We start from the raw sequence: 72,089 nt of genomic DNA on the forward strand, positions 1-72,089 counted from the left end.
CACATCCGATCGGCATTTGATTGCTCCAAGCCTGAGCTACAGGCTTGAGCAATCGAGACCCTATCTCGCTGATCCATGCAAAGCTATGGCTTTGCAGGGATCAGGGTAAGAGATCAGTGTGTGCAGTGTTATAGCTCCCTATGAGAGCTATAACATTGCAAAAAAGAAAAGTGAAAAAAAAGTTAACAAAGGTCATTTAACCCCTTCCCTAATAAAAGTTTGAATCACCCCCTTTTCCCATAAAAAAAAAAACAGTGTAAATAAAAATAAACATATGTGGTATCACCACATGTGGAAATGTCCAAACTGTAAAAATATATCATTAATTAAACCACACGGTCAATGGCGTACGCGCAAAAAAATTCCAAAGTCCAACATAGCGTATTTTTGGTAACTTTTTATATCATGAAAAAGTGAATATAAAGCGATCAAAAAGTCTGATCAATACAAAAATGGTACCGATAAAAACTTCATACTGGCCCATACACGGAAAATGTAAAAAGTTATAGGGGTTAGAAGATGAGAATTTTTAACATATAAATTTCGTGCATGTAGTTATGATTTTTTTCCGAAGTACAACAAGTTCGAACCTATATAAGTAGGGTATCATTTTAACCGTATGGACCTACAGAATAGAGATAAGGTGTTATTGTTACCAAAAAATGCACTGCGTAGAAATGGAAGCCCCCAAAATCTACAAAATTTAATTTTTTCTTCAATTTTGTCGCACAATGAATTTTTTTCCCATTTTGCCGTGCATTGTTTGGTAAATGATGAATGTCACTGCAAAGTAGAATTGGTGGCGCATAAAATAAGCCATCATATGGAATTTTATGTGCAAAATTTAAAGCGTTATGATTTTTAGAAGGTGATGAGGAAAAAATGAGAATGCAAAAACGGAAAAAACCTGCACCCTTAAAGGAGTACTCCGCCCCTAGACATCTTATCCCCTATCCAAAGGATAGGGGATAAGATGTCAGATCGTCGCGGGCCCGCTGCTGGGGACCCCCGGGATCACCGCGGAGTTACCCCGCTGTCATTACTGCACAGAGCGAGTTCGCTCTGTGCGTAATGACAGGCGATACAGGTGACGGAGCAGTGTGACATCATGTCTCTGCCCCTCGTGACATCACGGCCCGCCCCCTTAATACAAGTCTATGGCAGGGGCGTGACAACCACCACGCCCCCTCCCATAGACTCGTATTGAAGGGGGCGGGCCGTGACGTCACGAGGGGCGGGCCGTGACGTAAAGATACTCCGGCCCCTGTACTGCCCATCTTCACGTACAGAGCAAACTCGCTCTGTGCAGTAATGACAGCGGTGTGCCGCAGCGGTGATCCCGGGGGTCCCCAGCAGCGGGACCACGGCGATCTGACATCTTATCCCCTATCCTTTGGATAGGGGATAAGATGTCTAGGGGCGGAGTACCCCTTTAAGGGGTTAAAACAGGTATTTTTCAAGCAAAAACTGCTGGAAAAAAAGCAGTCAAAAATTTCAGCCATGTTTGCGGTAATATATGACTGGAAATAAGGCCACAAATATGGCCACAAAACAGATGTAAACATGGCCATGCTTTAGTCACTACTCTTCCAGCTTATATGTTAACCATACAATAAGAAAATAAGCGTGAAAAACAGAAAAAACTTATCAGTGACAGGTCTACAATACCACTATACAAGCAGCATTATAACTAATAATAGCATTATACAGTGACCATATAGATGACACCACACAGGACCTACAGAGAAGAATCACCCTGGGAGCATACAGAACTATAATAGAGGATTTATCTACTGCCCTGTCATGTCTGTTTTCCTAAATACCTGCATCCACCATGAAATAATTCAGCATATTAAATGTGAAACTATTTTACCTTGTAAACAATAAAATACGATCTCCGGCGACAGCTGCCCCCCAAGCTTTTTTAAAATTTTTTTAAATTTTTTACCTTGAAGTTATGCTGAGGAAATAATTCTAGATCTTTCCTTAGAACTCTGTATTGTGCTGCCCCCAGTTATTCCTCCTGGAAATCTATGGGGGAAAAAATTCCGACTGGGTACCATTCACTTCACCCCCACAAAATGGCAGACAAAAACCACCATAATGTTCTTAGCTAGTCTTTTGAGCATAGTCTTAGACCAGTGTTTTCCGAACAGTGTGTCTCTAGATGTTGCAAAACTACAACTCCCAGTATGCAAGGCATGCTGGAATTTGTAGTTTTGCAACAGTTAGATACACACTGTTCGGAAAACACTGGTCTAAGGCTATGCTCAAAAGAACAGCTAAGAAAAGTATGGCGGTTTTTGTCTGCCATTTTGTGGGGGGTGAGGTGAATGGAAAAAACAGAGTTCCAAGATACACCAGAATTCTTATCTCATGGGTAAAACAATAATTTACTATAATAGACATATCAGGAGAGCGGACAGCGAATCAATAATCTCGGGACTCACAAGTGCCATCTGATCTGATTGGAGTCGTTCTCCTTCCCTTCATCTGGTCTAGATCACCATGATAATATCTCTTGAGGACTGTAGAGTTCACTGCTGAGACATCTATGGTCCCTCACTTCTGATGTCATACACTTTATAGCAACAAAACTAAATTTGGACCCCATCCCCTGAAAAAATCTCAGACCCCAGGCCCCTAAATAAATACATAACCAGACCACTAGGGGCTGATTGGGACCTCCATTGGGTCCCGATCAGCTAAAATGATGGCCTTACCTGCAGGGGCGGACTGACTGGCCAGTCCATTCAGCCATTGTTCGAAGGCCCAGCCGAGAAAAGGGCCCGCTGTCCTCCGTCTGTCACATTAAATCCCATATTTTTTTGGAAATTGCTCGCGACACCAGGGCCCATCACACACCTGGGCTGGGCCCAGGGAAAGGTGCTGCTGGCTACTGTTTTGCATCTCCCACGCAGCCATGGCAGACCTGTAAGAGAATCGCAGTGGCTGCCTGGGATTGGCGCTTTGAACTCCGGTGTGTCGCTGCTGCGCTTAGACGTGAGGTTACGTCAGCGTGGGGGTGACGTGACCTCACGTCTAAGCGCAGCAGCGCTACTTCACTGTGCCACCGATCAGTGCGCCCGCTGCCCTGCTCTCTTTCTCGTACAGGGCCCTGCTTGTCCTCAGTTTACAGAGCCCCGCCTGTCCTCAATGCACAGAGCCCTGCTTGTACTCAGTGTACGGAGCCCTGCTTGTCCTCAGTGTACAGAGCCCTGCTTGTCCTCAGTGTACAGAGCCCTGCTTGTCCTCAGTGTACAGAGCCCTGCTTGTCCTCAGTGTACAGAGCCCTGCTTTTCCTCAGTGTACAGAGCCCTGCTTGTCCTCAGTGTACGGAGCCCTGCTTGTCCTCAGTGTACGGAGACCTGCTTGTCCTCAGTGTACAGAGCCCTGCTTGTCCTCAGTGTACAGAGCCCTGCTTGTCCTCAGTACACAGAGCCCTGCTTGTCCTCAGTACACAGAGCCCTGCTTGTCCTCAGTGTACAGAGCCCTGCTTATCCTCAGTGTACATGGCCCTGCTTGTCCTCAGTGTACAGAGCCCTGCTTGTACTCAGTGTACAGAGCCCTGCCTGTCCTCAGTGTACAGAGCCCTGCTTGTCCTCAGTGTACAGAGCCCTGCTTGTCCTCAGTGTACAGAGCCCTACTTGTCCTCTGTGTACAGAGCCCTGCTTGTTCTCAGTGTACAGAGCCCTGCTTGTCCTCAGTGTACAGAGCCCTGCTTGTTCTTAGTGTACAGAACCCCGCTTGTCCTCAGAGTACAGAGCCCTGTTGGTCCTCAGTGTACAGAGCCCTGCTTGTCCTCAGAGTACAGAGCACTGTTTGTCCTCAATACGCAGAGCCCTGCTTGTCCTCAGTGTACAGAGCCCTGCTTGTGCACAGTGTAGAGAACCCTGCTTGTCCTCAGTGTACAGAGCCCTGCTTGTCCTCATGTACAGAACCCTGCTTGTCCTCAGTGTACAGAGCCCTGCTTGTCCTCAGTGTACAGAGCCCTGCTTGTCCTCAGAGTACAGAGCCCTGTTTGTCCTCAGTGTACAGAGCCCTGCTTGTCCTCAGTGTACAGAGCCCTGCTAGTCCTCAGGTACAGAACCCTGCTTGTCCTCTGTGTACAGAGCCCTACTTGTCCTCTGTGTACAGAGCCCTGCTAGTCCTCAGGTACAGAACCCTGCTTCAGAGGCGGCTCTAGACTTTTTGAAGCCTTAGGCGAAAAAAAATCTGAGGCCCCCCAAGCGTAATAAAAAGAAGAAAATAAAAAGTAAGCAGGCAATGTTAAAATTAACTGTATAAATTGCATATTTTAAGGCAAACTTTAATATATATCATAGCCTCACTATTCACAGCTCTTGAAATCTTATTTTTCTAATTAAATTATTCTACAACATATCTATACACAAACATTGGGTATAGAAAAATAAATAAAATGTGTCTGACTACTCAGTTATTCTTGTTGGTGTCTCCTAAAACCGAAATAAAGTTGTCAACAGAGTATTGAAAGAACACTATAAAATCAGAAACACAAATGTGTATTCCTGACCCTATAGTGGTAAACTATTTAGCACCCCTATCCCATTAATCCCTTAAGGACTGAGCCCTTTTTCACCTTAAGGAATGAGCCCTTTTTCTCAATTCTGACCACTGTCACTTTATGCATTAATGACTCTGGGATGCTTTTACCAATTATTCTGATTCCGAGCTAGTTTTTTCGTGACATATTCTACTTTATGTTAATGGTAAATTTCCATTGTTACTTGCATCCTTTCTTTGTGAAAAATGCCCAAATTTCATGAAAATTTTGAAAATTTAGCATTTTTCTGAATTTGAAACTCTCTGCTTGTAAGGAAAATTGATATTCCAAATAAATGATATATTGATTCACATATACAATATGTCTTCTTTATATTTGCTTCATAAAGTTGACATGTTTTTACTATTGGAAGACATCAGAGGGCTTCAAAGTTCAGCATCAATTTTCCAATTTTTCACAAAATTTTCAAAATCGGAATTTTTCAGGGACCAGTTCAGTTTTGGAGTGGATTTGAGGGGTCTTCATATTAGAAATACCCCATAAATTACCCCATTAAAAAACTGTCGTCCCCCCCCCCCCCCCCCAAAATTCAAAATTATATTCAGAAAGTGTGTTAACCCTTTAGGTGTTTCACAGGAACAGCAGTGAGGTAAAGGAGAAAATTCATTATACTCGCATGTTCTTGTAGACCCAGTTTTTGAAATTTTACAAGGGGTAAAAGGAGAAATAGCCCCCCAAAGTTTGCAACCCAATTTCTCTTGAGTAAGTAAATACCACATATGTGTATGTCAAGTGCTCTGTGGGTGCACTAGAGGCCTCAGAAGGGAAGGAGCGACAATGGGATTTTGGAGAGTGAGTTTTTCTGAAATGGCTTTTTGGGGGGCATGTCCCATTTAGGAAGCCCCTATGGTGCCAGAAGAGCAAAAAAAAACAACAACATGGCAGACCATTTTGGAAACTACACGCCTCAAGGAACGTAACAAGGGGTCCGCTGAGCCTTAACACCCCACAGGTGTTTGACGACTTTTCGTTAAAGTTGGATTTGTAAGTGGATTTTTTTTCACTAAAATGCTGGTTTTCCCCAAAATTTTACATTTTTACAAGGGGTTATAGGAGAAAATGCCCCCCAAAATGTGTAACCCCATCTCTTCTGGGTATGGAAATACCCCATGTGTGGATGTCAAGTGCACTGCGGGCGCACTACAATGCTCAGAAGAGAAGAAATCACATTTGGCTTTTGGAAAGCAAATTTTGCTGAAATGGTTTTTGGGGGGCATGTCGCATTTAGGAAGCCCCTATGGTGCCAGAACAGCAAAAAAAAAAAAAAAAAAAAAACAAATGGCATACTATTTTGGAAACTACAACCCTCAAGGAATGTAACAAGGGGTAGAGTTAGCCTTAACACCCCACAGGTGCTTGACAAATTTCCGCTAAAGTTGGACGTGAAAATGAAAAATTTGATTTTTTTCACTAAAATGCTGGTGTTACCCCAAATTTTTTATTTTCACAAGGGGTAATTGGAGAAAAATGGAGTATGGAAATACCCCATATATGGATGTAAAGTGCTCTGCTGGCGCACTACAATGCTCACAAGAGAAGGAGCGCCATTGAGCTTCTGGTGAGAGAATTTGGTTGGAATAGAAGTGGGAGGCCATGTGCGTTTACAAAGACCCCTGTGGTGCCAGAATAGTGGACCCCCCCACTAGTGATGTCGCAAACATAACATTTTTGGTTCGCGAACCACGAACGCGAACTTCCGCAAAACTTCAATGGGCAGGCGAATTTTAAAACCCACAGGGACTCTTTCTGGCCACAATAGTGATTTAAAAGTTGTTTCAAGGGGACTAACATCTGGACTGTGGCGTGCCGGAGGGGGATGCCAGAGGGCAAAACTCCCATGAAAAATTACATAGTTGATGCAGAGTCTGGTATTAATCCATAAAGGGCATAAATCACTATTATTCCTAAATGGTTTGGAATAACGTGCTTTAGTCCCCTTTAGGCATCACATAGTTAGATTCCCTCCTTTAGACAGTACATAGATTCCCCCATATTAAGCAGCACATAGTTAGAGCCTCCCTTTAGGCAGCACATAGAGCCCCCTTTAGGCAGCACATAGAGCCCCCTTTAGGCAGCGCATAGTTAGATCCTCCCTTTAGGCATCACATAGATTCCCCCATATTAAGCAGCACATAGAGCCCCCTTTAGGCATCACATAGTTAGATCCCCCTTTAGGCAGCACATAGATTGCCCCATGTTAGGCAGCACATAGTTAGATTCCCCCCTTTAGACAGCACATAGATTCCCCCATATTAAGCAGCACATAGTTAGAGCCTCCCTTTAGGCAGCACATAGAGCCCCCTTTAGGCAGCACATAGTTTGATCCCCCCTTTAGGCATCACATAGATTCCCCCATATAAAGCAGCACATAGAGCCCCCTTTAGGCATCTCATAGTTAGATCCCCCTTTAGGGGGCACATAGATTCTTCCATGTTAGGCAGCACATAGTTAGAGCTCCCCTTTAGGCAGCACATAAGATTCCCCCATATTAGGCAGCACATAGTTAGAGCCCCCCTTGAGGCAACACATAGTGGGATTTTAACCCAAGGCCCCAGCGCTGCAAGGCAGCAGTGCTAACCTCTGAGCCACCATGCTACCCTTAGCATACATCTAATATCCACGGTTGCTAAAATGGACAGAGATTACCAGAAAATGGACAGAGAGTACCAGAAAAATTAGGCATTGGTATTGTTGCAGCCGCTTCTGTAGCAGCGGCCAGAAAAATTGCAGCACCATAACAAGTGCAGGAGCAGAGGCCAGAAAAATTTAGGCATGTACACATGGATGAAAAATTTGGTATTGTCGCAGCCGCATCTGTAGCAGCAGCCAGAAAAATTGCAGCACCAGAAAAAGTGCAGCAGCAGCAGAGGCCATAAAAATTAGACATGTACACCTGGCTGGAAAATTTGGTATTGCCACATCTGTAGCAGCGGCCATAAAAATTGCAGCACCATAACAAGTGCAGCAGCAGAGGCCAGAAAAATTAGGCATGTACAGATGGATGAAAAATTGGGTATTGTTGCAGCCGCAGCTGTAGCAGCAGCCAGAAAAATTGCTGCACCAGAAAAAGTGCAGCAGCAGAGGCCAGAAAAATTAGGCATGTACACCTGGCTGGAAAATTTGGTATTATCGCAGCTGTAGCAGCGGCCATACAAATTGCAGCACCATAACAAGTGCAGCAGCAGAGGCCAGAAAAATTAGGCATGTACAGATGGATGAAAAATTGGGTATTGTTGCAGCCGCAGTTGTAGCAGTGGCCAGAGAAATTGCAGCACCATAACAAGTGCAGCAGCAGAGTCCCGAAAAATTAGGCATGTACACCTGGCTGGAAAATGTGGTATTGTCGCAGCCGCTGCTGTAGCAGCGGCCAGAAAAATTTCTGTTTGTTTCGCCATGCAGAAAGTGCCCTAAAATATTGCGGCTTGAACCCTAGTTGGTGGCGGATAAGTCACGCAAGTCATCCGGCATTCAGAGTTCAAATACAGCAGCGTGTGGACCATTTTTAGCCCAAGGCAGCTCATCTGATCAGGCCTTGTTCAGTCAAATGTATTGCCCAGTGTCAGTCCATTCGGGATCCATCCCCATCCCTCCGTCCCTTCATCTTAAGAAAGGTGAGGTAATCCAGACTTTTTTGACCAAGGCGACTCCTCTTCTCAGTGACAATACCTCCTGCTGCACTGAAGGTCCTTTCTGACAGGACACTTGAAGCAGGACAGGCCAGAAGTTTGAGCGCAAATTGGGATAGCTCAGGCCACAGGTCAAGCCGGCAAATCCAGTAGACAAAGGGTTCATCGCTCCTCAGAGTGTCGATATCTGTGGTTAAGGCCAGGTAGTCTGCTACCTGTTGGCCAAGTCATTCTCTGACGGTGGACCCCGAAGGGCTGTGGTGATGCGTAGGACTTAAAAAGCTGTGCATGTCCTCCATCAACAGCATGTCTGTACAGCTTCCTGTCCGTGTCGGCGTGTTCGTGGGAGGAGGAGGAGGAGGATTACTTTCACCTCTTCCCCTGTTATATCCCTGTTGTGCTGTGACATGACCCTTATACGCTGTGTAAATACTTCTTTATTTATTTTGGACCTGCTGAATCCTTTCCGCCTTGCTGTAATGCGGTAACATGTCAGGCACTTTACGTTTATACCGGGGGGTCTAGTAGTGTGGAAACCCAGTGCAGGTCGTTCTCCTCTTCAAGGCCACATTCCTCCTCTGACTCCTCTTCCTCACAATCCTCTTCCAGCGTTGCCGCAGGTCCAGCAAGCGATGCTGATAAGGCTGTTTCAGGTGGTGATGGTGTCCCCAACTCTTCCTCTTCACGCTTATCTACTGCCAGATCCAGCACTCTTCGCAGGGCACGCTCCAGGAAAAAAACAAACAGTATGATGTCGCTGATGGTGCCTTCGGTGCGACTGACCAGGTTTGTCACCTCCTCAAAAGGACGCATGAGCCTACAGGTATTGCGCATGAGCCTCCAGTAACGTGGCAAAAAAATTCCCAGCTCCGCAGATGATGTCCTAGCACCCCGGTCATACAAATATTCGTTGACGGCTTTTTCTTGTTGGAGCAGGTGGTTGAACATTAGGAGTGTTGAATTCCAACGTGTTGGGCTGTCGCAAATCAAGCGCCTCACTGGCATGTTGTTTCGCCGCTGGATATCTGACAAGTGCGCCATGGCCGTGTAGGAACGCCTGAAATGGCCACACACCTTTCTGGACTGCTTCACGACATCCTGTAAGCCTGGGTACTTGAGCACAAAGCGTTGTACATTCAGATTACACACATGTGCCATGCACGGCACATGTGTCAACTTGCCCAACCTCAATGCCGCCAACAAATTTGTTCCATCGTCACAAACCACCTTGCCGATCTCCAGTTAATGCGGAGTCAGCCACTGGTCCACCTGTGCGTTCAGGGCCGACAGGAGGGCTGTTGCGTTGTGACTCTCCGCTTTGAGGCAAGTCAACCCCAAGATGGCGTGACACTGCCGTATCCAGGATGTGGAATAGCACCTGGGGAGCTGGGGGGGGGGGGTGCCGGTGATGTGGAGCAAGATGCAGCAGTGGAAGAGGACTCGGCCGAGGATGTTTGGAAGAGGATGGAGTAGGAGGAGTAGAGGAGGTGGCAGCAGGCCTGCCTGCCAGTCGTGGCGGTGTCACCAACTCCTCTGCAGAGCCACGCATTCCATGCTTGGCAGCCATCACCAGGTTTACCCAATGCGCAGTGTAGGTTACATACCTGCCCTGACCATGCTTTGCAGACCAGGTATCAGTGGTCAGATGGACCCTTGCCCCTACACTGTGTGCCAGACATGCCATAATTTCCTTTTGCACAATGGAGTAAAGGTTGGGGATTGCCTTTTGTGCAAAAAAAGTTCGGCCGGGTACCTTCCACTGTGGTGTCCCAATGGCTACAAATTTTTTAAAGGCCTCAGACTCCACCAGCTTGTATGGTAAAAGCTGGCGGGCTAGCAGTTCCGACAAGCCAGCTGTCAGACGCCAGGCTAGGAGGTGACTTTGAGACATTGTCTTCTTGCGCTCAAACATCTCCTTGACAGACACCTGACTGTGGGCAGATGAGCAGGAACTGCTCAAGGCGAGAGACGGAGAGGCGGATGGTTGAGAGGGGGCAAGGAGGACAGCAGTGGTTGACCTGGCTGAAGATGCTGGACCAGGAGGAGGATGGAGGCTTTGACTTTGTGTGCTGCTTGTACTGACATGTTGATCCCATAGGCGTTTGTGATGTGACATCATGTGCCTTCGCAAAGCAGTTGTGCCTAGGTAGGTGATGGACTTCCCACGACTCAGTTTCTTCTGGCACAGGTTGCAAATGGCATCGCTGTTGTCAGAGGCAGACACACACAAAAATGCCACACTGCTGAGCTCTGCGATGATGGCATTCTGGTGGTGGCAACAGCATGCGTTGATTGGCGTCCCGTCTGGCTGACCCCGGGTGCCGATGCATGCTGTCTGACTGTGCCACTAGCTCCTTGCGACGACCTCCCCCTGCTTCCAACTCGTCTCCTCCTCCTCTCTGTCTCCCCATCTGAACTTTCCCCCTCTTCTTCTCTTCTAGCGGGCACCCACATGGCATCCAGGGATACATCGTCATCATCAACACCTTCACCGCTATCTGACACCTCAAGAAAGGAAGCAGCAGCGGATACAACATCATCATCACACCGTATGTCCATGTGTGTAATGCTGCCTGACTGAGACATATCCCTGTTAACTACATCCTCTGGCAATAATGGTTGCGCATCACTCATGTCTTCAAACTGATGTGTAAATAACTCCTCTGACGGATCAAGTAAAGCTGCTGTGGTGCTAGTGTTGGTGGTGGCGGCAGGCGGGCAAGTGGTAGCATGAGAGGTGCCCGAAGCTAAGCTAGAGGAGGAGAAGGATGGTGCGTCAAGGTTCCGAGCGGAAGCTGTAGTAGATTGGGTGTCTTGTGATAGCCAGCCAACTAAGTCCTCAGAACTTTGGGGGTTCAGGGTACGTGGCCTCTGAACACTGGCCATTCTAGGGCCAAAGGGAATCCCAGCACCATGACGACCCCTGCGGGGTGGCCTTCTTCTGCCTGTCATTTTTTTGGTTAAATTTGCACAACTGTCACACCTAATGTGATTTGCACTAGGGTGACACAATTTGCCCTGCAGGCAAAAAAACTGGCAACTGTGACGTGAACTGACAGTGACGACTGATTTTATTTAACAGCCAACAACTGTCACACCTAATGTGATTTGCACTGGTGTGACAATGAGCAAAAAAGTTTGCCAGCAGAGTTGCCCTTTTAAGCAGTGGTCCCCAACCAGGGTGCCTCCAGCTGTTGCAAAATACACGGACTGATATATTTCATCCCTTTGAATACTGTAGTAGTTAGTTGCTTTAAAGAAAAAAAGCTTGCCAGCGGAGTTCCCCTTTTATGCAGTGGTCCCCAACCAGGGTGCCTCCAGCTGTTGCAAAACACACGGACTGATATATTTTAGCCCTTTGAATACTGTAGACGTTAGTTGCTTTAAAAAAAAAAAAAAAAAAGCTTGCCAGCGGAGTTCCTCTTTTAAGCAGTGGTCCCCAACCAGGGTGCCTCCAGCTGTTGCAAAACACACGGACTGATATCTTTCAGCCCTTTGAATACTGTAGTAGTTAGATGCTTGAAGGAACTTAAGTTTTATACTGGAGTACCCCTTTTAACCAGCGGTTCCCTCCCAACCAGGGTGCCTCCAGCTGTTGCTAGACACACGGACTGATATCTTTCAGCCCTAAAAAGGGCTTTTTTGGGTGCTGTCCTTAAAGCAGATGTTACAATAGTGCTTTAGAAGTAAACTGGACCCTGAATACACCATCTAGCAGCAACCTAGCTATCGCTTTCCCTATACAGCAGGAGCAGCTTCTCTGACCCTCCACTTCTTAAGCCTGCAGCATGCTAAATGAGGGTAAAATGGTGTCCGTGCAAGAGGTAGGAGGGTCTGGAAGGGAGGGACTGCTGCTGATTAGCTGTAATGTGTCTGCTGACCAGCATGTTTTACACCAGCATGTTAGTGTAAAAATATTTTTTTTTTACAAACTTGCTGGTGTAGACCCCAACTTTACCTTTTCATAGGGGGTAGAAGGAAAGAAAAGCCCCCCAAAATTTGTAACGCAATTTCTTCCGAGTACGGAGATACCCCATATGTGGCCCTGTACTGTTTACTTGAAATACGACAGGGCTCCGAATTGAGAGAGCACCATGCGCATTTGAGGACTAAATTGGGGATTTGAATCCGCCACAAAAATACCCTACGGCAGTGTTTCACAAAAAGGGTGTGTGGTGTCCCGGTACAGTATTGCTCCCGGTAGAGTAACTACATTCAGGTAGGGTTCCTCAGGTTGGACAGCCCCTAGTCGCCTCTCCTAAAGTCTATCTATAGTGTTAATGTGGTGTCCCGGCACCATATTTCATACTGTGCCTTGGTAATTAGTCCCCAAAGTTAGAGTCCCTAGGACTGTCGGGGTTCGCTTTCCTCATTTAACCACTGGTCACCCCTTAGTCACTTGATATTTGTAAATATTATCTATCTAAATAAATGTATATGGTGATACTCACTGTTTTAGCGTCGCAGGACCTGCGGGTCATGTGACTGGGTTGCAGAACTCTATGGTTTTTGCTAAAGGACCTTTGGTGGTTTTGGACATGTGATCACCCACAATCCATTGTAACGGTGAGTGACAGCTGATTGAACCAATCCAAAACGGCCAGCCCCTGCCCATATAAGGGAGCTGCACCATCTTGTCGCTCTCTTGGGTTGCCGACTCTGGACGAGGTAGGACCTCCGCAGCTTACAAGACAAATTACTAGGCCCAAAGCCTTGCGGCTTAGGTCTGCGCTAGTGACGGATAGTTCTTACAATTCCCCGCTATCTCCGCAAGATCTCCGGACCTAATCCAACCCCTAAAACCGTTGGATCTATGCAAATACAATCCTCAAAATCTAAAGGGAACTTTCCGGTCCTAAGCATCTGTCAATCACTGCTGTGCTGTTTGTAAAGACTCTGTTATCTGGACTGTTACCGTTACTGCATATACAGAAAATCTTCAGTAAAGATTCCTGCAAGTTTTAAGATCAGCACTGCTGTGGACAATCTATTTCACACTCACCTATCGCTCATGGGAAGGGTAGCGATAGGCTCAGCACCACTACAGAGTTTTAACCCTCACCCTGGCGTCACGAGTGACAAGGGTTAACAGCGCCTTTTATTATATAGAACCGCAACACCCCTACTGCCTTACAACCCCCAGGCGTACCACAAAGCCTTATTGGCGTCTGACGAACAGGATTCAGGTGTGTGCCTGCTGCTGTTGCCACTAGTGAAATTGTACTCCCCCAATATAACGGACTTTATTCATGTGCTGTTAACCGAATTATTGTGTACGAGAGCGGTACGTGTGGAGAACGTTACAAGGGGGCCACGCGAAAAGTAAGGGGGGGAGGCGAAAATGTATGCACATCAAGCATGTGTATACTGCGAAATGAATACATGCTACGATCCTCTGTTCTGGTCGGCATAGAAAGAGTTCAAAGAAGCACGCGAAAAAGGCCTGCGCTGCGCCAGGTCCCGCCCCTGGGCGTGGCTATCAAGTTGCTGTATCGCAGCCGAAAGGGAACTTGGAAACAGAGGAGTCGTTTCTGGGAGGACAGGAAGTCGGGGCTGCACCGATGACGTCCTTCCTGCCAGGCGCCATTTTGGGGAAGCACAATATAAAAGACACCATGCACAGCGACCTCTTCAGTCTGCACAAGGAGCTGGAGAGTACAGGCATGGAGGAGAGCAGCGTTCCACGTGGTGAGAACAGCAAAATGGCGCCGGAACAGCGGAAAGTTGTGGCAGTCGCAGCCCAACTACTCCAAGATATTGCCGACCATCTGCAGCGGTTGTCACTGGATGAAGAGGGGGCCTGCAATCTTCCCCCACTGCCTGATGACGACGATGACTGGCTGGACACACCTCCAGTGGAGAGCGCAGGGACACCTGGAGGTGCATCACCGGTGAGATTGTCCCCTCACCACAGAACTTGGGGCTCGTGGGCCGAGATCCCATCGGAGGAGTCTGCAGTGAGTACCCCGCCAGAGGCGGCCTTTTCTTCCTCCTCCAGCCCTGAAGCTGAAATACCCCTATCCAGCTTGCCACATGCACGACCGTGCTCCCCAGATTTGCCCCAGTGGATTTTTGGGGACGAGCCGGGACTCATGGAGTATATGCACGCGGTTCTACAACCTATACCTGGGAAGCCACTCCCACCAATTCCAACCGCACAAAGAGAAAGGGCCCGTCAAGAAGCCGAGCTGGCTGAGTTGATGGACAAATTAAAGGCCCGACACAGAGAACTGTACGCCCCAAAGCATGTGCATTTGCCTCCTGAGGAAAGAATTCGTCATCAGGAGAATACTAAAGAGATGGAGGCACTCTACAGTCTACAGTCGCAAGTGGGATCACCCCCGAGAAGGGGAGGAGCCTTTAGAACGACGAAGAGCAACTGTGGCCAAGTTCGACAAGGTCAGAGGTTATGGGCCATACTGGGCAAACCATCCTCGTAAACCGGCGAGCAGTACAGAGGCCATATCTTCATAAAAAGTTCTAATCTCTGGAGGTGGGCGAGATAGTGGAGTACACCCCCGTCCAGAGCCTGCATGGAGAATGGGCTGCAGCGGTCACAAGACCAACGGCTCCAACACAGCTTCCCTTCAAATACCTTCCATCTACAGATTGGGAATCGGATCCCTTCAACCTGAGGCCAAAATTGTCTGCTCCTGATGCCTCCACCACCGTACTCAAGTAGGAGGAGCCTCTACAGTCATCTTCTTCATACAGCAAAGTGCCAAGACCTGCTCAAGACCAAGAAAGTTGGCCCAAATTGCGGGCACCAAAGACCGTACCTAGGCCCTCTCGGAGCAATGAGAGTTTGCCTCCTGCACAGGTACCAACATATGTACCAAGGCCCTCTTCCGACGTGGAGAGTTTGCCTGCTTCCAGGGTACCAAACGAAAGTGCTCTTACCCTCTCCTGGCATGGAGATGGGGCTAAAACCTTATACACCAACCTTGATCCCGGCCAATAAACCTCTGGTCAGGTCACTTTGAATCCTACTGTTACCCATTCTACTCTCACCAATGTGGTGTGGGAGAGTTACATTAACTCCTCGCCTGCTCCAGATGTTGGAAGATATAGAGAAACTACAAAAGGCACAAGAAGAGATCGGAGGAATATTTTCTGAAGGAGTGTAAAGTAATGTCTATTGTTTGTCTGTGCTAACCACTTTTGTTTTTCAGTAACCAAGTTTAACCCCTTAAGGACCAGGCCATTTTACACCTTAGGACCAGAGCGTTTTTTGCACATCTGACCACTGTCACTTTAAACATTAATAACTCTGGAATGCTTTTAGTTATCATTCTGATTCCGAGATTGTTTTTTCGTGACATATTCTACTTTAACATAGTGGAAAATTTTGTGATAACTTGCATCCTTTCTTGGTGAAAAATCCCCAAATTTGATGAAAAATTTGAAAATTTAGCATTTTTCTAACTTTGAAGCTCTCTACTTGTAAGGAAAATGGATATTCCAAATATTTTTTTTAATTCACATATACAATATGTCTACTTTCTATTTGCATCATAAAATTGACGTGTTTTTACTTTTGGAAGACACCAGAGGGCTTCAAAGTTCAGCAGCAATTTTCCAATTTTTCACAAAATTTTGAACCTCGCTTTTTTTCAGGGACCAGTTCAGGTTTGAAGTGGATTTGAAGGGTCTTCATATTAGAAAAACCCCACAAATGACCCCATTATGAAAACTACACCCCCCAAAGTATTCAAAATGACAATCAGTAAGTGTTTTAACCCTTTAGGTGTTTCACAGGAATAGCAGCAAAGTGAAGGAGAAAATTCACAATCTTCATTTTTTACACTCGCATGTTCTTGTAAACCCAATTTTTGAATTTTTACAAGGGGTAAAAGGAGAAAATGTATACTTATATTTGAAGCCCAATTTCTCTCGAGTAAGAACATACCTCATATGTCTATGTAAATTGTTCGGCGGGCGCAGTAAAGGGCTCAGAAGCGAAGGAGCGACAAGGGGATTTTGGAGAGTACGTTTTTCAGAAATGGTTTTTGGGGGGCATGTTGCATTTAGGAAGCCCCTATGGTGCCAGAACAGCAAAAAAATTTCCATTTTGGAAATTAGACCCCTTGAGGAATGTAACAAGGAATAAAGTGAGCCTTAATACCCCACACGGGTTTCACGACTTTTGCATATGTAAAAAAAAAAAAAATGTGTGTTTCCCCCCCAAATTTCAAATTTTTGCAAGGGTTAATAGCTGAAAATACCCCCCAAAATTTGTAACCCCATCTCTTCTGAGTATGGAGGTACCCCATAAGTGGACCTGAAGTGCACTACGGGCGAACTACAATGCTCAGAAGAGGAGGAGCACCATTGAGCTTTTGGAAAGAGAATTCGTTTGGAATGGTAGTCAGGGGCCATGTGCATTTACAAAGCCCCCCGTGGTGCCAGAACAGTGGACCCCCCCCCACATGTGACCCTATTTTGGAAACTACACCCCTCACAGAATTTAATAAGTGGTGCAGTGAGCAATTACACCCCACTGGCGTTTGATAGATCTTTGGAACAGTGGGCTGTGCAAATGGAAAATAAAATTTTTCATTTTCATGAATCACTGTTCCAAAAATCTGTCAGAAACCTGTGAGGCGTAAATGCTCACTGTACCCCTTATTACATTACATGAGGGGTGTAGTTTCCAAAATGGGGTCACATATGGGGGGTCCATTGTTCTGGTACCATGGGGGCTTTGTAAACACAAGTGGCCTTCAATTCCGGACAAATTTTCTCTTCAAAATCCCAATGACGCTCCTTCTCTTCTGAGCATTGTAGTGCACCCATAGAGCACTTTACATCCACATATGGGGTATGCTCTTATTTAGAAGAAATTGGGTTACAAATTTTGGGGGGCTTTGTTTTATTTTCCCTTGTGAAAATGAAAAATTTAGGGTGACACCAGCATTTTAGTGAAAAAATTTTTTTTTTTCATTTTCCCATCCAACTTTAATGAAAATTTGTCAAACACCTGTGGGGTGTTCAGGCTCACTATACCCCTTGTTACGTTCCGTGAGGGGTGTCGTTTCCAAAAAGGGGTCACATGTGGGTATTTATTTTTTGAGGTTTATGTCAGAACCTCTGTAAAATAAGCCACCCCTGTGCAAATCACCAATTTAGGCCTCAAATGTACATGGTGCGCTCTCCCTCCTGAGCCTTGTTGTGCATCCGCAGAGCATTTTACGCCCATATATGGGGTATTTCCGTACTCAGGAGAAATTGCGTTACAAATTTTGGGGGTCTTTTTTTCCTTTTACCTCCCGTGAAAATAAAAAGTAAAGGACAACACCAGCATGTTAGTGCAAAAAAAATTTTTTTTTTACACTAACAGGCTGGTGTAGACCCCAACTTTTCTTTTTCATAAGGGGTAAAAGGAAAAAAAAGCCCCCAAAATTAGTAGTGCAATTTCTCCCGAGTACGAAGATACCCCATATGTGGCCCTAAACTGTTTCCTTGAAATACGACAGGGCTCTGAAGTGAGAGAGCGCCATGCGCATTTGAGGACTAAATTAGGGATTGCATAGGGGTGGACATAGGGGTATTCTACGCCAGTGATTCCCAAACAGGGTGCCTCCAGCTGTTGCTAAACTCCCAGCATGCCTGGACAGTCAGTGGCTGTCCAGAAATGCTGTGAGTTGTTGTTTTGCAACAGCTGGAGGCTCTGTTTTGGAAACACTGCTGTACAATACGTTTTTAATTTTTATTGGGGGACAGTGTAAGGGGGTGTAAATGTAGTGTTTTATCCTTTATTATGTGTAAGTGTAGTGTAGTGTAGTGTTTTTAGGGTATGTTCACACTGGCGGAGGTTTACAGTGAATTTACCGCTAGGATTTTGCGCTGCGGAGAAAAATTTGCCGCAGTTCATACTTGAAGCAGAAAAACTTACTGTAAACCCGCCAGTGTGAATGTACCCTGTACGTTCACATGGGGGGGGGGGCAAACCTCCAGCTGTTTCAAAACTACAACTCCCAGCATGTACTGACAGACCGTGCATGCTGGGAGTTGTATTTTTGCAACAGCTGGAGGCACACTGGTTGGAAAACCTTCAGTTAGGTTCTGTTACCTAACTCAGTATTTTCCAACCAGTGTGCCTCCAGCTGTTGGAAAATTTCAACTCCCAGCATGTACTGATCGCCGAAAGGCATGCTGGGAGATGTAGTTATGCAACAGCTGGAGGGATCGCAACTACAACTCCCAGCATGCAGAGACAGCTGTTTGCTGTTTAGGCATGCTGGGAGTTGCAGTTTTGCAACATCTGGAGAGCTATAGTTTAGAGACCACTGCACAGATGTTGCAAAACTACAACTCCCAGAATGCCCAGACAGCCAACTGCTGTGTGGGCATGCTGGGAGTTGTAGTTTTTCAAGATCTGGAGATGCACAGTATAGAGATCACTTTGCAGTGGTCTCAGACGGTAGACCTCCAGCTGTTGCAAAACTACAACTCCCAGCAAGCCTAAACAGCTCTCTGGGCATGCTGGGAGTTGTAGTTTTGCAACATCTGGAGGGTTACAGTTTAGAGACCACTATAGTAACTCACCGGCTTCCGTTGGATCCAGGAAGCTGCGTCGCGGTCCTCTTCTTCCGCCGATCGTCGCCCACTGCCGCCGCTGATCATCGCACGCTGCCGTCGCCGATGGGTAAGTGAATCTTCAGCGCCGGTCCCTGTCGGTTTCCCCGTCCTGCCCCGCCTATTGTGGGTGGGCAGAACGGGGAAACCGAAAGTAAACCCCTCCGCCCCCGATCTGCTATTGGTGGTCGCATCTAGACCACCAATAGCAGAGATAGGAGGGGTAGCACCTCTGCCACCTCACTCCTATCTCTACAGGGGGATCGTGGGTGTCTAGGACACCCACGATCCCCCTTCTTTTCCGGGTCACCATAGACCCGTAATCGGTGCAAATTGCAAGTGTGAATTCACTTGCGATTTGCGCCGATCGCCGACATGGGGGGGTCTAATGACCCCCCTGGGCATTTGCGCGGGCTTTGCGCGGGGTGCCTGCTGATAGACATCAGCAGTCACCCCGGCCCGGTCCCCACCAGGTACAGGTACGCCCTTGGTCCTTAAGGACCAGGCAGCAAAGGCGTACCTGTATGCCCTTGGTCCTTAAGGGGTTAAAGGGGTAGTCCGGTGAACAACTTTTTTTTTTTTTTTTTAAATCAACTGGTGCCAAAAAGTTAAACAGATTTGTAAATTACTTCTTTTAAAAAATCATAATCCTTCCTGTACTTATTAGCTGCTGAATACTACAGCGGAAATTATTTTATTTTTGAAACACAGATCTGTCTGCTGACATCATGAGCACAGTGCTCTCTGCTGACATCTCTGTCCATTTTATGAACTGTCCAGAACAGCATCTGTTTGCTATGGGGATTTCTTTTTACCCTGGACAGTTCCTAAAAATGGACAGAGATGTCAGCAGACAGCTCTGTGTTTCAAACGGAAAAGATTTTCCACTGTAGTATTCAGCAGCTAATAAGTACAGGAAGGATTAAGATTTTTTAATAGAAGTAATTTACAAATCTGTTTTAGGCTGGGTTCACACTACGTTTTTGCCATACTGTTTTCAATCCGTTTTTCTAAAGAAAACCGTATGGCAAAAAAACGGATGGAACAGTTTGGAAAAAAGTAAACCGTATGCGTTTTTAAACAGTGTACGGTTTTTAAAAGTGCATACAGTTCCGTCAGTTTTTATAGAAAAAAAACCCATACGTTTTTGAAAATTTTGTCCATTTTAATGGGAGGGGTCTTGGGTGGGCACTTTAGGATTCAAATGCGCATGTGCAAAGTAAAAACGTATACGTTTTTCCCGTATGGAACCGTATACATGTGCGTTTCCCATTGACGTCCATGTTAAAAAAAACGTATGCGGTTGCAGTACGGTTTTTAAACCGGAGTCAAAACCGTGGTTGACCACAATTTTGTTTCCGATTTAAAGGACCTTTGGTGGTTCTCATGTCGTGTTCACCCACAATGCAATGTAACAGTGAGTGACAGTTGTTATAGACCAATCCAAAACGGCCAGCCCCTGCCCATATAAGGGAGCTGTGCCATCTTGATCGCTCTCTTGGGTTGCTGATTCTGGATGAGGTAGGACCTCCGCAGCTTACAAGACAATTTACTAGGCCAAAGCCTTGCAGCCTCGGCCTCTAACATAGCGGATATACTAAGCAATTCCCCGCTTCTCCCCGCAAGATCACTGGACCTAAACGCTCCCTTAAATCCAGCGGATCTATGCTACCAAATCTCTGAGAAGCTAAATTGAGCTTATCTGATCCCAACCAACTGTCAATCGCTACTCGGCTATATCTATAGAGACTCTGTTATCTGGACTGTTACTATTGCTGCGTGTACAGAAATTCTTCAGTAAAAGTTCCTGCAAGTTTTCAGTTAACAGTGGTTGTGGACAATCCTTTATTCTACATTCACCTATTGCTTTTGGGAAGGGTGGCAATAGGCCTATCAAGATTACAGAATTTAACCGTCACCCTGGCGTCACGAGTGACAATGGTTAACAACGCCCTTTATTATTCTGAACAGCAACACCCTAACTACCCTACACCCCACAAGGCTTTATCCCCCAAGGTTACCACAATAGACTCCTAGTGTAGGTGGACTGCAGATCCTTACATGCCAGTTTTTTGTACATATCCCTATATTCATGAGACTTTCTAGCTAAAAATTGCACTTATCAGGTGTATGCGCCTGAACCTTGTTGGAGTGTTAATAAATATGTAAGCTTGTATAATAAAAATGTATATGGTCCTTGTACACAGAAAATATAGCTTTGTGTCTGTGTACATAAAAAGTAGGTAAAGGTTGTACACGAAAAAAATGTCCGCTAGATGCACGTGTACACTAAAAAACAAAAAACTTAAATAATTCTTGTATACATGTACATACAAATGTATAAAAATACTAAAAAGGTGTTTTAGTAGTTACTAAATAGGTGACTCTCCCGGACCCTCCGAGAGTAGCATTCCAGTCGCCAATCGCTAGCACCTGTCTCAACAAAAATAACAGGGTAAACTACCCTTAAGATATCAAGACTAACTTTTTAGCAGTACTTGCACACATAGTACCTAAATAGCTCCCTTAAATGTACTACCTCAGTCTTCTTAAGTACATACACAAAAACAAAAATATGTCTCACACTCAAGAAACGCTTAGGAATTGTAGCCTATTGATATTCAATTCCTGCCACTGTTAGGTACACTCATATTTCTCTTCTCTTTATTACGTGTGTGAGATGCTTTACTTGGTCAGTAGATGCTCTTGCGAGCACGTATTTCTAAAGGTAACATAGGTAAAGTTATACTGTTGTGTTCTAAGGGTAAGTAGCGTGTAGCTGATAGACCTTAGTAGCTAACCTTATTGGTAGAGCGCCTCAGGCAAGCCAATATGCCCTTTTTGTGTACTAACAGGTGACTCATCATGGCAAAACAAAAGTAAATGTGGTGAGATTTCAAAAATGTTTTAGTTGGCTTGAGACTAAAGGTATAGAGAGCTGTACTAATGTCTAGTTAGCCTCATAAATGTATAGAGAGCTATAAAAATGTCTAAGGAGCTAGAAACTAATGTCTAGATAGCTTTGTAATGTCTAGATAGCTTCATAATGTCTAGATAGCTTCCTAATGTCTAGTAAGCTTCATAATTGCCTAGTAAAGATACTAGTCAGACTAAAAGAAAATGTCTTCAGAGTGCATATATAATTCTGTCTTTGTCCTAGTCCCTCTACCTTAGGGGACAGGCATCAGGGTCGACTTGTTATAAGTAAGGGGGTTTGTGGTGTCCCGGCACCGTATTACATACTGTGCCTTGTTAAGCCCTTAAGGACCAAGGGCGTACAGGTACGCCCTTGGACCTGCTCTCCTGATATAACGCGGGGTTACACAGTAACCCCGCGTCATATCACGGCGGGCCCGGCGTCATAGTGAAGCCGGGACCCGCCTCTAATAGCGCGCAGTGCCGATCGCGGCACCGCGCGCTATTAACCCTTTAGCCGCGCGCTCAGAGCTGAGCCGCGCGGCTAAAAGTGAAACCGAAAGTGGCCGGCTAGCTCAGTCGGGCTGTTCGGGATAGCCGCGGCTAATCGCGGCATCCCAAACAGCTGACAGGACAGCGGGAGGGCCCCTACCTGCCTCCTCGCTGTCCGATTGCCGAATGACTGCTCAGTGCCTGAGATCCAGGCATGAGCAGTCATGCGGCAGAATCGTTGATCACTGGTTTCTTATGAGAAACCAGTGATCAATAATGAAGATCAGTGTGTGCAGTGTTATAGGTCCCTATGGTACCTATAACACTGCAAAAAAGAAGTGAAAAAAAAAAGTGAATAAAGATCATTTAACTCCTCCCCTATTAAAAGTTTGAATCACCCCCCTTTTCCAATAAAAAAAAAAACACAGTGTAAATAAAAGAAAAATGAACATATATGGTATCACCGCGTGCGGAAATGTCCGAATTATAAAAATATATCATTAATTAAACCGCTCGGTCAATGGCGTGCGCGCAAAAAATTCCAAAGTCCAAAATAGTGCATTTTTGGTCACTTTTTATATCATTTAAAAATGAATAAAAATCAATAAGTCCTATCAATGCAAAAATTGTACCGTTAAAAACTTCAGATCACGGCGCAAAAAATGAGCCCTCATACCGCCCCATACACGGAAAAATAAAAAAGTTATAGGGGTCAGAAGATGACAATTTTAAACGTATTAACTTTCCTGCATGTAGTTGTGATTTTTTCCAGAATTCCGAAAAAATCAAATCTATATAAGTAGGGTATCATTTTAATCGTATGGACCTACAGAATAAAGATAAGGTGTCATTTTTACCGAAAAATGTACTACGTAGAAACGGAAGCATTTTTTTTTCAATTTTGTCGCACAATGATTTTTTTTAACGTTTCACCGTAGATTTTTGGGCAAAATGACTGATGTCATTACAAATTAGAATTGGTGGCGCAAAAAATAAGCCATCATATGGATTTTTAGGTGCAAAATTGAAAGAGTTATGATTTTTTAAAGGCAAGGAGCAAAAAACGAAAATGCAAAAACGGAAAAAACCCCGGTCCTTAAGGGGTTAATTAGTCCCCAAAGTTAGGGTCCCTAGGACTGTCTGGGTTCGCTTTCATCATTTAACCCTTAGTCACCCTTAGTTACTTAATATTTGTAAATATTATCTATCTAAATAAATGTATATGGTAATACTCACTGTTTTAGCGTCGCAGGACCTGTGGGTCATGTGACCGGGTTGCAGAACTCTATGGATTTTGCTAAAGGACCTTTGGTGGTTTTGGACATGTGATCACCCACAATCAATTGTAACGGTGAGTGACAGCTGATTGGACCAATCCAAAACGGCCAGCCCCTGCCCATACAAGGGAGCTGCGCCATCTTGTCGCTCTCTTGGGTTGCTGACTCTGGAAGAGGTAGGACCTTCGCAGCTTATAAGACAAATTACTAGGCCCAAAGCCTTGCGGCTTAGGCCTGCGCTAGTGACGGATAGCTCTTACAATTCCCCGCTATCTCCGCAAGATCTCCAGACCTAATCCAACCCCTAAATCCGGCGGATCTATGCAAATACAATCCTCAAAATCTAAAGGGAGCTTTCCGGTCCTAAGCATCTGTCAATCACTGCTGTGCTGTTTGTAAAGACTCTGCTATCTGGACTTTTACCGTTACTGAATATTCAGAAAATCTTTAGTAAAGATTCCTGCAAGTTTTAAGTTCAGCACTGCTGTGGACAATCTATTTCACACTCACCTATCGCTCTTGGAAGGGTGGCGATAGGCCCAGCATCACTACAGAGTTTTAACCCCCACCCTGGTGTCACGATTGACAAGGGTTAACAGCGCCCATTATATATAGAAGCGCAACACCCCTAGTGCCCTACAACCCCCAGGCGTACCACATTAATATATATGTATATATTTAATAATTATATATATCCTATAGTAATGTATAGTGCTTACCTTGTTCAGCGTCGCAGGACCTTCGGTCATGTGACCATGCTAGTAACCTCTATGGTATGTTGTAGGACCTAAGGAGGTCCTTGGGTCACGTGTTACCAAACAAATCTCTGTAATGGTGATTGACATCAGTATGGACCAATTAGCGTTAGTTCAGCCCCTGCCCATATAAGAGAGCTGCATCCAATTATCGCTCTCTTGGGTTGCAGCTCTTGTGGATGCCGGACTAACAGGACGGTGCTACGCAACTTTCAAAGACACGCTAGGCCTCAAAACCTGCAGGCCTCAGCGGAATCAAAACCGTGAGTTCAAATCTAAATCCCGCAAATGCTAGCGTGACTACTGGACCGCAATTAACTCCTAAATTCAGTGGAGCAACGCAACATACTAAAAAGACCCTTAATGCTAAAGTCCCAACCTTTGTCAATCTCCAAGAAAAGCTGTTGTTATGCTCAGAGACTGTTGTATTATTGAAGCTTGCAGAAAACCTTCAGTAAAAGTTAATACTGTTTCAGAAACTCTCCGGTTGTGGACAATCTATTCTTCTTATCTACCTCTCTAATGCTCTTGAGAAGGATGGCGGTAGGAAAAGCGTAATTGAGGAACCCACACCCTGGCGTCTCGAATAGCAAGGGTTAACAGGCACCCTTTAATTACCAAACAGCTACACTTCCCATACAATACACCTCCCAGGCTATCACAGGTGTCTCCAGCTGTTGGAAAACTCCTGGCATGCCTTGACAGTCAGTGGCTGTCCGGCAATACTGGGAGTTGTTGTTTTTCAACAGCTGGAGGCTCCGTTTTTGGAAACACTGCCGTACAATATGTTTTTTTTTATTGGTGGGGGGGGGAAGGGGACTGTGTAGGGGTACTGTATGTGTATATGTAGTGTTTTACCCTTTACTATTTGTTAGTTTAGTGAAGTGTAGTGTTTTTAGGGTACATTCACACGGGCGGAGGTTTACAATGAGTTTCTCGCTGGGAGTTTGAGCTGCGGCAGAAAATTTTCTGCATCTCAAACTTGCAGAAGAACTCGCTGTAAACCCGCCCGTGGGAATGTCCCCCACACATGGGGGGGGGGAACCTCCAGCTGTTGCAAAACTACAACTCCCAGCATGCACTGACAGACCATACATGCTGGGAGTTGTATTTGTGCAAAAGCTGGAGGCACATTGGTTGTGAAACACAGAGTTTGTTACTTAACTCAGTGTTTCGCAACCAGTGTGCCTCCAGCTGTTGCAAAACTAGAACTCCCAGCACGTACAGTCTCTCAGTGCATGCTGGGAGTTGTATTTTTGCAACAGCTGGAGGCACACTGGTTGCAAAACACTGAGTTAGGTAACAAACTCGGTTTCACAACCAATGTGTCTCCAGCTGTTGCAAAACTGCAACAATCAGCATGCATTGACTGTCGAAGGGCATGCTGGGAGTTGCAGTTTTGCAACAGCTGGAGGCACACTGCTACAACTCCCAGCATGCCCTTTGGTAGTCTGTGCATGCTGGGAGTTGTAGTTGTGCAACAGCTGGCTGCACACTTTTTGATAGAATTTTTTTTGCATCCAGCTGTTACATAACTACAACCCCCAGCATGCACAGACTACCAAAGGGCATGTTGGGAGTTGTAGTTGGAACTCCAGCTGTTGCAAAACTACAACTCCCAGCATGCCCTTTGGCTGTGCATACTGCGAGTTGTTGCTAAGCAACAGTGGGAGGTGAACAGGCCTCACCTCCTGCTGTATCCTGCCACCGGGACCACCGCCGCTGCTGCTGCCGATCCTACTTCTCCTGTCGCCGCCACCGATCCCGAGGGGACCCCCGCCAGACCAGGGCAAGGTAGGAGACCCCCGCTGGCGCCAATCTCTGCCATCTTCGCCATACCGATCGCCACCTAGCAGGGTTGTGATTGGTCGATCGTTCCGACCAATCAATCACGTGATCGTGAGGCGGCACCCGTGCCACCTCACTCCTGCTGGGTAAGGGTGAATGGGGCTGTCTTGGTCACCAGTAAAGCAGCAAATCGTTGGTCTGAATTTACCGACTATTTGGTCTCGGACCCCCCCCAGGGGTTTGCACGGGGTTGCTGCTGATAGATATCAGCAGTCACCCCGGTCCAGTCCCCGCCCGGCGAGCGGCGGGGACAGAATTCCCACGGGCGTATCCATATGCCCTCAGTCCTAAAGGACTTTAAAACGGGGGCTTATGGATACGTCCGGCCTCCTTAAGGGGTTAATTTTAGAAAAAAGGTACCTTACCAGCCACCCCTGTGCAAATCAGCTCAAATGTACATAGTGCACTCACTCCTGAGCCATGTTGTGCTCCCACAGAGCATTTTACATCCACATATGGGGTATTTCCGTACTCAGGAGAAATTAGGTTACAAATTTTGGGGGTCTTTTTTTCCCTTTTACTATTTGTGAAAATAAAAAGTATGGGGCAACACCAGCACGTTACTGTAAAAAATTAATTTTATTTACAATAACATGCTGGAGTAGACCCCAACTTTACCTTTTCATAAAGAGCAAAAGGAGAAAAAGCTCCCCAAAATGTGTTAGGCAATTTCTCCCGATTACGGAAATACCCCATATGTGGTCCTAAAATGTTGCTTGAAATATGACAGGGCTCCGAAGTGAGAGAGCGCCATGCCTATCTGAGGCCTAAATTCGGGATTTGCATAGGGATGGACATAGGGGTATTCTACGCCAGTGATTTCCAAACAGGGTGCCTCCAGCGGTTGCAAAACTCCCAGCCTGCCAAGATAGTCAATGGCTGTCCGGCAATACTGGGAGTTGTTGTTTTGCAACAGCTGGAGGCTCCGTTTTGGAGACAGTGCCGTACCTGATGTTTTTCATTTTTATTGGGGGGGGACGGGGGACTGGGGGGGGGAGGGGGGACTGTGTAGGGGTATGTGTATATGTAGTGTTTTACTTTTTATTTTGTGTAGTGTAGTGTTTTTAGGGCACATTCACATGGGCAGGTTCACAGCGAGTGAAAATTTTAGGGAAAATTTGCTGCATCTCAAACTTGCAGCGTGAGACTCGCTGTAAACCCGCCCATGTGAATGTACCCTGTGCAAACCTGTTGCAAAACTACAACTCCCAGCATACCCTTTGGCTGTCCGTGCATGCTGGGAGTTGTAGTTTTGCAACATCTGGAGGGCCGCAGTTTGGGGACCACTGTGCAGTAGTCTTCAATCTGTGCTATTCCAGATGTTGCAAAACTACAACACCCAGCATGCCCAGACAGTCGTGGAATGCTGGGAGTTGTAGTTTTGTAACATCTGGCCCTTAAGATGTTGCTGAACTACAACTTCCAGCATGCCTGGGCAGTCTGGGCATGCTTGGAGTTGAAGTTTTGCAACATCTGGAGGGCTACAGTTTGGACACCACTACTTAGCGGTCTCCCAACTATTCCCCTCCAGTTGTTGCAAAACTACAACTCCCAGCATGCCCTTCGGCTGTCTGGGCGTGTTGGAGTTGTAGTTTTGCAACAACTGGAGGCACACTGGTTGGGAAACATTGTTTCCTAACTCAGTGTTACCCAACCGATGTGCCTCCAGCTGGCTGGGAGTTGTAGTTTGGCAACATCTGAAGGGCCAGTTGTTACAGAACTACAACTCCCAGCATGCCTGGACTGTCTGGGCATGCTGAGAGTTGTAGTTTTGCAACATCTGGAAGAGCATAGATTGGAGACCACTGCACAGTGGTCTCCAAACTGTGGCCCTCCAGATGTTGCAAAACTACAACTCCCAGCATGCCCAGACAGCCAAACTCCTAGAAGCAGCAGTGAATATCACTTTATGGTGATGCTACTGCTTCCACTAGCCTGCCGCCGCTGTCTTCTAGACTTGCCTGTTGCCGCAGCCTCCACGTGTGCCTGCTGCCGATCCCCGATCCTTACTGCCGCGCCGTCCCGATGGTCCCTCCGCAGGTATATGCCGCTGCCCCCCACTGCTCCGGGATTCTCTTCCTCCGCTCTGCCTGAATTCTAAGGGTGGGCAGAGAAGGGGGTTCTGAACTTTAAACCCCCAGTCAGCGATCACTGTGATCACAGTGATCGCTGACCAGGACCATCCACAGATGGTCCTGGGGGGCTTGCAGAAGTTGTCTTCCACTGGTGACAGCAGGACTTCTGCCAGTTAATCCGTGCGATGCTGCGCATCACCGGGTTATCTGCATGACATATATAAATGTCATGATGCGCGAACTACCTGCACATCATGACATTTATATATGTCGTTCTGCGGGAACGGGCTAATTAGATGAACTAGGCGGCCGCGAGGCCCTTTTTAGCGCGAGGCCTTAGGTGGCCGCCTAAATCGCCTAATTAGAGAGCCGCCCCAGGGGAAATGCTTTTATGCTGTCTTGTGGCAGGACTCATGCCTCATCAGAACACACCTGTAATATTTTACATATTTTCCTGAGACATAACTGCATGCCAGGTTTTGCAGCAATCTGACATTTTGGTCCTTCTGGCTCTAGGTGAGGTAGGCGCTGGCCTAAAGTGTCCATCTGATAAGGGCTACACTCACTCTGCACCCCCATATCACCCTCCATCTGTCTACCCATCCATATTACCCTGCATCTGTCTGCACCCCATATAATCCTCTGCCATCTATTTGTACCCTCATATCTCCCTCCCCTGTCTGAACATCCATATCACCCTCCATTTGTCTGCACCCCCATATCACCCCCCAGTCTGCACCCTCATATCACCCCCCAGTCTGCACCCTCATATCACCCCCCAGTCTGCACCCTCATATCACCCTCCCCAGTCTGCACCCTCATATCACCCTCCCCTGTCTGCACCCTCATGTCACCCTCCCCTGTCTGCACCCTCATATCACCCTCCCCTGTCTGCACCCTCATGTCACCCTCCAATGTCTGCACTCTCATGTCACCCCCCAGTCTGCACCCTCATATCACCCCCCAGTCTGCACCCTCATATCACCCTCCCCAGTCTGCACCCTCATATCACCCTCCCCTGTCTGCACCCTCATGTCACCCTCCCCTGTCTGCACCCTCATATCACCCTCCCCTGTCTGCACCCTCATGTCACCCTCCCCTGTCTGCACCCTCATGTCACCCTCCCCTGTCTGCACCCTCATGTCACCCTCCCCTGTCTGCACCCTCATGTCACCCTCCCCTGTCTGCACCCTCATATCACCTTCCCCTGTCTGCACCCTCGAATCACCCTATAATTGTCTGCACTCTCATGTCACCCTCCCCTGTCTGCACCCTCCTATCATCCTCCATTTGTCTGCACCCTAATATCACACTTCCCTGTCTGCACCCCCATATAATCCTCCATCTGTCTGCACCTTCAAATCACCCTCCATTTGTCTGAGCCCCTATATAACCTGTTAGTAAGGTTCCCTGTGTGTCAGTAAGATCCTTCCTCTGTCAGTAAGCCCACATGTGTGTCAGTGTGATCCTCTGTCTGTCAGTAAGGCCTTATGTATGTCAGTAAGATCCTCTCCCTGTCAGTAAGGCCCTCTCTGTTTCAGTAAGATCCTCTGCTTATCAGTAAGGCCCTTTTTGTGTCAGTAAGATCCTCTGCCTGTCAGTATGTCCCTCTATGTGTCAGTAAGATCCTCTCCCTGTCAGAAAAGCCTTCTCTGTGTCAGTTAGATCCTCCACCTGTCAGTATGTACCTCTATGTGTCAGTAATATCCTCCACCTGTCAGGAAGCCCACCTGTGTGTCAGTAAGATCCTCCACCTGTCAGGAAGCCCACCTGTGTGTCAGTAAGATCCTCCACCTGTCAGTAAGCCCATCTGTGTGTCAGTAAGATCCTCCACCTGTCAGTAAGACTTTCTCTGTGTCAGTAAGATCCTCTCACTGTCAGAAAAGCCTTCTCTGTGTCAGTAAAATCCTCCACCTGTCAGTAAGACTTTCTCTGTGTCAGTAAGATCCTCTCCCTGTCAGAAAAGCCTTCTCTGTGTCAGTAAGATCCTCTCCCTGTCAGTAAGACTTTCTCTGTGTCAGTAAGATCCTCTCCCTGTCAGAAAAGCCTTCTCTGTGTCAGTAAGATCCTCCGCTGACAGTAAGATTCTCCTGTGTAAACCACATAGTAAACCTTAGATAATGTTGGAGGAACACTTTCCAAACACTAACGCTTTCTCGGGGAAACATTGGTGAACCTGGGTGGTGGAGGACCTTAGAAAGGACCCATTTTTGCCCTCGCTATAATCTCTCTCTGGTTGGAATTCTGCATTCATTATATGAGACCTAGTGAAGAAGATTGTTCAGCAAAGTCAATTGTAAATCTGTCTACATCTTATATAGAACATCTCATTCTCCCATAACTAAGACTGGACACCCACAAATTTCTATGATAAAAAACATTTATGGTGCTCGGCTTAAAAATAAGGTCCCAGTGGTGGTGAAGCCGTATGATGTCCTATATACTGCTTTTTGGATTTAGCAAAACCTGTGCAGAGGAAAAGTTGACCAGTTGACCATAGCAACCAATCAGATGGCTTATTTTCCTTTTCATAGGCCATTTAAAAAAATGTAAGAAGCAATGTGATTGGTTGCTATGGGCAACTGGTCAACTTTTCCTCTTGACAGGTTTTGATAAATCTCCTCCTATGGACATAATCTAATGTATCTGAGTGATGACACTTATTGAATGTAGCAGAACATTACAGGCCATTACAAGGCTTTATTATTTCTGCCATTAGCAGCAAGTACATGGTCTGGTTTATTCCAGCCTCCTTATTCTAACCTTCCAGCAGAGTTTATGGGCACCACTGCCAACCTATACAACACATAAAAGTCACATCACCTGCCCCATCTACTAATAATAAAGCACTACAAGAACCAGCCATGAATATCTCCATTCTTCTGGACCCTAGGCTATCACCCATGATGCCTATATCACAGTGTATATGGATCCACAGGTCCCTGGACCACTGGTAGCAGGTGCCACCTGATGTTTTGATGACATCACGTCACCTGGACAACGGCTGTTGTTGTTGTTTACCCACAACTGTCAGTTGGACCGAGCGGACGGACGTCTACAGGATCCCAAAGATGGCGGCTACTGGAAGAAGAGGAGATGGCGAGAAGGAGAGAGGAGAGAAGAGGGAAGAGGAGAGCGGAGGAAAGAGGAAGAGGGAAGAGGAAAGCGAGGAGGTGAAGGAGAGCGGAAAGAAGAGGAAGGAGGAAGAGGTGAGCGAGGAGGTGAAGAAGAGGAAGAGAGAAGAGGAAAGCGAGGAGGTGAAGGAGAGCAGAGAGAAGAGGAAGGAGGAAGATGTGAGCGAGGAGGTGAAGAAGAGGAAGAGAGAAGAGGAAAGCGAGGAGGTGGAGAAGACAGGAGAGAAGAGGAAGGAGGAAGAGGTGAGCGAGGAGGTGAAGAAGAGGAAGAGAGAAGAGGAAAGCGAGGATGTGGAGAAGAGGAGAGGAGAAGATGCCAGATTATTGGAGGATGAGGAGCCAAGACCAGGCACCAGCCAGGACCCCGGAACATCAAGCTCCTACCCCAAATTTAACATCTATCACCTCACTGTCCATCAGGTATTGGGTAGGGGCAGCTTTGGAGTGGTAAGTTTATTTATGTTTTTTTTTTTTGTTAAATGGACAGTCAATGTGGTTTTTCCCATTGATATTCTGCAGCTAATTGTAAGTCTAGAAAATAACCAGCCCCATCTTCACTAATATATATAACATATCTGCAGCACTAGAGACCTCCAGAAATATTTATGTCCCTATTTATATCCCATTTCAGTAGATTTAGGCAGTTGTTATACACAGCTGTTTGATCCTACCCACCATGCTGCAGCATAGTGTCAGAGTCTTGGCAATCTTCTTATAGCGTAGGCCATCTTAATGTAGAGCAACAATGTGGGGCCATGTTGAACTTCCAGTGACCAGTATTAGAGTGTGAGAGCGATTTAGGACATTGCTCCCCATTCACACCTGAGACATGTAACCAGGGCTGCCATCAGAAATTTTGGGGCCCATTACGCAGCTTAATTCCAGGCCCCCCCCCCCAGTGTGTTGACCCCGAGCCCGCCCCAGGGCCAACCCTCAACCCATTTTTTTTTCCTAATGATATATTTCTAATTACTTTATAGAAGATTGTAGTGCAGTAATACACTGTGCTGCAAAGTCATTTTACTGCGCCACACTCTGCTGTAATCTAATATACCCTATTCTGAATACTGTGAAACTTTCTGTGTACTTTCTCCAGCACAATGTCCACCTCTATATAGTTGTAGACCCCCTCTCTGCCCCCACATATATATATACACATAAATATATATATATACATATATATATAGTTGTACACCTCCTCTGTGCCTCCATATATAGTTGTACACCCATCTTTGCTCCATATATAGTTATAGGCCAATTTTGTGCCCCCATATATAGTTGTAGGCCCCTGTGCTCCATATATAATTGTAGGTCCCACGTGCCTCCAATATACATGATTGTAGACCCCTTTTGTGCCCCTGTGTGTAATAATAGGCCCCCCTTTGAGCTCCCACAGTTATAAGCCCCACCTTTCAGCTCCCACAGTTAGTTATAGGCCCACCCTTTCAGCACCCTCAATTAAATATAGGCCCCACCTTTCAGCCCCCACAGTTAAATATAGACCCCCCCCTTTCAGCCCCCACAGTTAAATATAGACCCCCCCTTTCAGCCCCCACAGTTAAATATAGGCCCCCCCTTTCAGCCCCCACAGTTAAATATAGACCCCCCTTTCAGCCCCCACAGTTAAATATAGGCCCCCATTTTAGCCCCCACAGTTAAATATAGCCCCACCTTTCAACCCCCACAGTTAAATATAGGCCCCCCTTTCAGCCCCACAGTTAAATATAGCCCCCCCCTTCCAGCCCCCATTTAAATATAGCCCCCCCCTTTCAGCCCCACAGCTAAGTATAGGCCCCCCTTTCAGCCCCCAGTTAAATATAGGCCCCCCTTTCAGCCCCCACCATTAAATATAGGCCCCCCTTTCAGCCCCCACCATTAAATATAGGCCCCCCTTTCAGCCCCCACAGTTAAATATAGGCCCCTTTTCAGGCCCCACAGTTAAATATAGGCCCCCCTTTCAGCCCCCAGTTAAATATAGCCCCCCTTTCAGCCCCCTCAGTTAAATATTGCCCCCCCCCCTTTCAGCCCCACAGTTAAATATAGGCCTCCCCCCCTTTCAGCCCCCATTTAAATATAGCCCCCCCCCCTTTCAGCCCCACAGCTAAGTATAGGCCCCCCTTTCAGCCCCCAGTTAAATATAGGCCCCCCTTTCAGCCCCCAGTTAATTATAGGCCCCCCTTTCAGCCCCCAGTTAACTATAGGCCCCCGCCTTTCAGCCCCCACAGTTAAATATAGGCCCCCCTTTCAGACCCCAGTTAAATATAGGCCCCCCTTTCAGCCCCCACAGTTAAATATAGGCCCCCCCTTTCAGCCCCCACAGTTAAATATAGGCCCCTTTTCAGGCCCCACAGTTAAATATAGGCACCCCCTTTCAGCCCCCAGTTAAATATAGCCCCCCCCCCCTTTCAGCCCCCTCAGTAAAATATAGCCCCCCCCCTTTCAGCCCCCAGTTAAATATAGGCCCCCCTTTCAGCCCCCAGTTAAATATAGGCCCCCCTTTCAGCCCCCAGTTAAATATAGTTGCACCCTTTCAGCCCCCTCAGTTAAATACAGGCCCCCCTTTCAGTCCCCAGTTAAATATAGGCCCCCCTTTCAGCCCCCAGTTAAATATAGGCCCCCCTTTCAGCTCCCACAGTTAAATATAGGCCCCCCCTTTCAGCCCCCTCAGTTAAATATAGGCCCCCCTTTAAGCCCCCTCAGTTAAATATAGCCCCCCCCCTTTCAGCACCCTCAGTTAAATATAGGCCCCCCTTTCAGCCCCCACAGTTGCTATAGGCCCCCCTTTGTGCCCCAACAAGTACTTATAGGCCCCATGTACCCCCACAGACATACTGCCTACAGACATTCACGGTAAATGGCTGGAGGCAGTATGTCTGTGCTCTGACCAGACTGGAGAAGCCCCCAGACTGGAGGAGCAGTGGTCGGAGCATTGAAGGCAGCCTGCTGTGGTTACCTTCCTGGCCCGATGTCAGCCACGCGTCTTCCAGGCAGCTCCTCCGCTCCAGTTCTTCTTCGGGGCGCGGCTTTCCTCTGACTTCCGGTCCGGCTTGCCGCGTCATAGCGCACCGAACGTGCCTACGCGCGGTACGATCGTTGCGCTAGTACCTCCCGACGGCCACTGCATTTTTTTTTTTTTTTTTTTTAAGTGGCAGTGGCCTCCGAGGTATGTGCGGCAGGGACAGGGCCCGGGAAAGAGGGTAACTGACTGACTGATTGTACAGAGTACGGTCAGTCAGTCAGTGGAAAATGGCAGGCCCCCAGCGGTCAGTGAGTGACAGTCACTCACTGACTGACTAGGAGTAAAAACTAAAAAAAATGTTGGGCCCGGCCCCCCTCGGGTCCGGCCCCTTACGGGAGTACCGGCTGTACCCCCCTGATGGCGGCCCTGCATGTAACACTAATGAGTCCCAATTACTTATTGGGCCCAATTTGAACATTTCTACTTAGGGTTGTACTCACTTTTTTTTGCCAAGGTTAAGATATTAATGGCTTTATGATGAGTTATTTGGGTGGGGGAGGGGGGACACAATATTAAACACTGTTACACTTTACATTGTAGAAGAGTTTCATTTCTTCTGTGTTGTCACATGAAAAGATAAAATAAAATATTAAAAAACATGTGAAGGTTGTACTCACTTATGTCAGATACTGTAAATGTTATAACTGTAGTAATCTTTTTTTAAGCCATTTATCTATTTTTTGCACTGACACTTGACTGAACATATATGTATTTCTCATGTGTTGAACATACAATGTCACCATGATGAATTGTCTTTATACATTTATGATGAATATGCACGTTATACGTGTTATACTTGATATTACTTTATTTGGTAATTACGTGTCTGGGTAAATATAGACCCTTAGTGATGTGTGTGAACATGCTTGAAAAAAGCTTCAACAAGAAGCAGAAATGTGGCAGTGATTTAACTATTATATGGAGAGCTGCAATATTTTTTTTATATACTATATACCCATACATACAGACACTGTGATCTGTAGTTTTTGCCGGTACCACTTGTGCATTGTATTGATTGTTTGATTACTTTTTATGTGTTGATGTGACAACAATTGGCAATTTTTTTTTTGCATTCACATCATTGACAATGCAATATCAGGAATGTGAATCAAAGTGAAATAATTGCAGATTTTTGGTCACATCATATCTGAGAAACAATGGAATAAAAGTGATGAAAAAGTCATATATAAGCAAAAGTTATGTTACAGTGGTACTCCCGTGGAAAACTTCCTTTTTTTTTTTAAATCAACTAGTGCCAGAAATTAAACAGATTTGTAAATTACTTCTATTAAAAAATCTTAATCCTTCCAGTACTTTTTAGGGGCTGTATACTACAGAGGAAATGGTTTTCTTTTTGGATTTCTCTGATGTCATGACTACAGTGTTCTCTGCTGACCTCTGCTGTCCATTTTAGAAACTGTCCAGAGCAGCATATGTTTCCAATGGGGATTTGTTCTCTGAACAGTTCCAAAAATGGACAGCAGAGGTCAGCAGAGAGCACTTTGGTTGTGACAGAAGAGAAATCCAAATAGAAAAGCATTTCCTCTGTAGCATACAGCCCCTAAAAATTACTGAAAGGATTAAGATTTTTTAATAGAAGTAATTTACAAATCTGTTTAACTTTCTGGAACCAGTGGATGGATTTTAAAAAAAAAGTTTTCCATGGGAGTACCCCTTTATTAAAAACTACAGATAATGGTGCAAAAAATTCTCATACAGCACTGTATGCAGAAAAATAAGAAAGTTATAGGAGGTCAGAATAGGGAAATTTTAAACATACTTTGCCTTTTTTAAAAGAAGTGCAGTAATAGAAAAGAATGCAAACATGAGTATCATTTTAATTGTATTCATCCACATAATTAAAGGGGTACTCCTGTGCAAAACTTTTTTTTTTAAATCAACTGGTACCATAAAGTTAAACAGATTTATAAATTACTTCTATTAAAAAATCTTAATCTTTCCAGTACTTTTTAGGGTTTGTAAACCACAGAGGAAATGGTTTTCTTTTTGGAACACAGAGCTCTCTGCTGACATCATGACCACAGTGCTCTCTGCTGACATCTCTGTCCATTTTAGGAACTGTCCAGAGCAACACATGAGCAGAGAGCAGTGTGGTCACGATGTCAGCAGAGAGCTCTGTGTTCCAAAAAGAAAACCATTTCCTCTGTAGTATTCAGCAGCTAATATATACTGAAAGGATTAAGATTTTTTAATAAAAGTAATTTACAAATCTGTTTAACTTTCTGGCACCAGTTGATTTAAAAAAAAAAAAAAAAAAATTCCATGGGAGTACCCCTTTAAGAAAACATGTCAATTTCACTGTAAAATGCATTGCTTAAAAACAAAACCCCCCAAAATTTGCTAAATTGTGATTTTCTTTAATTTATTTTCTTTTCAATATTAAATTCAAATTTAAGGTGTCTTTATAAAGTACATTTTGTTGTGAAAAAACAAACATATGGGTCTGTGGATGGAAAAATAAGAGAATTATGGCTATTGAAAGGCGTAAACTAAAAAATGTGTAAACTAAAATTTGTTGTGTCCTCAAGGCCAAAATTAGCTGTGTCTCTAAAGGGGTATTCCAGAAATTATTTTTTATATGACATTTGACTATGCTACAGAGGCTGTAAAGTTAGTGTAGTTAATAATATAGTGTCTGTACCTGTGTGTGATGGTTTTCTCACAATTCTTATGTGATTTTCATCCCAATATTTACATTTAACAGCATACAAAATTACTGTTGTCTCAGATTTTTCCCAGGTTGCAATGCGGCCGAGCCCTGACTTACTAGTCAGCTGATGACAGGGAGCCTGTCTGCTTCAATGGGTGGAGCGATCGCTTGGTGGTAGAGAGATCAATCTGCAACTATTGCAACAGCTGTAGGCACCCTGATTGAAAACCACAGGTCTTTTGAATGAATTATGCTCATTTAGGTTTCAATGGGAGTGTGACTGATGTGTGGGAGGGAGGAAAATGGAATTATGGGATTTGTATGCAAAGAAGTAAACTAAAAAAGGAAATACTAGTTCACAAAAAGCTAGCCACAGCGTTATGGTAATCTCACGCCATTTAGCCCCAAGACAAGCGCAGATCCTTCCTAAGCATGTCCATTAATGTCTGCCAGGTATGTACTGAAATCACCTTATGGTGGATAACCCATTAAAGGGGTTAAATGACCAGCATCAAAGTGATCTCCATTGTCGGCCATTACTGGCTGGTGTTTCTGTAGGTTGAGTCAGCACCGCCAGGTATTTGGCACTAGAGAGACAGGATTCCTCTATTGCCCCCCCCCCCCCCCCCCAGTAAGTTAAAAAGTATGAATTGAGAGATTGCACAACCCTCCCCCCCCCCTCTAACCTGGGGTGGACCACTCCCCCGCTGCCCCCCTGCCTGAGAGTTATAGGAGTGTGATTACAGCTACCACACTCCTATCACACTCAGCCAATGCAGCTCTGGAGGTGTCTACAGTATAAGACATATTCTAACAGCAGAAAAGTAACTGCAGCTCTGGAAGTGACAGGAGGATAAGACATGATGTGACAGCAGAATAGTGACAGCAGCTCTGAAGGTGACTGGAGGATAAGTCAAAATATAACAGCAGAATACTGACTGCAACTCTGGAGTTGACTGGAGTATAAGACATGATGTGAGAGCGGAATAGTGGCTGCAGCTCTAGAGGTGAAAGGAGCTTAAGACATGATGTAACAGCAGAATAGTGGTTGCAGCTCTGGAGGCAACTTGAGGATGCGACATGATGTAATAGTAGAAAAGTAAGTACAGCTTTGGCAGTAACAGGAGGACGAGATATGGTGTAACAAAAAAATAGTGTCTACCATGCTGTGCCTGTATTTATCTGAATAAAGCTTGAAGTTTTTTTACCTGCTACCGTGGTGCCGGATACTTCTATTGCTGTCCATGTCTGTGGAGGGGAACGCTACCCGACAGTCCAGGCACAGGAGCGGAGGAAAGGATCAGAGCAGTCAAGCACATTTTATTAACAGCAAAAAAGTGAGTACACACACCTTGTCTCTGTCTTCTTCCTCTGTGAACGTGAATCAGGTACCTGTTATAGAGCCAAAAGAAAGAAAAGTGATATCTTGCTCAGTACCTAATCCTGATCCTGTACATATAAATTTTTATGTGTCTAGGACCTGTATATCCCTAACAAATAGCATTTATATCTTGGTCACTTGCTTTGTCTTCTTGCCTTGCGGAGGGGGTGTGTCCATCTCTTTCCCTCACTGAGTCTGGGAGCAGCCTGGCAGTCTGCAGATCTTTCTAAATTAGTGCAAGGATTTTAGTGATAAAAGCACAGTAGTTTTTATGCATACATTTTATATCTGTCATTAGTAAAGATGGATGCTAATCCAGCTTTACTAGGAACAGATAGAAAATGTGTGTCATTCAGCTTTAACAGACTCCTGAATGTCTGTTCAGCTTCTTTGTCATTCAGGAGTCAGAGAAAGCTTTGGCTGTTCAAGCATGCTGGGAGTTGTAGTTTTGCAATAGCTTGAGCTGCAGTGTTTGTAAAGCACTGTGTTAGAACAGTGTTGCCTTTAGCTGTTGCAAAACTACAACTCCCAGCATGCCCACGCATCCTTTGTCTGTAGTTTTGCAAGAGATGGAGACACACAGCTGGAGAATACCCAGATCTAACACAGAGTTTTACAAAGATTGTAACTCCAGCTGTTGCAAAACTACAACTCCCATCATGGTAGTTGTAGTTTAGGAATAGCTGAAGGCTGCAGTGGTGATCTCCTATACTGGATACCAACACACTTTATGGCCTGTATCCAGTATGCTGCAAAATACAGAGTAGTCTGTCTGCGTAAAGACTGATGACCCCTAGTGGCGGCTATTTTCATTTTTCCTTTTTTAGTAAAAAATTTTTTTTTTATAAATGTGTATTTAAAAAAGTCATCTTATCAGTAGTACTGCAAAATATAAAAAGTTTTTCAACATGACAGTGTCTCTTTAAGCATGCTCCTATCGGTGAAGGGGAGGAGTTCCTGCACGGAATAAAGATATGTGGTGGCACCCTGCCTCCGCCCTACATGCCCCTAGGCATTATGTCCCCCCTTGCTATCCTCCTGCACTGGCTCTTAGAAGATCAGGGAGAATGCAAGCTGGAGCTCTCTATATAATACATACAGACCTTCAGCTTGCATGCTCCCCGAGAAGCAGCAAGACCTACGGTGGCCGGGCCCTCCGTGCCTGACCTGTCACACGCCCCTGCTACAGAGAAGCTGTCATCTGGCCAATTGTATTCCATCATAGCTGTAGTCACTTGTAAGTTCTGCAGGGATCATGGGTGAAACAACAACTCCCAGCATAACCTTATTACTGCTAAGATTTTACTGGGAGCTATAGTATCACATGGTACAAACTTATTGAGCAATTGCCCCTTACTTGGCATCACAACAGGCTAAAAAAATTACTTAGGGGGGCATTATAGGGTGACACCATTTTCTACCACAACGGGTGACATTAACCTTAGCAACACCACTGGTGCTCTGTAATAGCTAGAGGCAAAGAGCTCGCTGTTACTGCGCTCCTCTGTGTGTGCCGCTGTGTCAGTCAATGGGAGGTCAGCAGAGAAAGGTGTTGGCGGCCCTCTGATACTCGGGCACATTATAAAGAATTTATTCTCTATTGGCTATAAAACAATGAAATATACACAGAAACATATGAGTGGAATAAGCTTTTTAACCCCTACTGCAATGTGTTGCCAGTTTAACATGTATAAAAGATGTGATAGATGCCCATTAAAAGGATATGATAGATGCCCATTACAAGGATGTGACAGATGCCCATTACAAGGATGTGATAGATGCCCATTACAAGGATATGATAGATGCCCATTACAAGGATGTGATAGATGCCCATTACAAGGATATGATAGATGCCCATTACAAGGATGTGATAGATGCCCATTACAAGGATGTGATAGATGCCCATTACAAGGATGTGATAGATGCCCATTAAAAGGATGTGATAGATGCCCATTAAAAGGATATGATAGATGCCCATTACAAGGATGTGATAGATGCCCATTACAAGGATGTGATAGATGCCCATTACAAGGATGTGATAGATGCCCATTACAAGGATGTGATAGATGCCCATTACAAGGATGTGATAGATGCCCATTACAAGGATGTGATAGATGCCCATTACAAGGATGTGATAGATGCCCATTACAAGGATGTGATAGATGCCCATTACAAGGATGTGATAGATGCCCATTACAAGGATGTGATAGATGCCCATTACAAGGATGTGATAGATGCCCATTAAAAGGATATGATAGATGCCCATTACAAGGATGTGATAGATGCCCATTACAAGGATGTGATAGATGCCCATTACAAGGATGTGATAGATGCCCATTACAAGGATGTGATAGATGCCCATTACAAGGATGTGATAGATGCCCATTACAAGGATGTGATAGATGCCCATTACAAGGATGTGATAGATGCCCATTACAAGGATGTGATAGATGCCCATTACAAGGATGTGATAGATGCCCATTACAAGGATGTGATAGATGCCCATTAAAAGGATATGATAGATGCCCATTACAAGGATGTGATAGATGCCCATTACAAGGATGTGATAGATGCCCATTACAAGGATGTGATAGATGCCCATTACAAGGATGTGATAGATGCCCATTACAGGTCGGGTTATGAGGAAGGGATAGGAGGACGGGATAGGAGGTCGGGATAGGAGGTCGGGATAGGAGGTCGGGATAGGAGGTCGGGATATGGCATCAATATATGAGGACGGGATATGAAGTCAAAAGCTTCCTCCTTTGTTTATTTTCCTCCCCAACAAGGATTAGGAAGGAAAAACTGGGCAATGCTGGGTACTCAGCTAGTATATATATATTTATTTATTTTAATGTTAAAATGGAATAGCTAGAGTAAAAAATTAAAATAAAAAAAAAACACGCCTGCAAAAACAATGTTAAAACTCACATGGCTTTTTTTTGTGTTTTTTCACTCCCACACTATGGAGAAAAACACAGCGATTTTCCCAAAAAAACGCCATAGTCTCATAAGGTCACTTCTAGGAATCACCCAATGAGCCGAAAAAAGCTGAAAAAAACGCCAAAAGGATAAAAAAAACACCAATTAGAAAAACAAAAAAAGTGGATATGGCATTTTGTAGTTCCTTATTGACTTGCAGCTAACATTTGCCCACGCTGTGCAGTAGAATGGGTGTTTTTTTGGGCCTTTTATTTTTTTTTTCCAACTACATCCCTATTACATCTCATATGTACCATGGCATGGAAATAACAATGACCATCACCCCACAGTCCCTAACTGGTTGGCTCTAGCTATACCTCTAGTTATACCTAGTTATAACAAGTTGGCTCTAGTTATATCTATGGGATATTGTCAAAAGGAAATATTTCCCATAGTCTTCCACTATTTACTATTGCTCCCTTTGCTTTCTTTCAGGTGGGCCTGGCATCAGTCCCCGGCCGAAACAACTACGTGGCCATCAAGGGAATCACCAAGACAGGGGACAATGCAGCGACCCTGCAGAGAGAGAGACGGATCCTCATGCTGGCCCGAGACTGCCCGTTCCTGTGTCACCTGTATGCTGCACAGCAGTCTCAGGACCATGCATTCTTCATCACCGAGTACCTGTCCGGCGGCAGCCTGGAGGCTTTACTCAGAATGTGCAGCTGTCTGAACACCGACATAGTAAGATTCTACACAGCAGAGATTGCATGCGGCCTCCAGTTCCTTCACGGACATAACATCGTCCACCGGTAAGTCTAACTTCCCCACACCTGTCTCCTTGTCATGTTGTAAATAATGCACCCAACTTTCCCAGAATCCTGAATTTTGTTAGGCTTTGTGGTGGTACAGTTCATGACCCCTTCACCATTGTCGATCTTTAAAGATTTCCTGTGATGTCCCAGCACCAAAAGCTGTCCTGTGGGCTGCGGATCTCCTTGGGCATGCATTTTTCACTGTGTATTATGTAATGTATGTACTGTATCTTTAACCCCTTCCCGCAGAATCACGTCTATAGACGTCATTCAGTTAACCCCGTGATGCGCAGCATCGCACGGGTTAACTGGCAGAAGTCCCGCTGTTTCAAGCAGGGGACAACTTCTGCAACACCCTCCAGGACCATCTGTTGATGGTCCTGGTCAGCGATCACTGTGATTGGTCCCTGTGGACTAATCACAGTGAATGAGCTGACTGGGGGTAAAGTTCATTCCCTTACGTCCTAACCAGTAGCACAGATGGGGTATTCCACCCCCCGCGAACTGGTAGGACAGATGGAAGTTTTATTGAACCTAATTAAACAATCAGTAAGACACACCCACAACCCCCTGTATAAGTAAGAGGGTCATCCTCTGCCTCATTGTGTTTTTTTCTGTCCTCCCGGACAGTGGGACAGATGGTGACCCCCTTACTCCTGTTGGAGGGGGGGGTTTCTCTTACTTGCAGTTCTGGGCTTAGTTTGCGAGCCCATCTGCTCCTATCCTCGGAGCCGCGACTCCAATCGCGGCCCCGGCCGGAAGTGCGTCAGCGGCGTCTGACGTCAATTCCTGTTTCTCTCTTTCGCTCCCGGCTCGGTTTTTTGCGCCGTTTTTGCCAATAATGCGGCGAAACCGAGCGAGGAGCCTCTTCTATAACCCTCTAACTAATAGGGTTCCTTTCCTCCTGTTTTTTGTAAGACAGGATTTCTCTTCTGCAACTCCGCCTTGTGGGCGGAGTCTTGTTTTGGCGCCAGCCAGGAGGATATTTAAACTCCCCCTAGGCTGCCATTCAGCCTCCTAGAGCGCAGAGCTGTTGGTACTTCCACAGTCCTGTCTTTTTGAGTCTTAGTAGTGCATCCTTGCGGATTCTACTTTTCCCTATCTCTTACCTGGTCTCTTGCTGAGAACTTGGGTATTTTTATTATATTTTAGCTAGCCGCAATTTTTTCTTGCCGCTACATTATCTAATCACTCCTCTCATATTTACCTAGATATGTCGACCGAGGGCTCAGGGGATCGTGAAGGCTTGGCAAAAAGATCCGCCAAGCGCAAGCACCTCTCTTGCCATGACTGCAATACTCCCCTGGAGGATAATTATGAATTTTCCAGGTGCCCTCCTTGTAGGGCTAAGTCTCTACCTTCCCATCAGACTGAACCTACAGTCCAGGATATGTATGTGTGGGTCTCCTCTAACATGTCGGCTATGCAAGCCTCTATTGAGGAGCTGAAACACGTTGTCTCTCAGAAACGCGCCAGACCTTCTTCACCTCCCAGAATGGAGATGTCTGTGGATCAGGAGAGAGAAGATTCCAAGTCCTCCTCTTCGGATGAGGAGGTCACTGCATCTTATTTTTTTCCGCTGGGAAAGACCCAGCGTCTTCTGAGATCCATCCGGTCGGGGGACCAGGATGTTGATCCCGGGGAAGCCTCTACCTCCGCCTCTAAGGGACCTAGGGTCTTTAAAGCGGATGATACCCTTCTGTCCGTGCTTAGAACGGAATGGAAAAAACCAGAAAAGGGTCCGGTCTTAACTAAAAGATTTAAGACCATGTTTCCTATACAGGAATCTCAGCTTTCTTCCTGGGGCCCTGTCCCTAAGGTTGACATGGCAGTTGCCAAACTGTCCAAGAGGACAGTGGTCCCTGCCGAGGATGGGTCTTCCTTGCAGGATCCAATGGATCGGAAGGCTGACTGTGCCATGAGGCGCTCCTACTCCACTGCTTCTGCGTCTGCATCAGTGGCGATAGCTTGCTCTGAGGTAGCAAACTTTTTGAAGACCCGTCTTTCTAACATCCAGTCGGATTTGGACCAGGGGGTTCCTAGAGATGAAATTCTTTCATCCTTCAAGACGTCCAATCTGGCCGTTGATTTTTTGTGCGATGCTTCCACCCAGCATCTTAAATTGGCCTCCAAGTCTATGGCCCTGGCTTCCGCTGGACGACGTCCTCTATGGTTAAAACCTTGGAAGGTTGACAACTCTTCCAAGAACACCTTATGTGCTATGCCTTACGAACCCGGCATTCTTTTCGGAGCTGAGCTGGACCGCATTATGGAGGGACTTTCTGACAAGAAAGGCAAGTCCCTTCCTTATTCCTCCTTTCGTGGTCGAGGCCGGCGTTCTGGGGGCGGATCAGCCCCCCAGGCTAAGCCTCAGAGAGAATGGGGTAATCAACGCCGGGGCGGAAAACGCTCCCGTGGCTCCAAAGACAACAGAAAGCTCTGACTGCGGGCTTCTACGAAGCTCTGGGTTCCTTGCCGAGGTGACCTTTCCAGTTTCCCATCCTGCCCCCCAGATTCCAGTTGGTGGTCGTCTTCACCACTTTTCAAGCGCCTGGTCCCTCCACATTCAGGATCCTTGGGTCCTGAGATTAATCTCGGATGGTTATTCGATAGACCTCGAATCAATTCCCCCATCCAATTATGTGGAGACAAGAGTTTTTTCACCAATAAAACAGGGGGCGCTAGAAACCTACATTCTGGAATACATCCAGAAGAATGCCTTAGAGGAAGTTCCTCTTTCAGAACGGGGGTCAGGAATTTATTCTCCAGTCTTCCTAGTTCCCAAGGTAACAGGAGACTGGCGGATGATTATAGATCTGAGATATCTCAATCAGTATGTGAAGCACAAACGCTTTCGTATGGAAACTATTCAATCTGTGGTCAACCTCATCTCGCCAGGGGATTACCTGGCTACTCTGGATCTAATGGATGCTTACCTTAATATTCCTATTCATCCGGTATCCAGAAAGTATCTAAGGATCGCAGTTCAGGTAGGGGGAGTTCTAAAACACCTCCAGTTTGTAGCCCTCCCGTTTGGAATTTCTTCGGCCCCACACACATTTACCAAAGTGGTGGTAGCGGTAGTCGCTGCTCTAAGGCTCCAGGGGCTCAGCATCGTTCCCTACCTAGACGATTGGCTCCTCAGAGCTCCTTCTTCTGCGATCCTGTCCCAACATCTGCAACTAGCAGTATCCTTCCTTCACCAGTTAGGGTGGATAGTCAATTGGGCCAAATCCAATTTCCTCCCTACTACCTCAGTGAGGTTTCTCGGCTTCATAGTCGACTCAATCTCCATGACACTCTACCTCTCTCCCGAGAGGAAATCTCGGGTGCAGGAATTGGCCCTTTTTCTCTCTGTACCCCGGAGAGTTTCCATTCGCACTCTCATGCGGATGTTGGGACTTATGTCCGCTACCGTGGATGCGGTTCCTTGGGCTCTTTGGCATCTACGCCCTCTTCAATCAGAGGTGCTCGCCACTTGGAATCTCAGGCCCTCGGGCCTAAACAAGTGCCACTCCCTGTCTTATCGAGTCAGGTCCTCTCTCAGATGGTGGTCTCACCTCGAGGACGGCAAGTCAATGATCCAACCCCCTTGGATCATACTTACTAGCGACGCGTCCCTTGTAGGTTGGGGAGCGCATCTCTTGGATCTGTTAGTGCGGGGATCTTGGTCTCCTCAGGAGAGAGGGTTAACCTCCAATCTCCTCGAGATTCGAGCCATCAGATTAGCACTCCTCCACTTTGCTTCTCTTCTTCAAGGGAAAGCAGTAAAGATCCAATCAGACAGCATGACGGCTGTATTGTACATCAACAAGCAGGGAGGCACTCGATCACAAAGCCTCCTCAGAGAGGTGGGTCTGATCTTGGATTGGGCAGAGAGGAACCTAACCCACCTGTCGGCAGTTCACATTCGGGGATCTCTCAATGTGATCGCCGACCGCCTAAGCAGAGGACTTTCAACTGGAGAATGGTCTCTCCATCCAGAGATGTTCAAACAAATAATACTCAGGTGGGGTATGCCAGAAATAGATCTTATGGCAACAAGGTTCAACACCAAAGTGGTGAGATTTTGTTCCCTGTACAGGGAAGACAACCTAGTAGCAATCGATGCTCTCTCAATCCCATGGAGGTTCAGGCTGGCCTACATCTTCCCTCCAATTTCCTTGATCCCAAGGGTATTGATGAAAATCAGGCAGGACCAAGCCTCTGTCATAGCCATAATTCCATTTTGGCCCAAGAGAGCTTGGTTTACCCAACTCTTGCAAATGAGTCGGGGACAATTCTGGAGGCTTCCCCCAGAGCAAGCACTAGTGTCGGGGGACACTCACAGCTGCTCAAATCTTCAAATGTTCAACCTGACAGCCTGGAGGTTGATCAGTCCCTTCCACATCTAGAAGGGCTTTCTAGTGCGGTCTTGAATACCCTCTCGCATTCCAGAGCGGAGTCCACTAACAGAGCCTATAAAAGAATTTGGACAACTTTTCAGTCTTGGTGCTCCAAGAAACAACTACCTGGACAGAATCCAGCTGTTGCCACAATCCTCAACTTTCTCCAGGAGGGATTAGACAAGAATCTATCTCCTTCCACACTCAGAGTTCAGGTATCAGCCATCTCTGCCTTTCTCAATAAACCATTGTCTCAAGACCCACTAGTCAAAATATTCTTGAGGGGATCCTCAAGGTTAAAACCTACAATTATACAACCTGTCCCAGCATGGGACTTATCGACGGTGCTCAAGGGGTTAGCATCTCCCCCCTTTGAGCCCTTGGAGGAGGTGGACATGAAGTTTGTTACCATTAAAATAACTTTTTTACTGGCAATCACTTCAGCCAAAAGGATTGGGGAACTTCAAGCGCTCTCGGCACTTGAACCATATACTAAATTTTTGCCGGATCGAGTGTTACTCAGATTCATGCCATCCTTTATACCTAAGGTTCCATCATTCCAAAATATAAATCAAGTTATATCCCTGCCAGTATTTTCTCCTCCTCCATCCTCCAATGAAGATAGTGCTCTTCATTGCCTAGATATCTCGAGATGTCTCCAGATCTATATAAGAAGATCTTTGGAGTTTCGGAAGGATGAAAATCTGCTAATTCTCTTTTCAGGACCCAAGAGAGGTCTTAAAGCTTCAAAGCCCTCCATCAGTAGATGGGTAAAAGATGCCATTCGTATTGCCATGGTATCCCAAGGTAAGGAGCCTCCTGAGTTTGTAAAAGCTCATTCCACCAGGTCTGTATCTACCTCCTTTGCGGAAAGGAGTCTTGTTCCCTTGGAACATATATGCAAAGCTGCTTCCTGGAGTTCACTCTCCACATTTATCACCCACTACAGACTTGACAGTAGATTGGCCGATTTTTCCTCATTTGGACGGACAGTATTATCTGCCGTCAGGCATGAGAGCCCTCCCTCATAGGGTTTCTGCTTGCCATTTCCCCATCTGTGCTACTGGTTAGGACGTAAGGGAATCGTTAATTTCTAACGATAATTTGTTTTCCCTTAGTCCTAACAGTAGCACAACTTTCCCTCCCTAGTTAAATTATTTTCTTCTATTATTTACCTTTAGTTCTTCTTGTTACTACACAATGAGGCAGAGGATGACCCTCTTACTTATACAGGGGGTTGTGGGTGTGTCTTACTGATTGTTTAATTAGGTTCAATAAAACTTCCATCTGTCCTACCAGTTCGCGGGGGGTGGAATATCCCATCTGTGCTACTGTTAGGACTAAGGGAAAACAAATTATCGTTAGAAATTAACGATTTCCCCTGCTCTGCCCGCCACTAGAAGTCTGAGCAGAGCAGGGGAAGAAGATGCCGAGAGCTGCTGTGGAGACAGCAGCACTTATCAAGTACCGGCGCGGCAGTGGGGACCGGCGGCAGGCTCTCAACAGCTGGAGGCACACGGGTTGGCGGCGGGTAAGTGGAGGAAGCGGCGGGCGGCATCTGCATCAGAGGCAGCAGTAAAGCTCTTCACTGCTGCTTCTGGTAGTTTAGAAAACTACAACACCCAGCATGCCTTTTGGCTGTCTGGGCATGCTGGGTGTTGTAGTTTTGCAACATCTGGAGGGCCGCAGTTTGGATCAATCTGTGCTCTTCCAGATGTTGCAAAACTACAACTCCCAGCATGCCCAGACAGTCCAGGCATGCTGGGAGTTGTAGTTCTGTAACATCTGGCCCTTCAGATGTTGCCGAACTACAACTCCCAGCATGCCTGGGCATGCTGAGAGTTGTCATTTTGCAAAATCTGGAGGGCTACTGTTTGGACACCACTACACAGTGGTCTCCAAACTGTTCTCCTCCAGATGTTGCAAAACTACAACACCCAGCATGCCCTTTGGCTGTCCGTGCATGCTGGGAGTTGTAGTTTTGCAACAACTGGAGGCACACTGGTTGGGAAACATTGTCTGTTTCCTAACTCAGTGTTTCCCAACCTTTGTGCCTCCAGCTGTTGCAAAACTATAACTCCCAGAATGCACTGAAAAACCATACATGCTGGGAGTTGTAGTTTTGCAACAGCTGGAGGCACACGGGTTGGGAAACACTGAGTTAAGTAACAAACTTTTAGTGTTTTGCAACCAGTGTACCTCCAGCTGTTGCATAACTACAACCCCCATGCACGCACAGCCAAAGGTTATGCTGGGAGTTGTAGTTTTGCCTTCCCCACAGGGGGATTTACAGTGAGTTTCTCGCTGCAAGTTTGAAATGCAGCTAATTTTCCGCTGTAGCTCAAAACTCGCTGTAAACCCGCCTGTGCGAATGTACCCTAAAAACACTACACAACACTAACACAAAATAAAGAGTAAAACACTACATATACACCCCTTTACACTGTCCCCCCCCTCGCCCCTCCCCAATAGAAATGAAAAACATCAGGTATGGCACTGTTTTCAAAACTGAGCCTCCAGCTGTTACAAAACAACAACTCCCAGTATTGCGGGACAGCCATTGACTGTCCAGGCATGCTGGGAGTTTTGCAACAGCTGGAGACACCCTGTTTGGGAAACACTGCCTTAGAATACCCCTATGTCCACCCCTATACAAATCCTTAATTTAGGCCTCAGATAGGCATGGCACTCTGTCACTTCGGAGCACTGTCGTATTTCAAGGAAACCGTTTAGGGCCACATATGGGGTATTTCCGTAATCGGGAGAAATTGTCTAACAATTTTTCGGGGGGCTTTTTCTCCTTTTACCCCCTATGAAAAGGTAAAGTTGGGGTCTACTCCAGCATGTTATTGTAAAAAATAAAAAAATAAAATGTTACACTAACATGCTGGTGTTGCCCCATACTTTTTTATTTTCACAAAAGGTAAAAGGAAAAAAAGAGCCCAAAGTTTTTAATGCAATTTTTCCTGAGTACGGAAATACCCCATATGTGGGAGTAAAATGCTCTGCGTGCGCACAACAGGGCTTAGGAATGAGAGCACCATGTACATTTGAGGTGATTTGCACAGGGGTGGCTGATCGTTACAGCGGTTCTGACATAAAAAAAAAAAAACCTACATGTGACCCCATAGTGAGCCTTAACACCCCACACCTGTTTGAAGAATTTTCATTGAAAATGAAAAATTTGTGTTTTTTCACTAAAATGCTGGTGTTATCCCAAATTTTTCATTTTCTCAAGGTGTAATAGTAAAAAAGCCCCCCAAAATTTTTATATAAATGCCCTATAAGTGGACGTAAAGTGCTCTGCAGGCTAACTACAATGCTCAGAAGAGAAGGAGCACCATTGGGATTTTGTAGAAAGAATTTGGCTGGAATTGAAGGCCATGTGCGTTTACAAAGCCTCCATGGTGCCAGAACAGTGGACCCCTCCCCCCACATTTGACCCCATTTTGAAGATTACAGCCCTCACGTAATGTAATAATGGGTGCTGTGAACATTTACTCCCCACAGGCGTTTGACCTGTTTTGTGCACAGTCATCCATGAAAATGAAAAATTTGATTTTTCATTTGCACAGCCCACTGTTCCAAAAGTCTGTCAAACACCAGTGGGGTATAAATGCTCACTGCACCCCTTATTACATTTGGTTAGGGGTTTAGTTTCCAAAATGAGGTCACGTGTGGGGGGGTTTCTGCTGTTCTGGCACCATGGGAGCTTTGTAAACGCACATGGCACCCGACTTCCATTCCAAACAAATTCTCTCCACAAAAGCTTTTTTTTTCTGAGCATTATAGTTCGCCTGCAGAGCACTTTACGACCATATATGGGGTATTTCCACACGAGGTTACAAATTTTGGGGGGCATTTTTTCCTATAACCTCTTGTAAAAATATTGAATTTGGGGGAAAAAAACTGAATTTTAGTGAAAAAAAAATGTTTTTCATTTACACATCCGAGTTTAACGAAAAGTTGTCAAACACCTGTGGGGTGTTAAGGCTCACTGTACCCCTTGTTACGTTCCTTGAGGGATGTAGTTTCCAAAATGGTATGCCATGTGTTTTTTTTTTTTTTGCTGTCCTTGCACCAAAGGGGCTTCCTAAATGGGACATGCCCCCCAAAAACCATTTCATCAAAATTTGCTTTCCAAAAGCTAAATGTGACTCCTTCTCCTCTGAGCATTGTAGTTCGCACACAGAGCGTTTGACGTCCACACATGGGGTATTACCATACTCAGAAGAGATGGGGTTACAAATTTTGGGTGTCATTTTTCCTATTACCCCTTGTAAAAATTTAAAATATGGGGGGAAAACCAGCATTTTAGTGGGAAAAAAAATTCATTTACACATACAACTTTAACAGAAAGTCGTCAAACACCTGTGGGGTGTTAAAGCTCACTGTACCACTTGAGGGGTGTAGATTCCAAAATAGTAAGCTATGTGTTTTTTTTTGTTTTTTTTTTGCTGTTATGGAACGATAGGGGCTTCTTAAATGCGACATGCCCCATAAAAACCATTTCAGCAAAATTCACTCTCCAAAATCCCAATGTCGCTCCTTCCCTTTTGAGCCCTCTAGTGCACCTACAGAACACTTGACATACACATATGAGGTATTTCCTTACTTGAGAGAAATTGGGTTACACATTTTGGGTGGCATTTTCTCCTTCTAGCCTTTATAAAAATGCAAATACTGGGTCTACAGGCACATGTTATTGTAAAAAATAGAGATTTAGAATGTTCTCCTTCACTTTGCTGCTATTCCCTTGAGAAAGTCCAGGCTGACGAAACGTACGTTGGGGCGGTGGTGACAGGTCTCCATTATGGGTAAGTGAGTACCAGCTTTGTTAGTGTTATTACTTTCATGCACTGTTAGTGTCCATTCCAGCTATCCTAAGTGGGTAGCTGGACATTATATTAGTAAAGGTTATATACCCCTTTTCTTGTCCTATTGGACATTATTATTGGACACCCATTACTGCTGCTGTAGATCTCACTGTTTATATACTTCATATGAGCTTGATTATACTAATCATACCTGTCTTACCACCTTCTTTTCGGATTGATTATCTGTTTACAATCATTGACCTTGTATAATGTTAATATTTAGTAGTCATATTTGTGATTTTAAAGAGTATTAATAAAATTATTTTAGTTTTATCAGTAGTCATGGCTCTAGTGTTTCTCTATAAGTATATAAAATTTATTTTCAGAGCTATACTGTAGCATTGGTTTATAGACCCGCAGCGAGTTTTAGATATGGTTTATACACCAGTAGTTTCAATGTACATTATACTACAACGCTGCTATTTCTTGTTGCTAATTATTCCTGTGAAATACCTAAAGAGTTAACAAACCTTTTGAATGTCATTTTGAATACTTTGAGGGGTGCAGTTTTTATAATAGGGTCATTTATGGGATATTTCTAATATGAAGACCCCTCAAATACACTTCAAAACAGAACTGTTCCCTGAAAAATTCTGATTTTGAAAATTTTGTGAAAAATAGGAAAATTACTGCTGAACTTTGAAGCCCTCTGATGTCTTCCAAAAGTAAAAACCTGTCAACTTTATGATGCAAATATAAAGTAGACATATTGTATATGTGAATCAATATATAATTTATTTGGAATATCCATTTTCCTTACAAGCAGAGAGTTTCAAATTCAGAAAAATGCTAAATTTGTTAATTTTTCATAAAATTTAGCAATTTTTAACCAAGAAATGATGCAAGCATTGACAAAAATTTACAACTAAGATAAAGTAGAATATGTCATGAAAAAATAAACTCGGAATCAAATTCATAAGTAAAAGAATCCCAGAGTTATTAATGCTTAAAGTGACAGTGGCCAGATTTGCAAAAAATTCTCTGGTCCATAAGGCCAAAATGACCCCGGTCAGCCCCGCCATTCTGCAAGTGTTCCCCCATACAGCATAGTCAGCCCCACCATTCTGCAAGTGTTCCCCCATACAGCGGAAGCCCCGCCATTCTGCAAGTGTTCCCCTGTACAGCAGAGTCAGCCCCACCATTCTGCAAGTTTTCCCCCATACAGTGGAGTCAGCCCCGCCAATCTGCAAGGGTTCCCTGTACAGAGGAGTCAGCCCCACCATTCTGCAAGTGTTCCCCCATACAGCAGAGTCAGCCCCACCATTCTGCAAGTGTTCCCCCGTACAGTGGTGAGTCAAGCTCTGGCGGTGATAGTACTTGGACCTTGTGAGAACCCTAGCCAGAGTGGGAAACCTTTCAGTCTCTAATCTCTAGTCAGTATTATTCAAGTGGATGAAAAGCACCATAAGTCCTAGCAAGGCAACAGGGCTCCCAAGGGTTACACTGCATCCCTTGTACTCTTCATACTGTGTGTTGTACTATCTACACCTGCTCAGTAAAAGACAGTTATCCGTAACCCGACGTCAGTGTGTTTCTTACTTCCATTGTCTGGCCCCGGAGAAGCTGATAAGAATTCCTTGCACCCCTGTGGCACCACATTACCATTGTCTTTTATTTATAACTCTTTTTTCTTCTTTCATTGCAGAGATATCAAGCCAGATAATATCATGCTGGATAGAGATGGACACATCCGCATCATAGACCTCGGAGTTGCCCAAGATGGCGTCAATTCTTCCAACAAGATCAAAGGAGTGACGGGCACGTTACCATACATGGCCCCAGAGGTGCTCCAGAGGAAGATGTACTATGCAGCAGTTGACTGGTGGAGCCTGGGGATTGTTGTATCCCGGATGTCAGCAGGACGTTCCCCATTTTACTTTGGCTGCAACAGAGAAATGGCTCGCGATTCCATCACCAGAGAGAAGCCTAATATTCCATCTTGGCTCCCTGCTGACCTGAAGCATCTGATCAAGAAACTGCTGCGTAAGAATCCTGAGAAGCGGCTGGGTGTGAACAGGAACATCAGAGACCATCCATTCTTCACCACCATCAACTGGGAGGAACTGGAGCAGAAGAGAGCACAGCCGCCATTTACACCATTCAAGCCAGCTCTGAAGAAGGGAGACCTGCCGTGGCCAGAGGAAGAGACAGCCCTTCACCCCTTGGAAGGATTCTCTTTCATTGCTCCAAGCTGGGCCTGTTAACATCAGCCCATGGCCATGGCCCAGAGCTCTGTGCCCCCTGACCCGTGCCTCTGCTGCTGTATTAGACCTCGGCTTGTCTATAACATCCTCTCTATACCATCTGAACGCTGCAGATTTCCATCAAGTTGTTACCCTGGATCTTAGCTCCACATCCTCCACAGCCTCTGAAGACCCTCTGTACCCCAGAAGCGGCCTGTGCTTGTAACATCTCAGCACAGACCTGGTAAGTATCTCACATCATCACACATACATTGGGATCACACACACATACAGGTAGATAGAAATATACACACAGGTACATACATAGATAGTATAGACACATACACACAGACACACACAACAGATAGCGGTAGATATCGGCTTTGATCCTGGGACTTGTTCCGATCGCCATATTTGGGGTCAGGAAGGAATTTTTCTCCTTTGAGGACAATTGGCTCATTCTTTAAGGGGGTTTTTGCCTTCCTTGGGATCATTCCAGCCATAAATAGGTAACATAACATAATGTACAAAAAATAAGTGAATAATAATAATAAAAAAAGTATTATATATGAATATATAAAAAAAAAAATACATAATAGTTTACCATACTAGATAGGTCATGTACTGGCTTTTGATCCTGGGACTTGTTCCGATTGCCATATTTGGGGTCAGGAAGGAATTTTCCCCCCTTACATAAGGATAATTGGCTCTTTCCTCAAGGGGGTTTTCGCCTTCCTTTGGATCAACACAGTATATAAAAAAGCTTTGCTTTTACATTTATACATTACACATAGCAAAATAAAACATAACACACATTTCTAAAATTTGCAGAATCCCAGTATCCCCTTCCTGTAACTATATAAACGAAATAAAATGTCCTTTTCCCCCTTTACATCATTGTGTCTGTGTCTTTATTTCCATTGTTTGATCATGTATTGTTCTAATAAATACAGTGAAACCTCTTTGAGAAGACCACCCAAATTTCTTCTGGTCTTCTATTGCAGTGGTGTCCTAAAAACAAGACCACTATGGGGGTGGTCTTTTCAAAGAGGTGGTACAAAGCTTCATTTGCACTAAATGTATTATATTGTTGCAGAATGTTTGATACTTTTGAACATATTTAATGGAATTGGGTAGTGCAAACATTTGACAACTTTTTGTTGAATAGAATAAAAGTGTTTAAAAAACCATGGCACTTAAACCATGTCTTCTTTTGTTAGGCCAAACATGTATAACTGATGGTGTAAATTAGTAAAAAGAAAAAAATGGCACAATATGCTGGATAAATATGTATACAAAGTCAAAGACAGAAAAAAATTGTGCAAAATGTGCCTAAGAACTGACACCCGATGCTTGATAAATCCTCCCCAAGGCGCCCACAATGTAAAAAAAATTATCTTCCCCTATAAACGGGTATAGATGGAGGCAGGGGCGTACCTAGAGCATTTGGCACCCGGGGCGGACCCTTTGTTTCAGCCCCTCCCCCCCCACACACACACACGCACCCCCCTTAATTACACCCCCTCCCCTCCCCCAGGGGCAGACTGACAACACTCGGGGCCCCTGGACCAAAAAAAAGGCAAGGGCCCCTGCTAGGCTCTGCAGCTCGTCAATCTTCTGCCACGCTACTATTCCACCCAAATCCCACACACAATAAATTAAAATTTATATATGTAAGAAACACTTTAACATAGGTAAATTTCCATGACCAATAATACTGGTATACAAGGAGTAAATATATACCACCACACAATAACTGGATAATACCGCCATACTGTACTGAATAAAACCACTATATACAGACCAGTATACTATACAGGATCTGTATGCAATATTAGTGATTATATACAGGACCATATGGCGGTAGATATCATCTGTACACAGGATATGTATACCGTATAAGTGATTACAGTTACATTTTGGGACTCACAATTACGTCTTTTCTGATCAGCGGCGTCCTCTTTCCTCTTCTTCTCCGTCCGGATAAGACCGCCATGTGAATCTCTTAACATCTGCAGGAAAAACATGTCAGACTAATTTTTTCAGTGCCCTCCCCTCCTCTACACAATCTTCCCATCTATAGGCCCACAAACTGTAATAATGCCCTCCTTCGTGTCCTGCACAGTAAATGGGCAGGTAGGTAGGTAGCCAGGTAACCCCCCCTTTCCCATAGGTATATGCAGAGTTACACCCCCCCATCTTTCCCATAGGTATATGCAGAGTTACACCCCCTCTCTTTCCCATAGGTATATGCAGAGCTACGCTACACCCCCCTCTTTCCCATAGGTATATGCAGAGTTACACCCCCCCCTCTTTCCCATAGGTATATGCAGAGATACACCCCCACCCCCTCTTTCCCATAGGTATATGCAGAGCTACCCCCCCTTTTTCCCATAGTATATGCAGAGTTACACCCCCCCTCTTTCCCATAGGTATATGCAGGGTTACCCCCCCTCTTTCCCATAGGTATATGAAGAGCTACCCCCCCCCCTTTCCCATATGTATATGTGGAGCTACACCCCCCCTTCCCCATAGGTATATACTGAGCTACACCCCCCTCTTTCCCATAGGTAAATGCAGAGCTACACCCCACCCTCTTTCCCATAGTTATATGCAGAGCTACACCCCACCCTCCTTTCCATAGGTATATGCAGAGCTACACCCCACCCTTCCCCATAGGTATATGCAGAGCTACACCCACCCCTCTCCCTCCCTTTCCCATAGGTATATGCAGAGCTGCCCCCCTCTCCCTCCCTTCCCTATAGGTATATGCAGAGCACCCCCCTTTCCCCCCCTTCACTATAGGTATATGCAGAGCATCACCCACCCTCTCCCTCCCTTCCCTATAAGTATATGCAGAGAACCCCCCTCTCCCCCCCTTCCCTATAAGTATATGCAGAGCACCCCCCTCTCCCCCCTTCCCTATGAGTATATGCAGAGCACCCCCCCCTCTCCCCCCTTCCCTATAAGTATATGCAGAGCTCCCCCCCTCCCCCCTTCCCTATAAGTATATGCAGAGCACCCCCCCCCTCTCCCCCCTTCCCTATAGGTATAGGCAGGGTTAAAAAAATAAAATAAAAAAAAGATGCTCACCTGATATACCACACAGCGATCTCCTCAGCTGCAGGGCCTGCGTCTTCTCCCCTCCGCAGTACAGGCGCCAATGAGTACTCAGGCAAAAATTAACTTATCCTCTATTCACAGGATAGGGGATAAGTAGCTGATCGCAGGGTCTGACCTCTGGGGCCCCCCGCTATTTCCAGGACGGGACCCCGTCACTCTCAGTGAGGAGGATGTGTCGTCTACGGGTAGATGGCATGCGCTCCATTTATTTCTATGGGAGCGCCGATGATGTCGTTTTGTCGCTCCCATAAAAATGAATAGAACGAGTGCCGGCTGCATCACGCACTCCTCACTGAGTGCCGGGTCCTGTCCCGGTGGTCGTGGGTGGGGGGCTGGACCCAGCAGTTGAACCCTCTGCGATCAGCTAATTATCCCACATCCTGTGAATAGAGGATAAGTTAAAGGGGTACTCCCGTGGAAAACTTTTTTTTTTAAATCAACTGGTGCCAGAAAGTTAAACAGATTTGTAAATTACTTCTATTAAAAAATCTTAACCCTTCCAATACATTTTATGGGCTATATACTACAGAGGAAATGCTTTTCTTTTTGGATTTCTCTGATGTCACAACCACAGTGCTCTCTGCTGACATCTGCTGTCCATTTTAGGAACTGTCCAGAGCAGCATATGTTTGCTATGTGGATTTTCTCCTGCTCTGGACAGTTCCAAAAATGGACAGCAGAGGTCAGCAGAGAGCACTGTGTTCGTGACATCAGAGAAATGCAAAAAGAAAAGCATTTCCTCTGTAGTATATAGCCCCTAAAAAGTACTGGAAGGATTAAGATTTTTAAATAGAAGTAATCTACAAAACTGTTTAACTTTCTGGCACCAGTTGATTTAAAAAAAAAAAAAAAGTTTTCCACGGGAGTACCCCTTCAACTTTCGCCAGAAATCTCTTTTAATAGTAAAACGTTTTGTGTATGGTAATTTTTTGGCACTTTGTTCAGGTCAGTATCAGTCAGTGTAACTCACTCAGGACGAAGGGCGTACCTGTACGGCCTACGCACGGTCCCGGTGTTTAAAATGGTGCATCACATCGGATCGGTCCCGGCTGCTAACCATAGCCGGGTCCCTGGGATAATGCATGCGGCACCGATCGCTGTGCCACGCGCTATTAACCCTTCAGACGCGGCGATCAAAGTTGATTGCCGCATCTGAAAACGAAAGTAAACGCTTCCCAGCAGCTCAGTCGGGCTGATCGGGACATAGCGATAAAATCACGATGTCCCGATCAGCTAGGACGCGAGCGTAGACCCCCTTACCTTGCTCCGTCACGTCCGATCGGCATTTGATTGCTCCAAGCCTGAGCTACAGGCTTGAGCAATCGAGACCCTATCTCGCTGATCCATGCAAAGCTATGGCTTTGCAGGGATCAGGGTAAGAGATCAGTGTGTGCAGTGTTATAGCTCCCTATGCGGAAATGTCCCCATGCGGAAATGTCCGAACTATAAAAATATATCATTAATTAAACCACACGGTCAATGGCGTACGCGCAAAAAAATTCCAAAGTCCAACATAGCGTATTTTGGGTCACTTTTTATATCATGAAAAAATTAATATAAAGCGATCAAAAAGTCTGATCAATACAAAAATGGTACCGATAAAAACTTCATACTGGCCCATACATGGAAAATGTAAAAAGTTCTAGGGGTTAGAAGATGAGAATTATTAACATACACATTTCGTGCATGTAGTTATGATTTTTTTCCGAAGTACAACAAAATCGAACCTATATAAGTAGGATATCATTTTAACCGTATGGACCTACAGAATAGAGATAAGGCGTTATTGTTACCAAAAAATGCACTGCGTAGAAACGGAAGCCCCCAAAATCTACAAAATTAAATTTTTTCTTCAATTTTGTCGCACAATGAATTTTTTTCCCATTTTGCCGTGGATTGTTTGGTAAATGATGAATGTCACTGCAAAGTAGAATTGGTGGCGCATAAAATAAGCCATCATATTGAATTTTATGTGCAAAATTTAAAGCGTTATGATTTTTTGAAGGTGATGAGGAAAAAATGAGATTGCAAAAACGGAAAAAACCTGCACCCTTAAAGGGGTACTCCGCCCCTAGACATCTTATCCCCTATCCAAAGGATAGGGGATAAGATGTCAGATCGTCGCGGGCCCGTTGCTGAGGACCCCCGGGATCACCGCTGCGGCAACCCGCTGTCATTACTGCACAGAGCGAGTTCGCTCTGTGCGTAATGACGGGCGATACAGGGGACGGAGCAGTGTGACATCATGGCTCTGCCCCTCGTGACATCACGGCCCGCCCCTTAATACAAGTCTATGGCAGGGGCGTGACAACCGCCACGCCCCCTCCCGTAGACCCGTATTGAGGGGGGCGGGCCGTGACGTCACGAGGGGCGGGGCCGTGACGTAAAGATGCTCCGGCCCCTGTACTGCCCATCATCACGTACAGAGCAAACTCGCTCTGTGCAGTAATGACAGCGGTGTGCCGCAGCGGTGATCCCGGGGGTCCCCAGCAGCGGGACCACGGTGATCTGACATCTTATCCCCTATCCTTTGGATAGGGGATAAGATGTCTAGGGGCGGAGTACCCCTTTAAGGGGTTAAAACAGGTATTTTTCAAGCAAAAACTGCTGGAAAAAAAGCAGTCAAAAATTTCAGCCATGTTTGCGGTAATATATATATATACAGTGCACTGTAGAAGCCGACAGGACTGTACGGCTCCCCGCAACCAAGCAGGTATGCACATGGAGACTATCGCTAGACGCCTAACTGGATTGACCATATTCAAGGCGCTCCAGGGTCTGCTATCTGTCTATTTATGACTCTGGATATCAATTTTAAGTAATATCAAGAGGCGGTACTGTATCACTGCCTGCTTGTGATGAGTGTTTTGTTCCCTGCTATATGTAGACGTGGCTTATGACTGTACCACTTATAAGCAGGGCTCAACTGGTATATTAAATAGCACCCAACCTGTCCCTGAGGAGGTCATGGATGGTGACCGAAACGCGTCGGACATTAAGGGAAATAACTGATGATGCTAAAATTACAATACTAAACACTCGTGGTCATTTAACAGTGTGTAATTATTGCGTCCTTATGGTGGGGAGATATTATCAGATCTACCCCACACTGTACATTCACATATATTTATATATTTTTTTAAGATTACTTGATTAAAAGTTAAGTCTTAGTCACTCCTCTCCCCCCCCCCTCTTTGAGTATGGAGATACCCCATAAGTGGACCTGAAGTGCACTACGGGCGAACTACAATGCTCAGAAGAGGAGGAGCACCATTGAGCTTTTGGAAAGAGAATTCGTTTGGAATGGTAGTCAGGGGCCATGTGCATTTTCAAAGCCCCCCGTGGTGCCAGAACAGTGGACCCCCCACATGTGACCCTATTTTGGAAACTACACCCCTCACAGAATTTAATAAGTGGTGCAGTGAGCATTTACACCCCACTGGCGTTTGACAGATCTTTGGAACAGTGGGCTGTGCAAATGGAAAATTAAATTTTTCATTTTCAAGGATGACTGTGGGGCGTAAATGTTCACTGTACCCCTTATTACATTACATGAGGGGTGTAGTTTCCAAAATGGGGTCACATATGGGGGGGGTCCATTGTTCTGGTACCAAGGGGGCTTTGTAAACACAAGTGGCCTTCAATTTCGGATACATTTTCTCTTCAAAATCCCAATGGCGCTCCTTCTCTTCTGAGCATTGAAGTGCACCCATAGAGCACTTTACATCCACATATGGGGTATGCTCTTACTCAGAAGAAATTGGGTTACAAATCTTGGGGGGCTTTTTTTTATTTTCCCTTGTGAAAATGAAAAATTTAGGGTGACAACAGCATTTAAGTGAAAAAATGTTTTTTTTTTTTCATTTTCCCATGCAACTTTAAAGAAATTTTTTCAGCAGCTAATAAGTACAGGAAGGATTAAGATTTTTTAATAGAAGTAATTTACAAATCTGTTTAACTTCCTGGCACCAGTTGATAAAAAAAAAAAAAAAAAGTTTTTCACCGGAGTACCCCTTTAAGAAATTGTGCCTAGCAGGACTATGCTAAGACTGTTCCATTTCCAAGTTCAGCAACGTAACCATTAAGCTTTGTGCCTGACCATCAGGTCAAGAGACTCCTAGCCAGTAGGAGATTCGTAAGTTTTGGGCCCGGCTGATTGTGGCAGTCGTGAAACATAGTGTGGTATCCCGGTACCGTATTTCATACTGTACCTTTGTAGAGGTCCCCATAGTCAGAGTCCCTAGGAAAGTCGGGGTCCCTCTTCTATAGTTCTCCCCTCGTCACCCCTTAGTTAGTTCATATGTATATATTCAAATGCCTACCTGTTCAACGTAGCAGGACCTGCGGGTCATGTGATTAGGGTCAGAACTCTATGGTTTTGCTAAAGGACCTTTGGTGGTTCTCATGACGTGTTCACCCACAATGCAATGTAACGGTGAGTGACAGTTGTTATGGCCCAATCCAAAACGGCCAGCCCCTGCCCATATAAGGGAGCTGCGCCATCTTGATCGCTCTCTTGGGTTGCTGATTCTGGATGAGGTAGGACCTCCGCAGCTTACAAGACAATTTACTAGGCCAAAGCCTTGCGGCCTCGGCCTCTAACATAGCGGATATACTAAGCAATTCCCCGCTACTCCCCGCAAGATCACTGGAGCTAAACGCTCCCTTAAATCCAGCAGATCTATGCTACCAAATCTCTGAGAAGCTAAATTGAGCTTATCTGATCCCAACCAACTGTCAATCGCTACTCAGCTATATCTATAGAGACTCTGTTATCTGGACTGTTACTATTGCTGCATGTACAGAAATTCTTCAGTAAAAATTCCTGCAAGTTTTCAGTTAACAGTGGTTGTGGACAATCCTTTATTCTACATTCACCTATTGCTTTTGGGAAGGGTGGCAATAGGCCTATCAAGATTACAGAATTTAACCATCACCCTGGCGTCACGAGTGACAAGGGTTAACAGCGCCCTTTATTATTCTGAACAGCAACACCCTAACTACCCTACACCCCACAAGGCTTTATCCCCCAAGGTTACCACAAAAGACTCCTAGTGTAGGTGGACTGCAGATCCTTACATGCCAGTTTTGTGTACATATCCCTATCTTCATGAGACTTTCTAGCTAAAAATTGCACTTATCAGGTGTATGCGCCTGAACCTTGTTGGAGTGTTAATAAATATGTCAGCTTGTATAATAAAAATGTATATGGTCCTTGTACACAGAAAATATAGCTTTGTGTCTGTGTACATAAAAAGTAGGTAAAGGTTGTACACGAAAAAAATGTCCGCTAGATGCACGTGTACACTAAAAAACAAAAAACTTAAATAATTCTTGTATACATGTACATACAAATGTATAAAAACACTAAAAAGGTGTTTTAGTAGTTACTAAATAGGTCACTCTCCCGGACCCTCCGAGAGTAGCATTCCAGTCGCCAATCGCTAGCACCTGTCTCAACAAAAATAACAGGGTAGGGGGGGCGTGGCTGGCCATGCAAGGAGAAGGTCACTAGCCTGCTGAGCTCCGTATCCACGGCCCAGAAAACAGGGGAAATCTTTATTCCACATGCGACCCAAGAGAACTGGACACAGCCAAAGGTCGAGGGGACCGACCCTGAAGCTACCAGTCCCCATTTCTAATTTCTTCAGCCCCTTGCAGAGCCTGGAGGATTCCATGGGGCCGATGACAGTGCTCTCCAAGATGGCGCCGGCACCCGCACCTAAGGCCACGCTTAACCACTCCCCGCCAGTGACGAGGAGAAGCGCAGCCAGCTCGGCCGGAGCTGCAGCGCAGTACGGGAGGCTAAAGGAGCTGACCGACCTACCTGTCCGAAGCCCGGCGACACAGAAGAGGGGTCCGGAAGGCGAGCACACCACAGCGGGTGTTTCGACGGAGGTCCGGGGGACCCGGACTCTGGACGCGGCCCCCGCTCCGGGACTTCCCCAGCACGCAGGGGCTACGGGCGCTGCGCCGCGGCTTTCCCCCTCAGACTGCAAAGAGGGACGGATGGAGAGCGGCACGAACCCTTCCTGGAGCGCGCCACCACAGCTGCCTGCGGGACTGCACTCTTCCGCAGGGGTTCCGACAGGCCCAACACAGATACCGCTGGCTGCCGGCTTGAGGAGAGAGCTGACGGACAATGAACCTGAGGCGCACAGCACCGCTGATGGCGAGGTAGGACCAGGGGAGATACCAGTGCTCAGCACCCATCATATGCTTCCCCTCCCTGCACCCCTGGTTCCCCTGAGGATGGAGCAATTTCACCTTCCGAGAGTGTCCCCTCCATTTTTCGCAGCCCCAGGGACTCACAGAGTTCCCAGCTATCCCTCTCTGCTGCAGGAAGAGGACCAATATTGCGGCCCGACTACATGGACCCTGGACTTTTCACCACAGTGTCAGCAACGGGGGCTACTTGGGGTGATGAAGCCCATGCTCCTTTGCCCACTCCTGCTAAGGGACTGCCTGTGAGCCTCCCACCTGTTATACGCCCTGTTGTTCAACCACAGTTTCTTCAGGGCTCTGCCCTATCACATGGACATGGGGATCCTCTATCCACGTCATTACCCCCCCCCCCCCAGCTCAGGCCGTCGCCTTGCTAAAGGGGCACCCAGAACTCCAAGCACTTCTAGCGCTTCTGCCGACCAAAAGTGATATGTCTGCGATGGCTCTGGACTTAAAGCATGCCTGGCGCCAGGATTTGCAACCTGTCCTGCAAGATGTGTCGGACCTACAGGGAAAGGTGAAGGCCCTTGAGGACTTTCGGGCCACGGCGCTTGATACCATGAGAGACCTATAGACCTCCCTAACTGCTCAGGCTTCTACACAGTGTGCGTTGGCAGACCACCTGGACGATGTGGAAAATAGAAGTCGGTGAAACAATATTCGTATCCGGGCCTCCCTGAGGCCACGAGGAGCCAGGACCTATTCCACACTGTCACAGGGATATTCAATCTACTGCTGAGACGCCCACCAGACACCCACATCGAGCTTGATAGGGTCCACAGGGCGCTCAGAGCACCGAGCACGGACTCCTCTCGTCCACGCGATGTCATTTGCAGAGTCCATAAGTATACTCTGAAGGAACAGATCATGCTCAAAGCAAGGCAACGCGGAGATGTGGACTTTGATGGTGCAATCCTACAGTTATACCCGGACTTATCCAGACGCACCCTGCGACAAAGGGCCCTCCTCCGGCCTCTTCTGAGAGAACTCCAGAATCGGAATTTGTTCTACAGATGGGGCTTCCCGTTTGCCCTGCATGTCACTGCTGGGGATGTGAACGCTTCCCTGCGAGAGCCGAGAGACTTGCCGCTTTTCCTGTCATCGCTGGGCTTGCCGCCCTTGTCTCTGCCGGAGTGGGACATCTTCCTGAAGGACCCGTATGCTGCACCCCCGGGCATTCGTCTCTCTCACAGACTACCAGCTAGGCGACCCAACCCGGGCTGGCCGCTACCGCAACGCCACAGGAGAACAAGGCGTAACTCCTCCGGACCCACTGCTGATGACTGAGTGGAGCAGCTTACCCCTTTTTTTTTTGTGGAACGCAGTTTTTCTATTGTTGACCTGTCTCCCTCACACATGAAGAGTGGTGCATCGCACCTGACTTTCCCCCTCTCTTTAGAAACCTCCTCACACTGCAGGCATAGCCTTACCCCAACTAGGGCTGGTGTGGGTTTACTACACCTGATAGGCAGACGAAATTTTTTCTGCAACTAGTACTACCTTGCAGGCACTTGAGCTTGCTTTTTTGTTTTTTTCTTTGTTGTTTTAGTGTTTTGTTTCCCTGTTTCTGATCCCTGTTTTTTCTCTTTTCCAGTAGGACTGGTTGTTCACTCCCCGCCGGGCCCCTGTTGCTGTGTCATCTCGATCTACGCTGTCCAGCTATCGCCCAGAGTGCTTAATGGCAGAGGTGAAGTTGGTCACCCTGAATGTTCAGGGATTCAATGTTCCGGAGAAGAGGTCACAAATTCTCTACCATATGCTCAAGCTCAAGGTCAGACTTATATGTTTACAGGAGACCCACTTTAAAACAGGTCATGTCCCAGATAGACTCAGCAGGTACTTCACCACCTGGTTCCATAGCTCCAACCCGGATTCCCGCTCGAAGGGGGTATCTATTGGTATACACCGATCCCTACCATTTAGTGTACAGGCTGTCCGGGTGGATCAGAACGCTCGATATCTCTTTGTTCGGGCAACATATTGAACCAGGTGGTGATGGTAGCGACGGTCTATGCCCCTAACAGCGGTCAGGTGGCCTTTCTGGCAAAGACTCTGGAGGAACTGTCTTCATTTGCCCAGGGTATGGTGTTGCTGGGTGGGGACTTTAATGTTGCGGTTCACCCACTGCTGGATGCGTCCGCGGGCCACTCAGCAATCTCCTTTCGCCAACTGAGCAGACTTAAAAAATTATTGCACTCCCTCCAGCTGTGCGACGTGTGGCGCCTCCAGCATCCGGGTGATCGGGACTACACCCACTTTTCATCCCCACATGGATCATATAGCAGGCTGGACTATGTGTTCCTGTCACACTACCAGCTACCCAGATTGTCATCCTCGCAGATCGGAAGCCTCTTTCTTTCCGATCACGCCCCGGTTTACTGTACAGTGATGATCCCTTCCTTGAACACCCCACGGTTTTCATGGCTTTTGAACAAGTCCCTCCTCCTGGACACCCTTTGCCTGTCGGATCTGAGGATGGCGATCCCGCACTTTCAGTCCGATCACGCAAATGACCAGACCTCCTTGCCCCACCAATGGGAAGCTCTTAAGTGTGTGTTGCGTGGTATTTTGATCAGCCATAGCTCTCGCCTTAAGAGAGAAAATGCAGCCAAACTGAAGCGCCTTCTTGAGACGCTCCGTGATTTGGAGGCCTTGCACAAACGAACTCTCTTGGAGTCTACGTTGAGGGAACTCATCAAAATTCGTCATGAAATCCGCTCCCTTCTGAACGACTCTTTCAGACAGTACAGCCAGAGATGCGCAAAGGCCTTTTATGAATGGGGCAAAAAACCGGGCAGACAATTGGCCAGAGCTCTCAAAGAGAGAGAAGGTCGGCTTTATTTGTCCCGTCCATAAATACTCCGTGTGGTGGAAAATCGTACCTTCTTCTGACATATTGACGGCCTTTGAAAAATATTGCTATGATCTCTACAACCTTCCCACCCAGCCGTCCCCCCCCCCCCCCACATCCACTGTCGTCTCCCTCTCTGGCTGACTACATACGGCGGACGGCTCTCCCGCGTCTGTCGGAGGAGGACATAGCTGCCTTGGAGGCCCCGTTCTCCGAGGAGGAGATTGCACAAGCGATCTCTAACCTGCCCTTGGGCAAAAGCCCGGGACCGGATGGGTACACGTCCAAATTCTTTAAAACACTGAAAGATAGCCTGCTCCCTGTCCTCGGTAGGACGTTTAATAGTATCACCCCGAACCTGGGATTTCCCACCGATTCACTCAGTGCCTATATAACGGTCATCCCTAAAGAAGGACGGGACCCAAACCTCTGCGCTAGCTACCGCCCTATATCTCTGCTGAACAGAGATCTCAAACTGTTCGCCAAATTGCTGGCGGATCGTTTGGCTTTGGTCCTTGCCCCCCTAGTCCACCCTGATCAGACCGGATTTATATGCTCCCGAGAGGCACATGATAACACGGTACGTGCCTTCTCGATAATCCATAGGGCTACTGCTCATAAGAAACCGCTGTTACTCCTTTCTCTCGACGCGGAGAAGGCTTTTGACAGGGTGGACTGGGGATTCATGAGAGCAACGCTGGAACAGATAGGCCTAGGCCCTTCTATGCTAGGGCGAGTGACAGCCTTGTACAGAGACCCTCAGGCCCGGGTGAGAATCAATGGGTCCTTATCAACTCAGATACCCATCCGGAATGGGACGCGCCAGGGGTGCCCGCTTTCCCCCCTTCTGTACGTTCTGTGCATGGAGCATTTACTGAATGCTCTCAGATCTGATCCGAACATTAAGGGGTTTACCCTTGGGGGAGGCGGACATCTCTGCTCTGCGTTTGCAGACGACCTCCTCCTCTACCTATCTTCCCCGTGCTCCTTCTTACCTGCAGCCCTGCTCGTCCTGAGGGAATACTCCCACTACAGAAACCACAGGATCAATATGTCCAAGAGTGTGGCCCTGCCATTAGCCCTCCCGGTGGATAGTGTATTACGGTTAAAGAGGGATCACCCCTTTCACTGGGCTACCGGGTCCTTTAAATATCTAGGCATCCATATCCCGATAGACCTGTCAGACACCTTCGCCCTGAATTTCCAACCGTTGTCGGTGACTCTTGCTAAGGACTTAAATAGATGGACATCTGGCGCTTTCTCCTGGCTGGGCCGCGCCAATATTGTTAAAATGAACTTTCTTCCGAGGCTGTTGTATCTTTTCCAGACGATCCCGATAGCTCTCCTATTTTCGCAAACTTGACAAAATGATTCGCTCATTTATATGGGCGCGACGGTCGTCTAGGATCTCTGGCCGGGTCTTGGTTAGGAGGAAGCAGGCAGGTGGTCTGGCAGTCCCTGACTGCCGGGCTTATTATGTAGCGGCTACCCTGGCCAGACTCCTGGATTTCTTCCACGGCCGTGTCTCTAAACAGTGGGTGGTGCTGGAATCGTATGGCGCAACTATGAATGTAGCCCTGTATCCTTGGCTACCCCCGACCATGTACTCGCAACGTGTGTTGGAGACACTGCCTTGGGTGTCTAGAGAGTTGATTGTTACCCATACCAGATACTTGCGTAGATCTCAGGTCTTTTCGGCTGATGGTCCGCTGACCCCGATCATTGGCAACCCTAGTTTTCCACCGGGTATGACTACTGACTCTTTCCTGGGTCTTTCCTCATCCCCAGCCCTACCCATACGTCGTTTTCTTAATGGGACACAGTTGAAGCCATACAATGACTTAGTCCCGTCACATCTTCAGACTTCCATCAGGCTGATGCAATACCTTCAGCTAAGACACTTCCTTGATACTGCTGGGCGTTCCTTGAGGTTGGACTGACCCCTTCTCCCTTTTGAAGAGCTGTGTGTTCCCCCCCCCCCCCCCCCCGGTGTATAAGGTGGTTTCTCGAGTTTATGGTCTCTTACAGGATGAGGCGACTCAGCATCCCCCCAAATTTGAATCATCCTGGGAGGAGGAACTACACACCACTGTTGCTCGCTCTGATTGGACGACGGCTTATGAAATGTGTCATCAGATCTCAATATCTTGCAGGGCACAGGAAACCAACTATAAGATCTTGTCTAGGTGGTATAGAGTACCGGCCCTATTCCACAAATTCTACCCTTCAGTATCGGACCTTTGCTGGCGCTGTGGTACTGATAGGGGGACCATGTCCCATATCTGGTGGTCCTGTCCTTCCCTCACGGCCTTTTGGATGACAGTAACTTCACGGATTACCCTAGTGACTGGTGTGACTAACCCTAATGACCCAAAGGGGCTGCTCCTGTCCATAATACTGACCTCCAGAAAGTCACCCTCTAGACTTTTGGCTAACATGATGCTTATGGCTGCTAGGTCAGTGATTCCCAAGAGATGGAAAGACTGTAATCCCCCAACTGTCACTGAGTGGTATAAGGAAATCCTGTTTGTTAGCCGTATGGAGGAACTGATGGCTGATTCCAATGGTCGCACCGCTAGATACACTGTGATTTGGGGCCCGTGGATTAGCTTTACTGGTACCCAGCTCTACAGGGAGGCCTAACGAGTTTGTCTAGGTTTCCCCTCCTCCCTCCCTCTCCCTCCCCCCCCCCTCAGTGTTTCGGACCTCTCCTCTGGAGTCATTATTGAAATGTTTCGAACCTACATGATTGCCTCGGGACACGGGGCCCCGGCGGTGACTGGGACACTGGTATCAAGTAAGTGACTTCCCAATTCTGCTTCTGGCGACCCCTCCCCTCTCCCCCCCCCCCTTATTTCTCTCTCCTTTTTTCTTCTCACTATTTGTCATGTTACTTTTCACCCACTCTTTCTCTTCCGCTGGAAACAGCTTAACCCGTCCCATTGTTACCTACCCGATTTTTGGTTTCTCTATTTTTATACTTGCTATGATTTGCCTTTCAATGCTTCCTAAACTCAGCATTGCTCTTTATTGATTGCTGACCAGCAGTAGCACTCTTACTTTGTTCTCACGTACTTATGAGAACAGTGGCTTTCTTTGCTACTTATTGCTCATGCATGGATGTCACTGCTAATATATTCATGGCTTGTATTTTGCATGTTTTCAATAAAAGTTTGTTCGAAATAAAAAAAAAATAAAAAAATAACAGGGTAAACTACCCTTAAGATATCAAGACTAACTTTTTAGTAGTACTTGCACACATAGTACCTAAATAGCTCACTTAAATGTACTACCTCAGTCTTCTTAAGTACATACACAAAAACAAAAATATGTCTCACACTCAAGAAACGCTTAGGAATTGTAGCCTATTGATATTCAATTCCTGCCACTGTTAGGTACACTCATATTTCTCTTCTCTTTATTACGTGTGTGAGATGCTCTACTTGGCCAGTAGATGCTCTTGCGAGCACGTATTTCTAAAGGTAACCTAGGTAAGGTTATACTGTTGTGTTCTAAGGGTAAGTAGCGTGTAGCTGATAGACCTTAGTAGCTAACCTTATTAGTAGAGAGCCTCAGGCAAGCCAATATGCCCTTTTTGTGTACTAACAGGTGACTCATCGTGGCAAAACAAAAGTAAATGTGGTGAGATTTCAAAAATGTTTTAGTCGGCTTGAAACTAAAGGTATAGAGAGCTGTACTAATGTCTAGTTAGCCTCATAAATGTATAGAGAGCTATAAAAATCTCTATGGTGCTAGAAACTAATGTCTAGATAGCTTCATAATGTCTAGATAGCTTCATAATGCTTAGATAGCTTCCTAATCCCTAGTCCCCAAAGTTAGAGTCCCTAGGACTGTCTGGGTTCGCTTTCCTCATTTAACCCTTAGTTACCCCTTAGTCACTTAATATTTGTAAATATTATCTATCTAAATAAGCCAGCCCCTGCCCATACAAGGGAGCTGCGCCATCTTGTCGCTCTCTTGGGTTGCTGACTCTGGAAGAGGTGGGACCTTCGCAGCTTCCAAGACAAATTACTAGGCCCAAAGCCTTGCGGCTTAGGCCTGCGCTAGTGACGGATAGCTCTTACAATTCCCCGCTATCTCCGCAAGATCTCCGGACCTAATCCAACCCCTAAATCCGGCGGATCTATGCAAATACAATCCTCAAAATCTAAAGGGAGCTTTCCGGTCCTAAGCATCTGTCAATCACTGCTGTGCTGTTTGTAAAGACTCTGTTATCTGGACTGTTACCGTTACTGCATATACAGAAAATCTTGGGAAGGGTGGCGATATGCCCAGCATCAAGACAGAATTTTACCCCTCACCCTGGCGTCACGAGTGACAAGGGTTAACAGCGCCCATTATGTATAGAAGTGCAACACCCCTAGTGCCCTACAACCCCCAGGCGTACCACATTAATATATATGTATATATTTAATAATTATATTTATCCTATAGTAATGTATAGTGCTTACCTTGTTCAGCGTCGCAGGACCTTCGGTCATGTGACCATGCTAGTAACCTCTATGGTATGTTGTAGGACCTAAGGAGGTCCTTGGGTCACTTGTTACCAAACAAATCTCTGTAATGGTGATTGACATCAGTATGGACCAATTAGCGTTAGTTCAGCCCCTGCCCATATAAGGGAGCTGCATCCAGTTATCGCTCTCTTGGGTTGCTGCTCTTGTGGATGCCGGACTAACAGGACGGTGCTACGCAACTTTCAAAGACACGCTAGGCCTCAAAACCTGCAGGCCTCAGCGGAATCAAAACCGTGAGTTCAAATCTAAATCCCGCAAATGCTAGCGTGACTACTGGACCGCAATTAACTCCTAAATCCAGTGGAGCAACGCAACATACTAAAAAGACCCTTAATGCTAAAGTCCCAACCTTTGTCAATCTCCAAGAAAAGCTGTTGTTATGCTCAGAGACTGTTGTATTATTGAAGCTTGCAGAAAACCTTCAGTAAAAGTTAATACTGTTTCAGAAACTCTCCGGTTGTGAACAATCTATTCTTCTTATCTACCTCTCTAATGCTCTTGAGAAGGGTGGCGGTAGGAAAAGCGTAATTGAGGAACCCACACCCTGGCGTCAGGAATAGCAAGGGTTAACAGGCACCCTTTAATTACTGCACAGCTACACTCCTCATACAATACACCTCCCAGGCTATCACAGGTGTCTCCAGCTGTTGGAAAACTCCCGGCATGCCTTGACAGTCAGTGGCTGTCCGGCAATACTGGGAGTTGTTGTTTTTCAACAGCTGGAGGCTCCGTTTTGGAAACACTGCCGTACAATGTTTTTTTTTATTGGTGGGGGGGGGGGATGGGGACTGTGTAGGGGTACTGTATGTGTATATGTAGTGTTTTACCCTTTACTATGTGTTAGTTTAGTGTAGTGTAGTGTTTTTAGGGTACATTCACACGGGCGGAGGTTTACAATGAGTTTCTCGCTGGGAGTTTGAGCTGCGGCAGAAAATTTTCTGCATCTCAAACTTGCAGAAGAACTCGTTGTAAACCCGCCCGTGGGAATGTCCCCCACACATGGGGGGGGGGGCGGGGGGCAAACCTCCAGCTGTTGCAAAACTACAACTCCCAGCATGCACTGACAGACCATACATGCTGGGAGTTGTATTTGTGCAAAATCTGGAGGCACATTGGTTGTGAAATACAGAGTTTGTTACTTAACTCAGTGTTTCGCAACCAGTGTGCCTCCAGCTGTTGCAAAACTAGAACTCCCAGCACGTACAGTCTCTCAGTGCATGCTGGGAGTTGTAGTTTTGCAACAGCCGGAGGCACACTGCTACAACTCCCAGCATGCCCTTTGGTAGTCTGTGCATGCTGGGAGTTGTAGTTGTGCAACAGCTGGCTGCACACTTTTTGATAGAAAAAAATGTGCCTCCAGCTGTTGCATAACTACAACCCCCAGCATGCACAGACTACCAAAGGGCATGTTGGGAGTTGTAGTTGGAACTCCAGCTGTTGCAAAACTACAACTCCCAGCATGCCCTTTGGCTGTGCATGCTGCGAGTTGTTGCTAAGCAACAGCAGGAGGTGAATAGGTCTCACCTCCTGCTGTATCCTGCCACCGGAACCACCGCCACTGCTGCTGCCGATCCTACTGCTCCTGTCGCCGCCACCGATCCCGAGGGGACCCCCGCCAGACCAGGGCAAGGTAGGAGACCCCCGCTGGCGCCGATCTCCGCCATCTTCGCCATACCGATCGCCACCTAGCAGGGATGTGATTGGTCGATCGTTCCGACCAATCAATCACATGATCGTGATGCGGCACCCATGCCACCTCACTCCTGCTGGGTAAGGGTGAATGGGGCTGTCTTGGAAAGCTCCATTCACCCAT

At 46.2% G+C, this 72,089-nt stretch overlaps 1 protein-coding gene across 2 annotated transcripts; it reads left to right on the forward strand.

Annotated features, from left to right (window-relative positions):
* Positions 1 to 30,820: 30,820 nt before the first annotated feature.
* LOC130282906 (protein kinase C delta type-like) lies at positions 30,821 to 54,421 on the forward strand. 2 transcript variants are annotated; one of them, XM_056531856.1, is made up of 4 exons: positions 30,821 to 31,733; positions 38,176 to 38,313; positions 41,775 to 42,091; positions 53,002 to 54,421. In XM_056531856.1, exons 1-4 carry the CDS (start codon positions 31,131 to 31,133, stop codon positions 53,558 to 53,560), a joined length of 1,617 nt encoding a protein of 538 aa, XP_056387831.1. In that variant the 5' UTR covers positions 30,821 to 31,130; the 3' UTR covers positions 53,561 to 54,421. The 2 variants fall into 2 exon arrangements, with proteins under 2 accessions (XP_056387831.1, XP_056387832.1); XM_056531857.1 differs by lacking the exon at positions 38,176 to 38,313 and having other exon boundaries at positions 30,823 to 31,733.
* The last annotated feature ends 17,668 nt before the right edge of the window (positions 54,422 to 72,089 follow it).

This window comes from Hyla sarda, chromosome 7 (genome assembly GCF_029499605.1).
Source record: "Hyla sarda isolate aHylSar1 chromosome 7, aHylSar1.hap1, whole genome shotgun sequence".
In the NCBI taxonomy this organism is placed as follows: Eukaryota; Metazoa; Chordata; class Amphibia; order Anura; family Hylidae; genus Hyla; species Hyla sarda.

Excerpts from the sequence above, each read along its gene's own strand:
- LOC130282906 (XM_056531856.1), top strand. The coding sequence starts at position 31,131 with ATGACATCACGTCACCTGGACAACGGCTGTTGTTGTTGTTTACCCACA. Across the intron at positions 31,734-38,175 it reads GTAGGGGCAGCTTTGGAGTG|TTTTTTTACCTGCTACCGTG; the intron begins GTAAGTTTATTT and ends TAAAGCTTGAAG. Across the intron at positions 38,314-41,774 it reads ATTTTATTAACAGCAAAAAA|GTGGGCCTGGCATCAGTCCC; the intron begins GTGAGTACACAC and ends GCTTTCTTTCAG.